The following is a 72,089-nucleotide window of genomic DNA, read 5'->3' on the forward strand; positions in this document are numbered from 1 at the left end:
CATGGTCATTGAATATAGTGCGGTGAAACCTAATGCATACCTCTATGCCACCCTGTTGGCATGCATATTAAGATCCTATGATTGTGCACTAAGACAACTATGAATATTGTCACCTGTTCCTTCAACTGTGTATGTGGAATCTGTACCAGAAGAAAAAGATTTGCATATGTATTGTTTCTAACGTTAATTCATTTTTCTTATTTATACCGAAAGACGTTAAGCTGGTGATTGTACCTGGTATGAGGAAGTGATGCTTGGAAATGCTCCCTTCACAGATTTTCGGTCTTGATACCCTTACGAATCCCGTGTGTAACATGAGTCTCCCCACTATCACGAAAAAATGGTCACTGCAAAAAATAAACAATAATGGAAACGGGCTGCATCAGCCCTTTATCAACTGAAATATATCCTAGAATGCCAATAAAACCCCCGTTTTTTATATCAACAGCTGTATAAGGTAAGTGGTGTTTCATTTACAGTGTTCTCTACGCTATGTAGCAAAATGTAGAAGTCGTCAGCTCCTCTTGTTTTCACAAACAAAATGTTTGTGCTGAATATTAGAGGGTTCCTCAATATATGATGGCGCGGTTAAGTTAGTGTTTCACATCACGTACCTGTATCATTCAAATATTCACAGTGTATGATTCTGAGAATGAATATGGCAAATGATAGAGAAGCTGTTCATATCTTTTGAAACATTGTTCAGTTTATGCTTTATAGTCTATCGTGGCACTGTTACCAACAATACACAGTCTATGTTACCATTGAGTTTCCTCTTGCAATGTTATTAGTGCTTCGTGTTGCAGCTTTCTCCATTGCTCGCACGTCCCTGATGGCAAAGTTAATGTGCATGTTAAGCAAAGGTCACGTGGAATTCTCGATCACATGACTGCGTGATTAGCCAAGCATCTGTGTTGCAATCGCATAAGCTCGAAAAGGAATACCTGACAAAAAATGACTGTATATTACCTAATACTCTATCCTTCCATGTTACTGGGGCTTATGTCACGTCTGGGAATTAAAAAGGTTGCTTTGCACACATGTAACTAGTTAATTCTAGAACACCTCATGTTTGTTGTAATGTTTATTGGGTGCTAATATCTTGGTTTTATATTTAGTATTACTCCTAATGTTCCTCCTCTCTAAACTAGTTTTGTAAAAAAATACTGGTATCATGTGCTTTGTGTGTACATCCAGTCCTATTTAAGTGCAAAAACTCATAAAACACTGAATCACATATAAAATGCTATGTGTTTTGGGAATATTGATGTATTCCTCTTCCATGGAACATTTTCCTGCATTGGGTGTCAGAATGTTCCTTCCCTATTCAGATGTTGTATTTAGGACACTCCTATCTACACATGGGAACCTCATATTCTGGGTGCACAACCAAACATTTATGTTTCAAGAGATTTTATAATTACAGAAAGTCATTGAGCTCATGTTCCCGATTAAGACCTAGCACTGTACAACGTAATTTTCAAATCATCCGTGACGCTAGCTGTCTCAGTAGTCTTTGACAATCTCCACCTCCAACATGTGGGCATACTTGCTGCAATCCAACAAACTGAATATCTTTTGCATTGTCCCAATTTGATTTGTTTGCCAATGTAATGAAAACGGAAGCCAGGGGTCTTGACTATTGAGATGTGCCAAATGCTCCCGTATTCTGATCTGGAGTTCCCTTATAGTACTGCCTACATATACTTTCTCTCAGACACATTGAGTAGCATAAACTACAAATTTAGATTTACAGTTTATAAAATCTCGTATCTGAACTGTTAAATGTGTAGGTCTGGGAAGACCTATCATCTCACTGGGGTGCAGCAGTCCACAGTAACCTGAAAATTGTTTCGTCCTTGAATTTATCCTCTGAGCGCTCTATCACCTGGTTACCCACCTTCAAGTTTTTATTTCTGTCTGGGAGCATCTCAAACTTTATGAACAAATGATGGACTCTTTTCACATCAAAAATAGCCAGAACTGCATAGATTATGCTAAATGGACGTTCTCTTCTGGAGTACTGCAGCTTCTTTTCGGGGCTGGAAGACCAGAAACATTCAAGGTGGTCCGCCTATAGGGTGGCCATTTTGAAGCACTTTTCCGCCCACAGAAAACCCCAGCGGCCTACAATCTGCAATGCGAAGAGGATCAGGTCCCAAGAGAATTTGTGCATGAGCTAAAACACGCCTTTGCACAAACCACCAGGCGGGTGCGCACAAATAGTAGAGAATTCATAACTACCTATTTTCATGTGCTCCCAAAATATATAATGACCCAGTTTGTGAGGGATTTTCATGACGACAGGCCCCTGGACTGGGTAGTAGAGCAGGCTATGAGGTCCAAAAACCTGCAGAAAACAAAATCCAGACAAAACCCCCACACCAACCATCACCTCTGATGCTGCTAAGGTGGCGGAGGTGAAGGTTGCCCCCATTTGAGACCTAAAAATTGGGGGGGCCTAAAAACAAACGTTCCCAAAACCAGCCAAATCAGAGGCAAGGAAGGTCATCTGATCAATCAGCAGCGAGTTGTAGTCAGTTAGGTAATCCTACCAATGTGACCCCTAACTCTGCTGATTACATCAGTCCCAGATATAAGGGCAACAGACCTATCTTTGGGTATGTATGGACTACCCCAGGCCAAGGGGGGGTTCCAACCAGGTGAGTACTGTCCCAGGAGCAACCTCCCTCCTAACTTGCCTCAGGAGGGCAGTAATCCCCCAAATCCTGGGTTAAGTTTCTTTCCCTAGTACCTTCCAAACCCCTACCTGCAAGACAACCTTCCTTTCTTTCCCCGGTTTTCAGGAGTCCAGACCACCCAATCAAGGAGAGAGGAGGCCAATGGTGGAGGGTCACCAAGGGAATAACCAATACGCAGGGTACTCCGGGAGAAGAGATAGTTACCCTTCCCGAGAACCACCTAGGTTTGAACAAAGACCCCTGTACCAGCTGGAACGGGCATCCCAACAGGAGCGCCAGGTCCAGAAGCTCACACAGGATCTGATTCGCAGGTTGAGGGCTCAATAAAACCCTCAGATGAACATGGCGGCTCAGAACCCCTCAAACCAAGGGTCTGGTACCCCAGGACAATGATGGGGAGAGAACCCCGACAACCCACCATTTCCAGAGGAGGAGGAATGGGAGGAAGGGGGATGTAAAGCCCTAGAAGAGGCTTCCTTCCTCACATGTAAAAAGCCCCTGGACACCACGGAACCGGAACTAAAATCTCTTGCCCCCGAAAACCTGCAACCCAGGGAACAGAGGATTGGTAGGAGAAACAAAGAAGTATAAAAGACCCATTTTGTGGAGGAAGTCAGTGTCCTCCAATTTGAAGGGGAAGAATCTTTGGAGGATTCTGGAAAGAAAATCTTCTCCTTCAGGGTTGGAGGAATTCCTCCCAAAGAAAAATGGGTCCCAAGAGACCTGAATGAAGACTGGGTGGGTGTTGGGACTGATTCAGAGTCACCCATCCCTGAACCCCAAAATTGCCATCCTGAGAACAAAATATTCATGGAGGGATCCTCCCCACAAACTGGTTCTAGTGACTGACACCAGGTAAAGGGGGACGGCACAGAGGTAAGGGAAAAAGGGGATTCCCAAATCCAACATATTTCAGGATGCCAAATTTTTGTTACAGATTTCCAGACTCCCACAGTGTCGGAGTCCGAAATAAAGAAATTGACTGCCCAGCTTGCCCAAAATGCCCTTTACCCCTTTGGAAGAGAAAAAAGGTACATTCTACGCCCCCGTCCGAGTGCATGGGCAATATGCATTTTCAGCACTGGTGGACACCGGATCCCAAGCCACTCTTCTGTCAAAAAGGGCCTTTGAGCAGCTAAATCCAGGAATGGGGGAGAGATACCAGATCCCTCTCAACCCTCTTCCTGGACAACTGCAGAACTTCAGTGGGAATGAAATTCTTGTTGTGGGGACTGCGGATCTGGAAATTAAATTGGGCGACATAAGGTGAAACACCCGGTCATAGTCGTGACTCCAGAGGGAACCCCCTGTCTATTAGGGAATATTAGGGAATGACATCCTTTTCAGGTTGTCTCCCCTAATAGAATGTGTGAACAAGGTACTCTGGATTCAGATTAACTGGCCAATTAAATTAAAACAAAGTGTCAACCCTGTTAGTTTAAATGGCACATGCCACATGGTTGAACAAAAATCTGATCATATTGAGTTTCATTTCCAAAATAATCAAATACCTGACATTACAGTTATTGCTGTAGGACAACAAACTGGTGATGGGAACGTCTCTCTGTTCCTAAAAATCAACCTTCCTTTCAGTTTCAAGTGGCATTCTACACTGGAAGGAAATACTTTGAAATTTAATACCAATTCACAATCTGAAAATTCAAACTCTATAGTCAACAGTGATGAAAAACCAGCTCAAAGTTTAGCTGACATTGAGAAAATTAAAGAACAGCTGTTCCTCCCTATTCAGTGAAATGAGAGGAAGGAGTCTGTTCTCGCCCGAGTGTGCCTGAAGAACAGAAAGAGCTTCCTAAGCAAAGCCATTTTCAGAAAACTCCCAAAAGATCCAACCATTCCCACATTTAAATTTATCTATAAGTGGGAAATGGGCATGGAAACTCCCAATTTCAAACATCTCCTGCCTAGCAGGCCTATGCTCAAAATGTCTATAGGTGACAAAAGCATAGAGCATAATTATTGGGTCATACGAGATGTCCCTGCTGCATTCTATTTAGGTAGTGGCATTCTCAATCGGTTTGCAATTAATTTGGACCTGATAAATTACAAGGCCTGGTCCGGACTAGGGGGCAATCCCATGGACTTTGATGATTCTGAAAAAGCATTTTGGTCAGCCCAAATTGGAGAGGAGGTCACCATCCCAGAACAGACCCAACAATTCCTACTGGACTTAAAAATTAAAAGAGGACAGAAACTGCAAAATCCTGACGCATATGTACACCTCAATGCCCATATTCAACAGCAGGGGTTGGGGTTAAACCCAACACAATTAATCAATGAATAACACAACACCATTGCAATATTGGTGGATAACAGCAACTTCAGGAGTATTACTCTGGGCGTAAGCACCATAATTAGAATGGCGGTTGATGACCAACATTTTTCCATGGATCTAGGAAATGAACTGATAGGACCAATCCCCAATGACTGCTATGACAATGGCAGTGACGATGACATACCACCAGAAAGGATCTTCACCCGGCAAGGGAGGAATCTCCTGGTGTACTCTTCCTGCCCTTATGGGGAGGAAGAGGTGACCTGTGACATCAGGAAGGATGAGGTGATATTCTAGGTCCACAATGACAGCCTCTCTTACCTGAAACCCTCTGTCCAGGTCAACACTTTAAACAGAGACTTCTCCATCAAGTTGGAGGAGGCCACTGAGATCGCGAAACCCAAAGTCTTTCCAGGCTTCAGGCAAATGGTTGAAGAGCGGGCAACCTCGCCAATGCCTGCGAGACTGAGGAGCAAAAGCAAAAGTTGAAACAGGTGTTCTTAGATTTCCACGATAATTTGCTGTGAACTCATACGACTGTGGTCGCATCGAGATACATACTACCACAATTCCCACGGACCCTGGAATGCCTCCTGTGTTTATGAAGCAATATCGCTTGCCTCTCACATCTATGGAGTTTCTGACAGAAATAATCAAAAACCTAGATTCCTGTGGGATAGTTCATCCAGTCCACAGCACCTTTAATACTCCTGTGCTGGGGATTTTAAAACCAAATGGCCAATGGAGACTTTACGCAGACCTTAGGGAGCTGAACAAACGGGTCCACATGTCCCGATGGACTCTCCCCTACATTGACATGGGGCTGGCCCAGATCCAGGGGTCAAAGCTATACACCGCTATTGACCTGACAAATGGGTACTGGACCATATTCAGTAGGGAGGACCAATACAAACTGGCCTTTACCTTCAGGAGGCAGCAGTACGCGTGGACCCGGACTCCTTTCGGATACATAAACTCCAGCAACAAATTAAACATCTTCCTACACAAGGCCATGCCCGACTTGGGTCAAAGGGGTAACCTGGCCAATGTGGATGATGTTCTGATCAAAAGTTCAAATGTGGAGGAACACTTAGCAAAAAACTGGTATGCTCTGACCCAGTTGAGGGTAGCCAGAGCAAAACTGTCCTTCCAGAGGGCAAATTGGTGCAGGACCTGTGTCAAATTCTTGGGAGACAAAATAACTCCTGAGTGTCTCTGTCCCCACCAGAAGAAAGTGGAAGCACTACTAAAACTGAAAGACCCCACTACTCTGCGTGAGCTAAGAAGCCTCCTTGGACTGACTAATTACAGTAGGAAGTTCATTGAGGATTACACAAAGGTCAAAAGACCCCTGGTCCATCTGTTGAAGGGGGGGTCAAGTGGGAGTGGGGTCCAGAACAAGCAGAGGCAGTAAAACAACTGAAAAGTAGTCTCTCACAAGCGCTTTGTCTGCTTGCCCTGTCACAAACAAGGAGTTCTTCTTGGAGACAGGGTTCTCGAATACATGCTTGACAGCAGTATTATACCAAAAGCATGACACCGTCAATAAGGTAATCTCGTATGCAAGTAAGACTTTATCCTCTGTGGAGGAAAAATTCCACGATTGTGAGAAGGTACTCCAGGCAACGGTATTGGCATTGAAAAATGACTGCCCTTTCATCCAGGGGGAGCACATCATAGTGGAGACTCCACACCAACCTTTGCAATTCCTCCAAAGTTTAGGATCCGGGCAGCAAATGTAAGTAATTCCAGAATTATCACCTGGATTCTGTCCATGCAAGGCTTTCCTGTGGAGGTCAGAGATGGCCAAAACAAGAAGATTCCCCTGACGCAAGGTCTGGCTGACTTGCATGATTGTGCCAGAGAAAACTGTATCAAGGACTAAAGTCTCAAAACCCAAGACAACATGGAGGCATACCTGAATTCCCCACACAAAGTCTATGAAGAAGACACGTGAGAGGGAATGCCCATAGTTTATGGGGATGGCTGCTCTTACCATGTTGACAACAACGGGGAAAAGGAACTGGTGGCCGGCGTTCGGAATGCCTGGGTGAATGATGCCCCAGAACCCTCTACTGGGTACAAGATCGGTCCCCGCAGTAGTCAGATGGCAGAGTTGATGGCAGTTCATCAGGCCATCCTCACTGCCATCCAACACCAACTCCACAAACTGCTCATAATCACTGATTCACATTATGTCCGGAACGGGTTTCGTGGAACATTTGGTCAATTGGAAAACCAGAGGCATGCTGTGTGCTAATAACAAACCACTAAAACATGGCAAGATAATACAAAATATTGATGATCTGGTCACCTCTTATGGGATGACCATCTATTGGAAAAAGATTAAGGGTCATTCCAGAATAGAGGGGCCAGACAAAACTGGAAATTACCTGGCTGATCAGTTGGCCAAAACTGGAGCCATCCAGGGTGATCTCCTTGAGATCGAGTCCCTGTTGGGGGAAATCCAGGTCACTGCTGTCGCTAGGTCCCAGACAAATGTTCACAGTGAACTCTCAACTGCCCCTTGGAGTAAGGAAACCCCAGATGTTGATTTAATCACGGCTCTAAAGAGGACCTCAGGGTGTTGATGAAGTGCTCCAAAATTTTCCAAATCCAAGACAGTTTGTTGGTAACGAGATCCATCTCTTGTTGTGACCAGTGGGTGGTACCTACCTCATTCTGAAGTCTGATGCCCAGTCACGCCCATGATGTGGCATCAGCTTGTCATCTGGGGTTTCATACTACTCTAGAAATCCTGCGGGAGGTTGCATGCTGGCCATACATGGGGCGGGACCTCGACCAATATTTGAAGGGGTGTCTTGTGTGTGCACAATTTCAGCCAAGTTCACTCACACCCCGACCTCCACTCCAGAAGAGGGGGATGACACTGCCTTGGTCAGATTTACAAGTAGATTTCATTGGGCCCGTAATTCGCTCCTCTAGGGGGAACAAGTACATGTTGACAGTAACATGCTTGTTTAGCAAATGAGTGGAATGTCTCCTGGTCCCCAAATTCACAGGCAAAAACAGCAGCTGCCCCAATGATCAACCACATCTTCTCATGTTTTGGCCTACCCCAAAGGATTCAGTCAGATCGAGGAAGTCACTTCACCAGCAAAGTGATGACAAAGATATGGGAGATACTTGAGGTAAAAAAGAAAGAAACTTCATATTGCATACCACTGTCCTCTAGTGGGGGAGTTGAGAGGTACAATAAAATAATTGTGAGCATTCCAAAAAAGTTTGTGGCAGATTCTAGGACATGTTCGGACATCCGATTACCGCTTGTCCTGATGGCCATAAAGGCTACACCATCTTCTGCGACCAAAATGTCTCCATTTGAGTTAATGACTGGGCAGAAAATGGTGCTACCTCAGCATCTGCTCTATAGAGCATAAGAGCAGACACTGATAAATGCCCCCACAACACATGAATATTTTGAGAATCTAAGAAAACACCTTCAGCATGCTTTTGCATACGCTCAGTGGAATCTGAGGGGATGAAAACTCAATATGATTTAAAAACAACCAAAAAGGAATACCAATTAGGAGAGAGGGTCTACTTGTACAATTTTCAAAGGAACCAGACTAGGGAGTGGACATTTCTCCCTTCGTTGCGTGGTCCTTTTGAAATTGTACATAAAATTTCACCTGTCGCCTACAGAATCTGCATCCCCAAAGGAGAGCTGTCAAAAGAGAAATGGGTCCACATTAATGAGTTGGCACCCCAGGCACACTTTGCATCCGATTGAGGAGCCCAAGGAAAGTCAAATACCCCTGGAGAATGAGAAGCAAGAAAAAGAAAAAGGAAAAGGGAATAGGTAGTTCCATAGGTACATCTATCTAACAGGGAGTACTTTTCTTCAGTGTTATTGAAAATAATATGTAATGAAAGAGTGGTGTAAAAATATATTTCCTATCTTTGCATTGTTAAGTCATTTGTCTGCTGCTAATTGTAAATGTCATGTATTGTTGTCCCACTGATGTCAAACCTTCCGGGAAAACTGTCAGTGCAAGATTCTAAAACCTGTTTTTTATATATCTCCTATTAGATTACTAATTTCATTCCCTCGTAGACCCATGAGGACCTCCCCGGGTACCTGGAAAGGGAACGAAGGAAAGGGAGTGTCGCTCCCCACTCTCCAACAACAGACGAAGGGATGATCGTGGCGTCCCGCTCCCTAATGGAAGAAGAACTCCGTCTGAGGAAACCCACTTTGCCCTACTTTCCCTCAACAAAAAGTCTCAGGGAAGCAGGGGGATCTGTGGGGTACATTTACCAGCCCGGCAGAACTCCCCTACATCCCCAAACTGCATTTTCAGCAGTTACCAACAGAATGGCTGCGCTGGATCTGTTGAACACCATGGCCTTGCACCAAAACTGTGTTTTGCAGTCACCAAAATAATGGCTGCACTGTCTTTACCAGGCACATATGGGGCGAGATGGAACATGGAACACCCCGAGAATGACTGCCAGTGTTTTCTTCATGTGCACCAAAAAAAAATAATTCAAAGGCAGCACTGCTATGCTGCCAGCTCAAAACTTCCCACTGAAAAAGAAAATGTCCTGCATTTAAAATGACTGCGCACTGATGTTCTTTTAATCTTTTCAACATTACCCAGTTTGGTTCCAGTAAGACACATTCATGTACACCCATTTTCAGAGTTACACCAGCAAATGGGGGCATTTCTCACAGAATGGCATGTTGTGTCAGACAAAATCTGTGAAAGAGCAGAGAACTTCACTCCAAGCCGTACGGAACACTACTATTTGTAACAAAAAACCCAGACAAATCCTTCATATGAAGCTCGCTCTCTCTTTGCTTATGTCAGTTTCAATGGACCCTTGCCTTGGACAGATTCCTGTGTAGTAGAAATTGACTAGGGCTATAAATAATGTTGGGAATCTAGATGCAAGAAAAACCACATTTCAAAGTGACATCTCAGCAGAATTAATCCACGTGTAAAATGGTGCTTTTGATAAACAAGAAAATGCCTTTTAAAAAGTGAAATGTTAAACTAAAGCCCCGTGCTTGCATAGAAATGTGATGGGGGCTTGCTTTAATCATATACATGATATTTATTTCTGAAACACTTGCTGTTTGGTTAAGGGAAAGAAAAATAAAGAAATGAATAAAATTAATGTGAAGCCAGCAGAACAGGTTTGACAGGCCCTGGCTTCAAAGGGCCTTGCCTTTCCTGGGGACAGGATCATCTTCCCCCATGTAGACCAGCCCTCTGGAAACTATGAATGGGCCAAGGGGAAGCATCTCATACCCTCATCAGACAAAGCAGCACTGCTCCAGCATGAAACAATGGATTGCCAGGACACATAGGTGCGAATTCCTTGTGACACCTCCCCACAACTCAAGCTGAAGGGTTTCAAAGGTGAATCCATGACAACACTGAGCTAAACTGACCAGAGCCTGACATTTGGCTGTGGCCTGGAAAGGAATGCCCATATTTGGAAAGCAAAGCCAGCCCAGTTGATTTCAGAGACTGTGCATCTTATGTCATTTATTTCAGTAACCAAAAGACATATTAATGTGAAATCATGATCATTTAAATGTCATGTGTGCGCCATCAAAAAAAGACGTTGCAGATCTTTCTAGGATGTTGGAGACGCAAACCACAGGAGAATGTGAATTCTGGGGAAAACATACATGGTACAACTTTGAAAATTAATGAGTGATAATATGTATACATATATAAAATTGTAGAATTTTAGGTGAATTATTTTCCATAGAAATGGTGAAAGATTTCCAGAATTACTAAACAGCATCGTACCGCTTGTGATTTGGATCAGCATGTATCTTGTAAGATGTGTAGTCTGCTCATATACGTTTCCTTGTGATGACATTTGTAAATATGAGAGTTTTGTTCCATAACTGATTTTGGCAAAAGTAATTTTTGTAGAACAAAGCGCATTGTAAAAACACCCACCATAAAACTGAGTCACCTCCTTCAGTCCAATCTGCCTCCAGGGAGGAGGCGACATACATAGGCTGACCTATCCGATGTTAAGAGGTGTGTCTAGATTGAGCCAGCCCCATAGTAAAATCATGTAATGTCATGCTTCTTATATAAAGGGGAGGCATGGGGAGCTCTGGACTCTCTTCTGCCTTTTCGAGCTCCCGCGCATCTAGAGATCAAGACATTTCAGATTCACCTTGCAATATTCCAGATTCCACTGCCAGGCCAGAGCTAGCTGACCCTATTGAGGTAGAACCACTGATCTAGAAAAACCCCACAAAAATCCCAAAAATTCAGGGAGAAAGGGGGAAAAGCTGTGGTACACTTTTGGGAGTATCCTGTGACCAGACCAGCTTTTGCCCCGCTACCTGCTTGCCCAGTGGATCCACCTCGCTGTCCAGTGACCAGACTAGGCCCAGCCATCCCCTTCTAGGAGAGCCCGCTGCTGTGTGCAGTGACCAGACCTTTCCTCGCTGTCCAGAAACGCGGTCCGCTATCCAAGCTACAGCATTCAAGTGCTTATTGTGAATATTTCCCTTCCCCAGCAACCACAAACTGCATCCCTTGCTTTTTTAATTTGCATTAGGTCCAATCCCATAGAGATACTATAACTGCCCTAGCAAAATTCCTTAGCACTCTCAGAATCCTCTGTGTACCTTGCTTTTAGGAAAATCTGTAATGATCTCCAAGTGTTAGCGCCATTCTTTTCAACTCATTTCAGTCCTTGTGTAAGTCCTTAGTACTATTTTGAATAAATTAATTAATTCCCCCATAAAGAGGCACACGGCGTGAGGGGGTTGAGACTGCTGATTAACCTTTTTACGGGCAGCGTTCCTCTTTTCTAGCCACTAAAATCTAGTCTCATTGAAACTCATCATTCCCTTTCAAACCGATTTCCCTGTGCAACTGATTCCTGTTTATAAAAATGAGTTTCCTTTCCCGTTAAGAATCTCATACTGTCATTGTTCCAGAGTTACCCTTTCACTTTGATATTATACCTGTGTTATGCATTTTGTCCCTTAGGCTCAACACCGCATTCTGATTTTGCCTGTTTAAACCATTTTTCGGGCTGTTTTGTCATCTTAAACATGTGAAAAAAAGCAAATGCAATTTCTCCACGTGTGATTTGGCTGCACTGTGTTTTTCCTTCCATAGTCGATTTTCTGAACTGTATGCCTGTTGTTAGTACATTGCCTTGTAGTTTGCTAATGTTCTTACATCTTTGATACTGCTATACCCATTTCGACCTCATTCATTTAACCGCACATGTAAAATAAGTATTTAGCAATTCTGAGTGCTGTTTTGCAAAATTTTCAAAGGTTTTCAATCCAATTTTGCCTCCCATTCAGAGGGGGGAGGTTGGATTTGCATTCTGTTTGTTGCCTAGTATCTTGGACTCCTTGCTACTCCTTTCTACCCACACATTATCCGGTTAACAGGGGTTTGAGGGTGCGTTGCAGGGGGAAATACTAACTGTGGTGCTATCAGAAAATACCTCCCAAAAATAGTGTTGCCTGTATTCACTTGTGCATTATATATCTGATGTTAGAAGGTCAAACTAAGTGTGTTCTATCATTTTACAGTGTAATTATCAGTGTAATTATCACCACAATGGTGAATGCTGCCCCATATTAAATTTGTGTGATTTTCATTTCATTAGTATTGTATTAGTACACACCAGCCTGGTTCATGGTCCATTGTGACCCGGGGTGTTTTTAAAGGTGGATGTGAGACGTGTTGGGTGCCTTCTCAAATTGAATTCATAATAAATAAAATAAAAGTATTTTGAATGTGTCCTGCATCCTGGCCCAGTAAGAAGAGTCCTGGTCTGGAGTGGACTGTGCCTTTGAAATCCTTAACACATTCTACCCTGTAAGATATTTCGGAACTCTACCCCCCTCCCTTTTTAAAACACAATCACTCTCACACAGATTGCCTACGATGAGGGAAAACAGACTAACACCTGAGCCGTATACTTGGCGTGTCCCAACACAATGGTCAGGCGAGGTCAGGTAATTACTGACCATATTACACACATGACTTCCCTTAAGCTTCCGCACATGGATAAAAGGTAGAGCACAAGAGCACACTATGAGCGAGGCAAAGCACATGAGGAAACAGCAATTCCACTATAGCATTTTAATGAGAGAAGAGAAATGGCAAAACAGAAGGGATCGCACTAAGGGAAGTTTCCTTGATCTTTTCCACTCATAACTGTCACTTTTTTGAAACCTCGAGTATGTTGGAGGTACTTGGGGCCCTCCCGCATCAATAGTCAAGGCAGGGATAAGCACCAGCCACCGTGGTAGTGTCCTTGGCTCCAAGAACTAAGCAGCGTCAGTGAAATCAACACGGCCGGTGAGTTGGGGAGACTGATACAAGACCGGTCTGTGTTGAAGCCAAAGTTGCAAGCAACAACATTGTATGGCGAGCACTGTAAAGAACATTGTTAAAACACATGTGATAAAGACGCAAGTTGAACTGCTAATGATTGATTGAACTTTCCAAGCAAGATACAGTACCCTTGACAGAGTGGTCGGGCAATGCGTGGGTGCTCAGTCGAAAGTCTCTGTAGGCTATCCAGCTGAGAACTGGCAAAGTGAATGTGCGAAAGAGAGCATATCAAAAAGAGAGCAAATAATTGTGAATCAAAGAGGTCCTTCCTGCGACGGGTCATGCAAAATCCCACACACCGTCGAAAGTCTTCGATTTCTGAAGTAAGGAAAAGTTGCTATGAGCCCAGCGGAGGGAGATTAATAGAAAGCTTGGCGTTAAGGTGGGTCTGAGCCCGGCAGAGGGGGACCCAGACTGAATCGGAAATTACCCAAGAGGCTATACATAAAGTGGGTAGTAGTTCGGCAGAGGGGGATCCGGGGTGAAGAGAGAATCACCTAAAATGTAGAACATTGTGTTAAAGTGGGTCTGAGCCCGGCAGAGGGGGACCCGGGGTGAACAGTAAAGCACCCGAGAAATTGTGCATGGGAAATCCTGAGAATAAAGAAACTTTTAATGTTTATTTGTCACATCAGGACCTCGGGAAAAAGAGCCTTTGAATGGCAAAGAGACTTTGGCACAGAAGGCCCTGATACTGAGGTTTTGAACTGCATCCTTGTGCTACAGAAGCCAGAGTTTGTGCTGAGCTTGAGTGTGCCGTCTTGTCCTGTGCTAAAAACTTGGGGAAGGGAATGCAACGGCTTGAATATCCTGACATATCAATATTTCTTGAACACTTTTATTTTGCATAACATTGTTTCCCACTCTATTTGTATTTAGAAGTAAGGATTGGCAATAGGTTTATAAGTATAGGCTCTTTTATTTTGACAGACTCGACTAGGACTGCGTTATTATTGTTTGTTGGTCGTAGCTTGCTGCCCTCTTTAGATTTAGGATTAGACAGGCATTTTTCAAACCCAATTGAAGTTCAATAAACACCCTTGAACTGTGATCCCTTGTGTCTGCCTTACTGTTTGATACCATGCCTTCCTTACAGTCCCCCAGAAGCATTTGCACCCTCCCTGGTGGTTCTTGCCTTCAACTAATGGATAGGAACTTCAGTCGAAGTTAATTATGACTATTGGATGGTTACAGAAAAAGGGCCCAATTAACAACATTGATTCCATGAAGGAACCCTCAATAAATTGAAGAATGATTAGCTTTATGGCTCAGTAACATTTGGAATTTGAATTGTTAAACACATGGCTAAACAAGAAACCAGAAGAATAGCAGCAGCCTCAGCAATATTTGATGAATCATTGTCATTAAAGAGAAGGAGCAAAGACCATTGACCAATGAATATGTAGAATTAGACAGTACAACAGAACGTTTTTATATAGCGAAAACTATGTAATACTAGGCCAGTAAATTATGAGAAGCCTCCTCATCACAAAACGATATTGCTGACAAATGCATCCCTAAAGGCCTTCTGGTCTTGACAGTGCCCTCAAATGAGAATCCAGAAATGCTCTCAGAATGATGTCCTCCAATGTTTGCTTTTTACGACTTTTAGATATATTGGTGAAATATGCAAAACTACAAAACTAGACAAAGAAATTGTTATAAAATAGATTAAGGAGCTGAAAGAAATGATTGCATCAGAAATAACAACAATCGAAGTTGAATAGTTACGAACAAAAATGTATGAGAAGATACCATAAATATAATGAAGAGATTAACGATAGGGAGCAGAGAACATTTGTGAGAGAGAAAGTTGACTATGACTCAGGAAAAATGTATACATTTACCAAATGGCCTGATAAACTAATTGCGGCATTACATGATAATAATACAACCCAGGAATGTAATGAGGATTCAGAAACTGATGCTTCATCCTCTCTGAACTCCTCGGCAAATGATGATGAGTGTAATGGATTCTGAAACGTTTGCATCAGGTGAGACTCTTACATCAGGATTGCAGAAAAATAGGTAATCATGAAAATGGAAGCATAATCACAAGAGAAAGACATGGAGGGGAGAACAAGGGAGGAGAAAACAAATATCAAGATCACAAAGCACAAGGTCACAAACATGCTCTGGGAAATGCGTGAGGATGGTGAAGTGCTTAAAAGAGGAAGCTGATTATGTGTGATTAATCTATCTGAAAGACAATTATCTGATGAGGAAGTGGTAGCATTAAGCAAGGGTTTAACATTTTGAAGATATAATATAATTTTGCACAAAGAAGTATAGATGTGCATTTGTTTATGAAAAAGCTTACACTAAAAAAGTACATTGCCACATGCCTCTCAGTTGAAAGAATGTAACAACATTTGAAACTTAATATTTCGTCTTTAAGCAGTAACAATCTGATCTATGTGATTATTGCAAAAATTAAATATCGAATCCAAAAATACAGATTTTGCTTTCTTCTTTTCCCCCTTTTCCCCCATATATACGCAAAAGGTGACCACTGGCAGCCCCCCCAAAACACCTCCTTTTTTATAAAATGAACCCCCCACATATATATAGTTTAAAATTGGGTTTTTGAAATTCAGTATTTTTGGACTGGAAATTATTTCATTCTCTGTTTTGGTATGATCCCTAATAATCTACCTGCCTTTTTGATTAGCGAAAGTTTGGAAGAGAGCCAAGATAACAAAAATGTACACCAATATCTTTTATCAGAAGTCAATTTACAGCATTTTGGGATAGATACAAATACTTTGGCTATAATTGGCTTGAATTGAAATGCAAGTCAAAATGTCTCCCAATGTTAACAGGATGTTCTATCTTTGAAGTTGTTGAGTATTTGGTAATACAGGATTTGAAATGATAAGACAAAAATAATACCACCTACTGAGGAAAGATACATTTAATTAAGATTCAGTGGAAAGAAATAGAAAATTAAAAAATGTATCCCACAATTGTCACTAAGCCTTCAGATAAAGGTTGGAATCTGGTGATTATGGATGTTCTGTTTTACATTAATAAGTCAAATAGACAGTGAAGCGGAATTAAAAACAGGACGTTGGCTCGAGCGAAAACCCCTATGGCCAAGAAACAGAGGAGTCCAGAAATGTGACAAATGGCTGCTTTTATTAATCCAAAGCAGGGAAAAGCACACAGATTTCTGCAGCATCCAAATGTACTATCACTCATTACAGGCTGGTAGTGAGGATTTAAGTTGATGTAAAATCACAAAAACAAAAAAAAAGTTACATTCCTGGGCTCCAGACAAAATGGGATTGGGTGAACAGTATAGTATACGCATAATTACAGCCTATAGGGGACAAATAATCAGATTGGTCTGCCCAGATCTGGTAGCTCCACCCTGCACGATCCCCAGGAGGCCAGTGTATGCCTTGTGAATTTAGGAAATTTACCAACATGTGAGCAAACATGATGGGTGGGGAGAATGACCTCAGAGCACCACCTGTTTTCCACTAATGTTACCACTTCTCTAACTCCTCTGGCCTTCAGCAAGGACATTGCAGTCTCCAACTCCACGGTGTGTTACATTTCTGCATCTTCTGTCTTCAGTTTTATGGGGACAACAGTTTCTGTCTGCCTCAAACGAACAGGCCTTGTTCCCCAGGTTCAGATCATGTGTTTGAAGACCATAAAATTGATTTTCTCTGCTTGCATTTATGAAGAATTTCAGTCTTCTGCCCTTGCAGGTGTTTCATCTTTTCTACTGACTTGAACACTCTCTCCCAGTGTCCCTGGCAAGGCTGGGCATGGTGACTGCACTACCAGCTCTGATTTGTATTTCTCAGGGAAATCAGTGTGCCAGGCCTTCCCCTGTGCCTTAAGCCTTCCCAATTCATTTCAAAGCAGCTGTGGTTTCCATTATATTTTCATGGCTGTTCATGGTAATTGCTTTCAGGTGTCAGCAAGCAGTTCATGTGTGTTATTTTGCAGCTGGCTAATGTCTCTACGGGTGTGATTAGCCCTGTCGCCTCTTCATGATTACTTTGGTAATGCCATCCGGTTATCGTCTCTGGGGATGCTTCAGTGCGGGGCATTTGTCATTGTGGGGGTATGCTGGAGGGGGGTGTTTGAGGCCCCCTCAACAACAATAATGTGGCATTACATGTTATTGTAACTGGTCAGAAAATACTAAAATGCTGGTAAAGGCAAAATATGATTTGTTATTATTGGGCTGGGAACAGAGAGGTCTTATTGATTATCCATTCCCATCCAATAATACCTACCAGTTATTTCCTCCCCAAGGTTTATAAAACTAAGGAGGGGCCACCTGGAAGAGTTATAGTAGCATAGAATGGATCTCTTTCCGAAAGGAGTTTGATTTTCTTTGACAGATTCCTGCTTCTATTATTAAGCACAGTGTCCTCATTTATAAAGGGCACCACATATTTACTTTTGAAAATCTAACATTTACAATGGGATGACAAAATCAGTGATCTTTGGAGATCATTCACAAATGCTATTGGACATTTTGAAATATTGCCTAAAGGATATTTCTTTTTATTTGACCACCAATAAAATTGGCAATTTCTTGGCAAAGCTATGGGTACCCTGATTGCACTTCCTATGCTAACCTGTTTGTGGGTTGATGGGAAAATAGGTTGTTAAATGATGATCAACAGGAATGTTGTTAAAGATAAAGTTATGGCATATATTTAAATTATCTATTCATTATGTGGGAGATCTTACAGATGCCTAAATAATTAATGAAAACTGGGCGACAGATTCGTTTTTTTTTTATTTCCCTTAAACCAGTCGAAATGTGAATATATTGTGCAGCATATGTATTGTTAAATATATTGCGTTGGGCTGGGAAAATGGGAGAGGAATTTGCACTAAGGTACATCCCTCTCTTGTTTCCCATGGGCTTTCCCTCCCTAGTTCAGGTGTCCCTAAATCCCAGTTTTCCCCATTGGTGTTCATTAATGCCTAGTATCTAATATTAACTAGATGAGGACCTAAATACAAATGCCTTATCTGTGTTTCCCCAATATGTTCAATATAGGTGATGGCTTTTATATGCCAATTTCAGGTACCCTGGTTTATTTTCTAACTCATTTGCTCCCTACATCCCCTTTCCCTGATCTTCCTACTCCTCTCTACTCCATCTACTATTTAACTAAAATATCCCCACATCTCCATCTCTCTTCTTATAACCTCCCGTCCCTCTCTCCTCTACCTCTAATGTTCTGCAATCTCACTCTATATCCTCCTAGCTCCTCTTCCCTCGCCCCTCCCCACTGTACTAATATCACCTCTCCTCATGCACCTACTCTCACTTTTCCTCACACTATTACTCAGCTCCCCCTCCCCCACTGCTACTCTTATATCTCCTCACTCTGCTACTCCCACTCCTTCCTAACGCAGCCCTTTCCTCACTCACCCCTCTTCCTACCTCTCACTACAGCCCCCTTTTCACCTCTCACAACACCCAACCTCTCACCTCTCAATACACCCCTTTGTTCACGTTTCAGTAGACAGCTCTCTCCCACTCTACCTACTACCTCCCTTCACTACTTATATCTCTCTAACAGCTTCACTCTCACAAACTGGTACCACATTCCCTCAAAAACACCTCACCAACACTCTGCTCTAGTGCTTTCAAAACCTCAGCACTCAACTCTGCAGTCTGTCCTCTATCAGGTCTTTCAGACTACAATCACACCATGGGACCTCTGCAACCCACACTCTGCCTTTCATCTGCTTCTCTTTTATATTGTGGCTCTCCTGCTTTTAACCCCCCTCGATTGGCCCCAGTGTCAACCTGCCACTAAAGACCAAACTGTGCCTGTCCTTTCCCCAGGGCCTGGATTACACACAGGAAAACGTACATACATACCCTTCTCCAGCACAGTTTTAAAAACGCAATGGTGGTTCTATTCTCTCCTTATCATGCTATTGCTTTTTCCTTTTCCACATCTTTGGGGTTGGTCTGTAGATGTCATTTGAGTTGTTGTTATGAATGTCTGCTTGTTTCTGCTTGTTTGTTTCAGTTTCAGTTGTCATGGCTGCTCCTGAATACACTCAGGAAGCCATGGTTCTAAAAAAAGGAAAAAGAACAGTGTCTGGAAAAAGTGCTGCAAGGTATTTAGCGACAGAGGGCAGCACCATCATCCACATGGATGGCACATGAGGGGACTGAGAGATCCGGGTTCCCCCATCTCTCCATTGCTCCACTGACAGGGTTTTGACTCGGATGCTGTGGCAGTGGTCAGTGAAACAGATTTGAATCATTATTGTAAAATTCATGCAAGTTAATGTGTACAATTGTTAATGTACAGAGCACCATAGTAATGAAGAAATATATATATATTTCTTAAGAGCAAAGTAGTTGAGTACAAACTGGAAAGTAATTTACACTTGAAGGAAACTAGCACACATCTGATCTAGCATGCAGATAATTCCCATCCTAAAAAACTGAAATGGGGCACCCCCCTTGATGAATTATTAGGGTGACAGTGAACTGTTTTAACACATAGACATACCAAAACAATAAATAAAAGTAGCCAAAGTATTAATTTAAAGAAATTATCGTAAATTTATAGTGGAGAACACATTTGGAAGAATACAGAAATGGAATAGGAAAGATCTGTAGGCCAAACATGTTAGAAAAATGGAGAAATCACAACAAAATGTTCAAATGAGTTGAAAAGCATTCAGAAAAGTTTCAACAAACATTGGAAGATTATTAAAGCAGATCTAAACCTATGTAGAGGAATAGGAGAACATGTTTCTATGACTTAGGAATTGTAAATCTTTAAAATCAGTGTTGGTTCTGTTTTTTCAACAGAAGAACAAATCCACGAAACCTTATGTGGTTATTGACAGGAGAAGCTGATTTTCACAACACAGAATTTGAATTGTCTGTTTATCGATAGGTGATTTGTTTTTCTACAGGAGTTATGCACCTGCATTTATATAACATATGCTGTAAGAAATAAATAACATGTGAATTGTATTATTAGAGTTCAGAATTTCCTTCAGATATAGTTTCAATCAATATCAGATATGGTCTATTTTTCAATACTATACATATGATTTGTATGTATAGTTTCTACAGCTGGTTTAGTACCGACATTAGGGGAATTCATATTCTCTGTATACACAGTATATATATATATTCTTTGTTTTTCTCAATTGAGACGCTATAACATATAACATTGTTAATTATAGAACAAATGGTCACTGATAAATACAGTAGTTACTATGTATGATCTCATCTGTTATATAAAGTGAAAATATCCTGGAGTGGAAGCAATTGCTGATTACCCAATAATTCCCTAATTGGAAATTATTTAAATGACATTTGAGAAAAGCATTTTCCCCAAGTTCATCCTTGTAGGAATATCATTTAGTGTCTGCCTCGTTAAATGATCAACAAGTTGCATGTAGCCAGATTTATAATTTGGTAAAGGGAAAGCTAAAAAAAGTGTAATCTTATTGCGTTTTTATTTTTTTCTTACATGGGCACAGCATATATTTTGAGTAATTTCAAGATGCATATCTTGGTTCAGACACAGATTATATTAGACATGCCTGCCTGCTGAGATGTTTGATTGATTCACAGTAATGGCAATGTGTGAGTACATCAAAGCCCTGATTCATGGATTATTTGCGCCCAAAAAAACTGGATTTGTGTGTCATTCTGCCCACAAATCCATGTTCAACAAATGCAGATTTGCGGGCAGAATGGTGAGCAAATCCCATTTTTTTAGCGCAAATAATCCATGAATCAGGGCCCATGTGTATACACGATGTCATCATCATCTGTAGTATGAAACAACAAAATGGCAGCCATGATGCATGCAGCACCATTCAAAAGTGAAATAACAGCAGGGATGCATATCATCTCACTTAAGGTTGCTGCACAACCCTAGTTCTACACCAAATAATACTAAAATAGTATAGGCATTGGATATTTATTTACAGGATTAACATTTCCAATCCAATTTCTTTAAATCATTTGAGATCTTCATTATATGAGGGTTGTCTGTATAACTTTTCTTCAGGTTAGTCAGTCTCCTGACTTGCTAAGTGCATGTGACTTTCTACATCGGCAATAAGACTAGGATGAGAAGTGGGTAAAACTATCTGTTTTCTTGCCATTTCAGACTTTTGCTAATAAAAACAATTATAATAACTCAGGTAAAATATTTAATCAGTACCATATACATACATTCACAAAATCGAAGCCAATGAAGCTGAGAACATTTGTTTAATAAATAAATTCCACCGCAATATAATGAATGATTGAAAGTGTTGAGTGACACAGAAAAGGGTAACCTTATTTCTACCACAATCACAATTGGTCATGAATAATCAGAATACACAGCACTAACCCTTTCTGTCCTCTTTTTTCTTTCTTTGTACACGTCCTATTGCTCATATTTATTTTTTTGTCTCTGATTCTCATTTTGTTTTTCTTGCAAATTCCTATTTATTAATAACTTATTTTGATCCTATCTTATATGTACCACCATATATATTTGATATCCTATGTTAATGTGTATGCATTTTTACATATATGTTCTATGGCATGATCATTGCTCAAACTATTGCTACTACATTTATTAGTGTCTTCTCCGTTATCAAAATTACTGCCTTGATTAAAACCAGATGGTCAAAACCCTTGTTGTATATTTGAAATGTGCTATGACAATAAATCATACAGATTACATATATACTAATGTCTTTGATGGTTTCAGAATTTCGGAATAATTGTAGTAGGTACAAATGACGTGGAGTTGAGGTGTACCAGCACAATAGTTGTTAAGGATTTCATAAATGCCCCAAATGTAAGGCTTGCAAAATATTCCCTCAATCTGAACCCATATGTGGATCCCAGGATAAAGAAAAAAATTGTGGGGTTGCAGTTTCAGTACATTAACTGTGAAATGCTGTGTTCAGCTTGCAGTTACCCTAAAATCAACGTTTCGAACAACAGCCCGTGTAGTAGATTGGACCTGCACATCTATGCTTTCTGTAAATATCCTTGGTGTGCATGCAAGATGAGCTATGCTGAATGACAAGGAGACACTTAGTGACAGAATGATTTGTAGCATCGTGCACAGCTCTATCACAGCTCTATCAACTCTTTCTCATGGAGATTTAAGATCCACAATAATGGTGATATGAGTCAATGGTGGAGGCTGGCAAGAAAAAAGCATTGTATCCAAATGTTCCTCTGTAGTACATTAACATAACATCAAATTCTGTCTATCAAAATTGCACATTGTCTACTCCCTAAACGTACACTACCAGTTCATCATCAAGAAAAACCTCTTAATGAGGTACTTGTAATGCCCTTCTTGAAACTGTTATTGTTTTTGTAGTTCTTAAAGGTTAATGTTAATTTTTTATCTCCAGATCATAGTCCTTTTCTCTGACAATTCACCTAGCTTCAACCGAGTAATTAACGGGGTTGGTTGCATTCTGAGGTTACCCAAACACCTCTTAAATCACACCGAGACAGCAGGAAACGAGTAAGGGGCCCTTTAATATCTTGAGAGATGGAGCATGAAGGTTTTCCATGTTCTCGAGAGGTTCCTGCATTAAATGGTCCAACCACACCCTCTGTTGTCCACTCGTTCAACTTCCATTAACGAAAAAAGCAGCTCCAGTCTTTTTTTCCAAAGGCAGACCTACTCTTTGTGGGTTTACCCCAAAATATCGAGAAAGAAAAGCTGATTGCGAGTTCACTGCGCATTTGGCATTAAACAATCAGATACCATAATGCCAAACAGGGGGAGAAGGGGCTGTGGGGGTGTCCCCCGGTCCCTCTGTTTGGCATTATGGGTTTCAAGGGTTGTGGGAGTGTCGCCCCCTTCCATGACATTGGAAGCATAGGACAATAAAAGAGAAAAAAAAAGAAAAAGAGAAAAACACACCCTGCATCGCTAGCGCCGACCCTCGTTAGTGGGTGGGAACTGGCGCTGCAGGGGTACATAAGAGTCTGCATCACACTTCTGTGTATGCTGCCGAAAATGGTAAGTCGGGGTTTGGGAGATGTGGGATCGCGGATAGTGATCTATGTGATCACTGCGCAATGAGATTTTGTGATTCCATCTTTTCGGATTCGCAATTTCCTGATGCGTAGTTATCACGTAGATCCCTCTTTGAAACATTGAAAAAGTGTTGTGTTATTTTACCAAGCATCTGGGACCATTATAATGAGGGCGAAGGTCTAAGAGACCCCCAGGTTCCCACTTTCTCATACGTTTTTAGATTGTAAAATGCTGAATTAAGTTGGCTCATGGGACTTTAAGGTCCTATATAGCCGAACCTATACATGTCATGCATTATTTGGTTAATTGGGAAGTCATGAAATTTACCAGTGTTTCCGATAAAATGATTTTTGTGGTTAAGGCTAAAATAATAGAAATAGGGCAAGCATGGTTATATGATATGATATAAGTGATTTATAACACGCCTGTACAAAGGTGTTTGTAGGCGCGACAAGACAAGGTAGGGAAGACAGAGGGAGGACAAGACAAAGGCCTTGTGTCATTCAGATCGTGCAAGTGCGAGAATGAGAAGTGCAGGGGAAAACGAAAGAGGGGGGGACAGGGCAGCAGTGCTCTGAGTAAGCCGGTCAAGTGGCACAGCGAGTAGAGCGCTCGCTTTGACATTCATGCAGAACCTGCTAATGCAGGTTCGTATCCCGGCGGGGCCAAACTCAGCCTTTCATCCTTCTGAGGTCGATAAATGAGCACCACACACCGTGGGTAATAATAAGCAGCGCTCAGATACCTGAGGGTTCGTAGCGCTATATAAATGTGAAATTATTATTATTAAGTGCAGCCAGGGCAGTGTGGGTCTGGGTAGTGCATAGTGACAGGCACTGTAGGGTTACAGTTACAGCCCCTAAGTACGTTGTAGACCTGGAGGGAGTGCAAGGGTGACTGATCAAGAAAAGCCTGGACCCAGTGAGCCTCTGAGGGTAGCCAAACAACCAGTCAGATCAGCAGACAGAGAGGTAGGTCAGGTAGGTCAGCAGGGGAGGGAGAGAGAGAAAACTGAGAAGTGGAACGTTTTGAGCTGCTTCCAGAACTTCAGGTGGTCTGGCTCGAGTTTGAGAAGGGCATGGTTACAGAGGGAGGCACCTGCAGAGGAGCGAGATATTCCCGCGCCCACTCCCTATCTGGATAAGCTTCCCGACCCTTTGAGAGATGGAGGTAGCTGAGCGAAGGGCCCAAGAAGGAAGGTATTTTGGTAGACAGCCATGTGGGCAATGCAAAGGGTCTTGAACTTGATCCTTGCAGCCACTGGGAGGCAGTGGAGAGATTTCAGGGCTGGAGAGATACAGCCCCTGGGCTTTAGGCTCAGGATAAGTCTTGCAGTCCTGTTCTGGATTAATTGCATAGGTCGTAGAGTAGAGGAAGGCAGATTGAGAAAGAGGCTGTTGCAGTAGTCTGGCCTAGAGAGAACCAGGGCTCTGGAGATAGTGAGATTCTGAGGGAAAGTAAGAAAGGGAGGCGTCCCTTTGAGGAGGTGCAGCTGGTCGTGGGACTTCTTGGCAACATCTGAGATGTGAGGAGAGAGTGGAGTCAAAGATGACACCAAGGTTTATTTCCTCACTGGAAGGCAAAGGAAGAAGGCCCAAAGTGGGCGGCCAGAGTGAGAGAGGGAAAGCAGGAGCAGGGGTCCCAATGAGAAGAATCTCTGTATTACTGGCATTAAGGCAGAGATTGTTGGAGGTGCACCAATACTGAATCGCTGATAGACAGTCAGGAATGATCAAGAGAGGAGAGGAGGCTGAAAGGAGCCTGAAGGAAGTCTGAGAGGATAGCGCCCTGGGGAACGCCACAGGTAGAGAGAGAGGTGGCAGATAAAAAGGGACCAAGTTGTTCCTGGGAGGGGCGGTCCAAGTGAAAGGAGGTCAACCACTCCAGGGCCTGATCGGTGCTTGGTTGGATTTCAATATCAGTCTTGTTAGGCAAAGGATGAGGCAGAAGGTTGCTAGAGCAGTAGAGAGAATGAGCCTTAGATGATGAAGAGAAAAAAAAGGAATAAGATCGAGCTGATATTGAGGTAGAACATTACACTGGGCTTCAGTTGAGGTAGAGGATGAGATTAAATTCAGTGTGTGTTACTGAATGTGCTGCCTTTTATTGGTTTGAATTAATTATCAATATATTCAGAGTAAAGGTTTTATATTTCTTGACTGGCAGGCAGATATCATATTCACTGCCTGTAACTGTGTTTGTTGTCTTCTAGTGGCCATATCAAATGCTAGTTGCAGTGAACAAGTTGTATAATTCTTGGAAGGCTGAAGGGGGATTATTTCCAGTGTTGATACTGCATGCATTGTCATTGAGTGGCCAGACCAGAGACTAGTTGCCAATAGTTGAGGAGAAAAAGAAATATAATTTATGGTTGACAGGAGGAGAATATGTTCAGTGTCTGTGTAACAGAATGTGTTCTTTTTTAGTGTCCTTTAGTGTCCAGTTAAAATACTTGATGTTGGTAGTTGTATGAAAAAGACTCATTCTTGGAAGGCAAGAGATTATTTTCATGGTCGGTAATAACTAAATGCATTGGCCCTCATTACGACCCTGGCGGAAATTGACTGACCGGACCGCAACAGCGTAAATAGCGTTTCCGCCATTGCACGAAGGAGCAAAGTGCGGCCAATCACGACCCATCGGGCACGAGCATTACGCCATGGCGGAATCCGAAAGGCTGCGATGGCGGAAATGACCCCAAAACGGCCCTTACCGCCGCCGTACGCTGCACCAGGTGCAATACCGCCACCCATCTTAGCGGTCACCGTAATGAGCGGTCACCGTAACGAGCGTGCACCGCAAATTACGGCCACCGTAAATATACGGAAACGGAAGTAAAAGCATGTGGCCGGAACGGGAAACAGCACGCCGCACAACTATAAAATCCGAATCCCAACACAACCATAAAAAATCCGACCCTGACACACATCCCAACCCGTTAGCAACCCCAGTTAAAAAAATAAATATGGGAAAGGTAGCCAAGAAAGCGTGTGACCGCAAGCGGCAGGTACACTTCTCCCGAGAGGAACTGACCGTGCTCACCGAGACCCTACAGGAAAATTCCGCCGTCGTCTTCTCCAGTCAAATGACCAGGACGGCCCTTGCCAACAAGAAGGCCATATGGGTCCTGGTGGCACAGCGCGTAAGTGCGGTGGGGACAACACCCCGCACGCCACAGCAATGTCGCAAGCGGTGGGACGACCTGCGGATCCGCGTACGCAGCATACTTTCTGCGAACAGGAACATCGCCACAGCTACCGGGGGGGGTTCAGAGTCGCCCATCAAGTTGACCCCCTGGGAGGAAATCTGCGCCTCCACCATAGGAATGGAGAGCATAGAGGGAGTCGGAGGGATGGAGAAAGGAGTGCCGACATCCGGAGAATCAGGTAGGTTGGCCAAGAGAAACAATGCGAAATCCACAAACCACGAACATGTGCAGTACCATGTGACCCCATAGTGCAATACATACTTTGCCCTGACAGCGCCCTCTAAAAGTCAGAATGAACAAACAAATCAATCAAGAAGCCATAAACAACCCCTACATGTGCAGCATGCACCCCCTAACTGCAGGCAGCCAAATGAATGCATCCTCAATCCACACGAAAATGAGACCACCTCCAAGGCCCAGTCCCAAATCAGCCTCATGTACCACCCCAATGCATTTGATACGTTGCCATTCCGAATCCGACAGACCCATAACTAACGCTCGCCCCTCTTTACTCCACCACAGGGTCCGATACCAACGACGAGCTGCAGGACACCCCTACCAGCACGCCTGCAAAGAGGGCCAGGACCAACGTCCCAAGAGCCTCCACCTCAGGTGCAAGGATCAAGACACGGCAGCAGCAGGAATCAAGTGGCAGCACACTGGAGGGGACTGCAACAGGCACCCCAGCAGCCAGCAAGTCCACAACCCCAGCACCACAGGTCCCCCCAAAGAACGTATCTGATGGCACCGCCTCTGGTGGTAGCAGCACCATAGGTGACACAGCTGTCATGCCAGCATGCTCCGACACGGAAAACAGTGCTGGCGACGTAGGTACCATCCATGACCTTTCCCAATCCCCCTGCATGTCCCATCCCCTACACCATGACGAAACCACGCAGGGGCACCCTGAAGACGACGACTGGCCAACCCCCACAAGTCCTGTGCCAAGGCAACATGTGTTGAGCAGCCCCCCTGTCACACCACCGCAAATGTCCATGGCCCAGCAGAGGCAACAGTCCCTCGACCTGCTGATCGAGCAACAGCAGGAAGCGTCCACGCTACTCAAGGACCATGCAAATGAATGCGGGGGTTCCAGGGCAGCCATGGAAACATCCACCGAGACACTCAGGGCACAAATAGAGAAAAGTAGTGAGAGCCTCAGGGGAGAAATGGAGAGAAGCACCGAGAGCCTGAGAGCACAAATGGAGAAAAGCACCGAGAGCCTGAGGGGGGAACTGCATGCGACGTCCAAAGACGTCTGTGCTGAACTTGCTGCTGTGCGCCGTGTGCTCTCGGAGCTCTCACAAACCCTCAGAGACATGCATGGACGCGAGCAGGCAGAGACCTCATCCGTGGCAAGTTCCGTCCAGGGCAGCCCCCAACGCAGATCTGGCAGGAACCTGCGCTCCACGGGCAGGGGTGCCCCTGATACCCGTAGAGGGGGCTTGCAATAGCGTCTACCCACGGACAGCATGCATATTTGGACACTGGTGTTGGGGGGGGAGGTAGTAGGGTGGAGGGGGTGTGTTGGGCTTCACTGGGTGGCGGGTCCATAGGGTGTATAAATCAAATCACATTAACAATACAGCACCTCATTATCATCCAATGACATGTGTGGACATTGATATTTGCGTACGAGGCCTTCATAGGCGTACAGTCCACAATGTGCCTGTACTACACACACACAGTGCCACAGGTCCCCTTTCCGTGTAATAGGCACCATGCGTGGTTGCTAGAAGCATGCATCTATGATGCTCTGTCGGATTGCACGTGCATCCTGTGCCTCATGGACTCCTTGAGGTGCCTCCACATCCCCACCCTCATCATCATCATCATCTTCAGGTGCATGCAGTACAGCGTCAGGGGGCATGGGCACATTCCTACGTATGCACATGTTGTGCAGCATGACACATGCCATGACCATCTTAGAAACCTTCTCATGGCTGTATATGAGTGCCCCGCCAGACCTGCTGAGGCTGCGGAAACGAGCCTTCAGTAGGCCGAATGCCTGTTCAATGACCACACGGGTACGTGAGTGGGCATGGTTGTAGTCCTCCTCATGCTCGTTCTGTGGGTTCCGGATTGGTGTAAGGAGCCATCTCTTCAGTGGATACCCGGCATCACCTGTATGAGACGAATAAAGGGTGTCAGTGGAATGATAGTGCTAAGTAGCCCCCCCCCCCCCCTGCAAGGTCATTGACGCATCAAATGGGCCACGATGTCATGCATGAAATGAGACTCACCGAGTAGCCAGGATCTGTGCCCTGCGTGTCGCTCCATGTAGCGTGGTATTCTTGTGTTCCTCAGGACCATAGAATCATGGGTAGATCCTGGAAACCTGGCACAACAATGCGTAAATATCTTGTTGGAGTCACACACCATTTGCACATTGATTGAATGAAATTGTTTCCGGTTGCGGTACTGGACCTCCATGGCATGTGGGACAACCAATTCAACATGGGTGCAGTCGATGGCACCAATGCAACCCGGGATGCCGCCAAGTGCATGGAATCCCACTTTAGCGTTGGTAATCTCCTGGTACGTGCGTGGTAGTGTGATGTGGTCGTCGGCGTGCTTCAGGAGGGCATCGTGCACTTGGAAGAGTGTCCGTGAGAACAGTGGCTGTGAAATGCCATGCAACTGTCCCACTGTGTGCTGGTAGGTGCCTGTGGCCAGGAAGTGGAGTGCAGACACCACCTTCAGTAGGGGTGGGATGGCGGTTGGGCTATCTATCATGCTCACGAGGTCAGCATGTGTCATGTCCACAATGGCGATTATGGTGTCCCGGTCCAAACGGTAGAGGGTGTGGATCTGCTCAGCAGTGAGGTTGAACGGATCGGCTCGGAGGCGTGGGATTGCGGGCCGCCTGCGTGGTGGTGGTGGCAGTGCTTGTGGGCCTTGCTGACCCTGCCTTGCCCTCCTCCTCCTCCTCCGTCTCCCCTGTGCGCCCGGTTGTTGTACCTGTTGTTGTTCGTCGTCTTCTTGTAGTTGTAGCACTTGCAGTGCTATCTGGTACCCCAGGCCCAACATCGCTAGTCCTGCCGGTAGCATTTTGGAGTGGGAGTGGTTGTGGGAGGGGTTTGGGTCTGCAATATATGTGCTGTCGGCCTGTATGGCCTCCACCTGTGCTGATTGAATGAATCTGTGGCAGATGCAATCCCTTCTGGTCGAGCACGGCCCGCACGTAAGGCTGCATTTGGCCGCATGGCATCTTGGGATTGGAATCATGTATCAAATCCCGATGGCAGTTTGATGTACTTTGACTGATTTTCATGCTATGCTCCCATTGTTACACATGCTATGATTGCAGCCGCTTACATACCTGTGAAGAGTCAGTGGTATGTAGGGCTCGATCGATGGCCGACCCTCATGCAGCACAGTAACGTACTTCACCGACGGGCGTGGCGTCCCATTTGTGATTGCAGCCAGTTAGCATCATGACACACAGCCGCACTACATTGATGTAATTGTGAATGCAAGCGTTCACAGAAGCCTTTTCGACGTAATGTTGCAAGTGAGGAATTCGAAGGCCAGCATTTTTGGTTTTGAAGTAGCGGCGAGGATACGCCCACAGGTCTGGCTGGAAATGTAACGTTCTATTGTAGAATGTCCTTGGGACATGGCCCATAACGAGCAGGCAATGAATGATATGAATTGATTGGGATGCGCAATAGCGTAGTGGACGATGAGGCAGGACGTTCCCAAATCCATCTTGCTTCACAACACTACAGATCCGGCCAGGGGCACAGTGGTTTTTGCGGACTGCATTACGCACAGACGCGATGGAAGTTTCACATATTATGTGAGTGAATATTCATGCGTTTTCATTGCGGGATGAGGGAATGATGTGTGGATGCATGGACTGATGAATCCGTTTAGGGTCTGCCATGTACATGGGTTTCTTGGTTCACTCCCCTTCCCCTGCGTTATGTGATGCAAGGCTGCCATAGTGGGACATACGTCTCTCTGCCCTTGTCGGATCCTCCCTGTCTCGACGCGCCTTCATACACTTGTGTCTAGGCACGTTACTAATCCCATGTCATGGGTTCTATCTTGACGGACGCATGCACAGTAACCGACGTTGCCAATGGTGTATTTAGCTCGATTGGTTTCGTTGTGATTCGATACTGGATTAGGGGTGTGTATATTCCTTTGGAGTGGGCTAGCATGCATATGGGTGTGGATTTGGTGTGTTGAATGAAGATTGTAATGCATCATGAGTCCCGTAATGCAATCGGTTGATTTGTGTTTCTTTTGGGTGACAGGTATCTCCTGCCCTATTGCAGATGCCATCTCTACGCCACTCCTCCAGATGGTTTTTACTCTCGACTCCTGCAGCTTCGGGTGAATCAGTGGAGCACCATTTCGATCATATGGGACGATCGCCAATGGGCCACATGCCCTTACGCTGTACTGGTGGCTAGGTGCAACATTTCGGCCTTTCAGCTCGACTAGTGCCTGCCTCATGGGACGGACCTGCGGTTCTTGCCGCTTCCATGTTGCCTTTTGGAACGTTGATGTAAGCCCTGTGTGCCATGATGGTACAGGGCGTCACACAAGTGGAAGCCGGTCAATTATTGCAGATGCAGCCCTCGGTGATGATGGTTGTTTTGGTGGGATTTTGCAAATTGATGTGGGGCCTTTGTCATTTGGATGTGCATTTAAATTGTATTCCGATATTTGTCGTGTTGCGTTGTTCTTTGCAGGTGATGTGGCGATTTTCGCTTTGTGGCGGTATGTATTGCGTGATGATCTGCATTGTGTTCCGCCTTCTGAGTTGAGTTGTGTGGTACAGTACTGGCCGCGTTTGCCTACGTAGCACAGTATGGTCACGGATAGAGGCTGCCATTGTGTCTGTTTACATGATGTGCTGTTCAGGGGCGGGGGATTGGCTTTTGGCCGACTGGTGCCTGTCAGCCAGGTCGATTGGTGGAATGATGGGTTGTTCAGAATGTGGCTGGTCACAGGTGACTGTGTTTGCGTGCGTTTGTTGGAGGGGGACTGGGGTCATGTCCATTGGAATAGCTTCTGTATTGATGCCATCTGTGCCCTGCAGCTCCCATCGGCCCCTCTTGGGATGAGCCTGGCTGCTCAGTCACTCTGCCGACTTGTGTGGTACATGCTTCTGCTGATGGTTGGTTTGTTTACTGGCATGAGTACAGGGCTGGTGCAATCCCCCTCAGGATGCTGTTGTGGATGTTGCCTTGCGCTGGTGGCAAGCGATGGGGGACTACTGTTGTTTTGTGTCATGTGTTCTTGATTTTCATTTTGATGTGTTGTACCTTCACATGCCTGTGCTGCGTCAGTACGGCTATGGTGACATGCCGTACATGGATGCCCACTCACGGGGCGCTTTGAGCCCCTGCATGCTTTTCTACGTTGGCATGCATGGGTGAATAGTGGATTTCACTGGTTGCATAGTGTGAGTACATTGCGCCTGCCAGGAGTTGTGCAATGAGGCCAGGGAGTGGAGTACAGGCACTCAGTGGGCCATTTACGGTTGGTTCGCGTTGCCGTATTTCTCGCCATGGCGGAATGGTACTTTACGACGTACTTGATGGCGTTCAGTACATGTCCGCTAGGGTCAGGATTCGCGTACCGTTGCGCCATGGCGGTGATTCCGGTTTTGCAAGGCGCGCGTGCGCGTACTTGGTGCAGTTAGCGTTGCCGTTCACTGCGGTGTCGCTAATGGCATCGTACTTTACGGTGACGGGTCATGATCGCAACGAGCGGTGTTCGATGGCGGTATTGCATTTCCGCCATCATTTTTCCATTTCCGCAAGGGTCGTAATGAGGCCCATTGACTTTTAGTGGCTAAACCAAATATGAGGTATACGTATTTGCACAGTGAGATGTTATAATACTTGTTAGGCTGGGGATTATCATATACAGTAGCTGTAACTCAGTGGGCTGCAATTTCATGGCATATCAACATCTAGTTGCAGAGAAAAGGGCAAATAATGTTATGGTAGCCAGGAGCTGATTGTATTCAGTGGCTGTAAGTGACAGTACCATCGGTTAGTGGATAGAACAAATACTATTTATTTGTAGTTACTGAGAAAAAAGGATTATCATTCTTGGAAGGCAGGACGATATTATGTCCAGTGTCTGCAACTGGATGCATTGTTTTTTTGGCAAGGACAAATACTTGTTCTTAGTAGTTACAGTAAAATGTTCTGTAATTCTTGGTAGACAAGAACAGATAATATTTAGTGGCCTTACGCAAGAATGTTGTATTTAAATTGCCATACCAAATACTAGTATACCCGTTGGTATGTCATAGGGAAATATATTTAGTGTCTGTGAGTGACTGAGCCATATTCTAGGGGTTAGACTGTATATTAGCTATTCGTTTTTGTAAAGAAAAAGTCATCATTCTTGGAAGGCAAGGGAATATTTTCTCTTGTTGAATGTGTTGTCTTTCGTGGCCAGTAGACATGTTTGTGGCAGAGAAAAAGTTGTATCTTTCTTGATAGAGAAGAGGAAACTATTTTCCATGCCTTTCAGTGACTGTGCCATCTTTTAGTGGCTATACCAAATTCACAAGCTGCAAATTTGCAAACAACAAACATCCACATTCTTTTGAGGCAACGTCGTGCATTCATGTTTTCTTGAGATTGTCAACTTGTTGTGGCCAAATCAAATATCAGTTATAAAGAAAAAAAGCTTATATGTATTGGTAGGCAGTAGGATATTACATTCAGTGGATTTACTGTTTGCATTGTATTTATTCACCATATAAAATGCTATTTAGCAGCTACAGGTTTTTTTTTTATTTGTAGGCATGATTATATTAACTACTGTGGCTATAAGTACACTTGCCCTCTTTTAATGGCATAGATACTAGCATTTGATGGCCTCACTAAGCTTAATGGTAACTCTTTGGTAATACTGAATTCTAAGAAACTGGACCACTATACTATAATACTATTTGTGGCTAAGGAAACGATACCAAAGGCACATAGAAATGAAAACAAATGACAAATCCACAGACAATGCGCTATTTTCCTTTGCGCTAATTTTAGAAATGTGCAGGTAACCTTATCCACAAAGGGGGCATGCACATTCCAGGTGGATATGCAGTAGTGCAAATGAGGTGCTGGTCAGCCCCTTCTATGCATTAGTGTCGGCAGGTCGCTCCCGATACTATTGTAAGACAGGCTCCTAGCAGCCCTGTCGGTGCTAGAAACAGTGGCAGGCCCTTAATGGCCTCATCATTGTGAATCGTTAAACACAAAACAAAACCTTTATATCCCTGCTGGAGTGATATACATGCAAGGGGAGCTGCAGTGGTTCATACTGCTGCTGTTCCATTTAAAAGAAGATACAGGACAGCGTTGGCAGTGAATGCTCCTGCCATGCATTTCACATCCCCATGCACCTATTCCAAATAGTTGCACAGGAATGTGACTATTTTCTGTGCGTTGAGTATTCCATTTGAGGATTCAGGATGCATTTTGGAATGCTCAGAACCTCCCATGTATTGGTGCAAACGTGCAAAGGGTATGAATATGAAAACAGACATCGGAATGTGTGCATATGTGATGTGCACATTTAGACCCCCTTTTTGAGGATAGTGTTTAGGCTGCTCTCTATTGTTCATAACTGTATGTTTGGCAAGTCTCCCATCTATCAGAAACAGAGAGTGAATATGTATCAGAATAGGTGGGTTCTCAGAATAAACAATTGTAACTTGCTGCCATGTGTAAACCTGGAGCTAACAGGAACACATTCCTTTAATTACCTTGCCCTTAAATTGTGGAATGCCCTCCCTCTTTCTCTAATGCTTGGTGGTTTCAAGAAAACATTGAAAACCTTTTTTTCACATAGTATCAGTGATCCGTGTTACTTCTGCTGCCATTACCTGTACCTCTGTGGTTTAATTGCTTTTAATTTTGTCTGTATTTTATGTGATTTTTATTTCTGTGCCCTTTCTCCCTTGTTTTATCTAGTTTTACTCGTCTATTGGTTTTAACTGGCGTTAGTTTCCCTGTGTACATCTTCCCCTTTTGTCTGTATTTGTTACTAGCACCCTTTTACCTTATGGCTTAATGCACTTCACAAATAAATAAATAACAAATAAATAAATAAATAAGGTGCAAGTTATTTTTTGCTGCATGTGATGAGGTGCAACAGCATCATTGGGTGAACCAATTCGAGCCAATGCAGACATTTACTGACTTGGCTCAATTTACTCGTGAGCCATCTCCATGGTGGCTCAATTCGCTCCATCCGATTCAAACCTTATCTTCAAAGGTTCGATTTGAGTTGAGCTCTTTAAGGCTTGCCTATCCCTAATGCCAACATCCGGATGATTGTGGATAACCTTATTTACAAAACAATGTTAATACCTTGAAATGAGCTCCCAGAAAACAGATAGAGGGCAATGACCATGCCTGCACCATACCTGCCCGCTGGAGGTCCTGAAAATAAATTGTTCCTTCAGCTAATACATTCTTTTGGAAGATGAAAGCCTTTCAAAAGTTTTCTTAGAAATAGCTTTCGTATTACTTAAGTTTGAAAAGACAGCCCTCACCTGGGCTTCCTTATTCGTAGACAACAACGATCCCATTTTGGCTAATTATTCAGAATTCATGCAAGCATTTCGTGTCATGTTTGATCACCAATATGCTTCTCAATCCATTTGAAATGAATTCATCGACATCCATCAAGGAATTCGAGACCTATTGTCCTATATTGCCAGTATTTGTAACATGGTGGACCAAAATATGTTAGGCTCAGGACTTACAAAGGCCTCTTTTTTATAGGAGGCTGCGAGAAGTCTTGAAAAGTTCAGTGAGTCAAGTGGTAGCACTTCTTGAATCCATTACAGAATACTTATCTTTAGTCATAAGAATTGATAAGAGGATCGGTATAAGGCATGCAGAATGGAGAAATCCTGATTCACATCACCCTTTCTTTAGGCCTGACTCTGAACGACGTCCCTTGCATTCAGACTCGAACCTGTGCAGATAGGAGGTACACGGGGTCCCTTAAGCAATGAAGAGAAAGAAAGATGCAGAACGATGAATCTATGCTTTTACTGTGGGGATTCAGGGCATTCAGTATGTTTCTGTTCAAAGAGAGGTCCCTTGCTGAAGGGAAAAAAACAAGAACGTTGAGTAGAGGGAAGTCCTTAATGAGCTTGCTAAAAACAATTCCATGTAATAGTTCTAAATCTGTATCTAACCAGGTACCTGATTTGTATTTATTTGTCCTGTTACAAACCAAGACCCAAAGGTGGGGTGCACAACATGAAAGTGGAGCCATTGTTAATTATATTGATTTTGCCTTTGCCCAACAAAATAACATTCCCATTCGTGAAAAACCTGTTTCTGAATCAGTAACTTCTTACGACGGATCCCTTCTTATTTCGGAAACCATAACACAAGAATGTATTCCCCATACCATGCCTTGTGAAGCTGTACACCACAAGCATCTTTCCTTTGATGTCATTACTGCTCCTCACTTCCAATTGATACTCGGTATGCCCTGGTTGCAATATACCAACCCAGTCATTAACTGGGAAAAACACTCCAGTTTTGCTCCCCTTTCTCACCAAGTAAATTGTCTGCTCCTGTGGCTTTGATGCAAACAAGGGGGTCTAAATGCAGTCCAACTCTGATGAAAGAGTCCATTATGATAACATCGCAAACCAAGATACCTGATGAGTATAAGGAATACGCTATGTTCTTTGATATGATAGAAGCTAATAAACTTCCCCAGCATAGATCCTATGATTGTCCGATCGAGCTGATCCCAAGAGGCTCCTATTCCATGTGGAAGTACCTATACTCTGTCCGAAAAAGAAAACTTAGTACTCAAGAAATATATCGATGACAACCTCAGAAGAGTTTTATTAGGCAATCTACGTCACCAACAGGAGCACCAATATTCTTTATTCCGATAAAAGATGATAACGAATTACGATCTTGTGAGGACTAATGCCAATTGAACTCCATCACTATAAAGAACCACTATCCCGTACCTCTTATCCACACACTGTCCAACAAAATAGGTCACAGTCATCTACATACCAAATTGGAGCTATGAGGCGCATGTAATCTTGTGAGGGTTTTCCCTGGAGACGAGTGGAAATTTGCATTCCGTGCCTGCTTCGGACACTACACGTATCTCGTGATGCCCTTTGGGCTATGTAATGTTGTAGCCACCTTCCATCATCTCCTAAACAACATCTTCAAAGATATTGTGAATGTATATGTCATAATTTACCTTGATGATATCTTGGTCTATTCAGCTACCTATAATAAACATGTAGAACAGGTCAAAGAAGTACCCAGTCCTCTTTTAAAGTACCAGTAGTATGCCAAGCTATCGTAATGCAGCTTTCATCAAAATCGTATTGCATATTTGGGATACAACCTTACCCCTCATGGAATCGAGAGGGTTCCACATAAAATCAATGCCCTCCAGACGGCGAAAAAAAGGTGGTGTGGAAGGTTGCCCAGAGCAACGCCAGTGGTTCAGATTAATTCAAAACCTTCCACCCATCACTTTTTTGGTTTCAGTTTGTCTCCCTATGTGAGAGAGGGTATGCCTAGACGTGGGTCCCTTGCTTGCTGCGCCATAGGGAACCAAGCTGCACCTCACTGAGGAGGCCCAACAAGGCCGAAACATGTCTGGAGTTGCTTGGGTTTCCGTGCAGAGGGGACCTGTCCTAGCAGTTCGGGCAGGGCTGCTCCCATTGGTGGCAGTACCTGACCGATTTGCATATGGCTGGACCCCTTTTTCAATGGCGCAGACCAGCTAAAAAATGGTGGTGTGGAAGGTTGCCCAGAGCAATGCCAGTGGTTCAGATTAATTCAAAAACTTCCACCCATCCCACCCATTCCACCCCAGGTACTTTTTTGGTTTCGGTTTGTCTCCCTATGTGAGAGAGGGTATGCCAAGACATGGGTCCCTTGCTAGCTGCGCCATAGGGAACGAAGCTGCACCTCACTGAGGAGGCCCAACAAGGCTGAAACATGTCTGGGGTTACTTGTGTTTCCGTGCAGAGGGGACCTGGCCCCGCAGTTTGGGCAGGGCTGCTCCCATTGGTGGCAGTACCTGACTGATTTGCATATGGCTGGACCCCTTTTGCAATGGCGCAGACGGGCTAAAAAATGGTGGTGTGGAAGGTTGCCCAGAGCAACGCCAGTGGTTCAGATTAATTCAAAACCTTCCACCCATCACTTTTTTGGTTTCAGTTTGTCTCCCTATGTGAGAGAGGGTATGCCCAGACGTGGGTCCCTTGCTCGCTGCGCCATAGGGAACCAAGCTGCCCCTCACTGAGGAGGCCCAACAAGGCCGAAACATGTCTGGGGTTTCTTGTGTTTCCGTGCAGAGGGGACCTGGCCTAGCAGTTCAGGCAGGGCTGCTCACATTGGTGGCAGTACCTGACTGATTTGCATATGGTTGGCCCCCTTTTGCAATGGCGCAGACGGGCTAAAAAACGGTGGTGTGGAAGGTTGCCCAGAGCAATGCCAGTGGTTCAGATTAATTCAAAAACTTCCACCCATCACTTTTTTGGTTTCAGTTTGTCTCCCTATGTGACAGAGGGTATGCCAAGACGTGGGTCCCTTGCTAGCTGCGCCATAGGGAACGAAGCTGCACCTCACTGAGGAGGCCCAACAAGGCCGAAACATGTCTGGGGTTACTTGTGTTTCCGTGCAGAGGGGACCTGGCCCAGCAGTTCGGGCAGGGCTGCTCCCATTGGTGGCAGTACCTGACCGATTTGCATATGGCTGGACCCCTTTTTCAATGGCGCAGACCAGCTAAAAAATGGTGGTGTGGAAGGTTGCCCAGAGCAATGCCAGTGGTTCAGATTAATTCAAAAACTTCCACCCATCCCACCCATTCCACCCCAGGTACTTTTTTGGTTTCAGTTTGTCTCCCTATGTGAGAGAGGGTATGCCAAGACGTGGGTCCCTTGCTAGCTGCGCCATAGGGAACGAAGCTGCACCTCACTGAGGAGGCCCAACAAGGCTGAAACATGTCTGGGGTTACTTGTGTTTCCGTGCAGAGGGGACCTGGCCCAGCAGTTTGGGCAGGGCTGCTCCCATTGGTGGCAGTACCTGACTGATTTGCATATGGCTGGACCCCTTTTGCAATGGCGCAGACGGGCTAAAAAATGGTGGTGTGGAAGGTTGCCCAGAGCAACGCCAGTTGTTCAGATTAATTCAAAACCTTCCACCCATCACTTTTTTGGTTTCTGGAACTCCTCAAGAACGTTAATGATCTACAACGGTTCTTGTGTTTTGCTAATTTTTAAAGAGGGTTTATTCCTCAATATTCTTCCCTACTACTGCCATTGACTCACCTCTTGAAGAAAGACACTATTTTTTAATGGACCTTGGATACTCAGTAGGCATTCCAACAGCTTCAAGAACTATTCACATCAGCTCCAATATTGAATTTACCTGACTCGACCCAACCCTATACAGTAGAATCTGTTGCATCCGATCGTACCTTAGGTGTTTTGCTTTTGCAAAAAGACTCAGATACAGCACTTATACATCTCCTTACTTATCTTTCATGGGCCCTTTCTTCAGCTGAAACAAACTATAGTATTTTCTAGAAATAACTATTGGTAACCAAAGAAGCCCTTTAGACATGGCAGCATTTGTTGTAAGGAGCCCAACACCATATTAATGTAGTCACAGATCATAGGAATCTAGATTTCCTCAAAAATGCCAAATCCACGGATCAGTGACAAAATCGTAGCATTCATTTCTTTTCTCATTTCAACTTTCCCATCACCTATAAATCAGGCCATATGATCACCAAGGCAGACTCATTATCAAGAATATTCAACAAACCAGTAGAAGAAGCAGAAGGGCTCCCCTTTATATCACCTGACAAAATTATGTCTGCCTTCCAGCCATCTTTCTCTTCGTGGGACAACATGCTTAGATTACTCTATACTGCAGAAAACAAGACAAAATTTCTGGAAACCACACCGAACAGCACAGAAATTAACAGACTATTGTATAAGACTGGATATATCTGGTTACCTACAAAAGAAAGCTTATTACATGCCCTTAGATGGTGTCATGATGGGCCCGGTGTGGGTCATTTTGAAGAAAAGAAAACACAAAAGATGCTAGAAAAATCCTAAAACAAGACCTGTTAGATTACATCCACACAACCTGTGCTACCGCAAAATCACCCAAAGGAAAGCCTATTGGTTTACTACATCCCTGAGGGACAGTGGCATACATGTTCGCTTTACTTCATTACGGATTTGCTCTTGGCTGAGGGTAACACCGTAATCATGAATATTATAGACTGATTTCCCAAGATGAGACAATTCATAAGACTACCCAACGTACCCACTACATATTTTCTGCCTCTGACCTTTGTGAAACACATATTTAGACTACATGGTACACCCAAGGTTATTATCTCGGACCGGGGGTCGCAATTCATTTCTCTATTGGAGAACATAGAGTCGTCTCTTAGGCATTGATTTACAATTCTCTTCTGCTTACCATCCCCAAAATGATGGACAGGCGGAGAGAGCTAATCAGACCTTAGGGAAATACCTTTGTCTCTGATTACTCTGGAGATTCGGAGTCACTGTTACCGTTGGCAGAATATGCTTATAATGACCCTGTACCGACCTCACTGCAAGATACCCCTTCCATATCACATACGGATATCACCCAAACTCCATGCCTATACAGATACAACCAGGTACTGCAGTGCCCATGACTACAGCCTTAATGAGAAATCTACATGAGGGAAATGTGCATGCCAAAAGATATTTAAAACTGGTGCAAGAAACCTCCAAAGGATTTGCTGATCAGAGAAGAAAACCAGGTCATACGTTTCATATAGGGGACATGGTCTGGTTGTCCACATGTAAGATACATATTCCCTCTGGTGTCCAAAAGCTTAAACCACGTTATATAAGCCTATTTTCTGTGAACAAAGTAATTAACCTTGTTTCCCTTTGGCTCACCTTGCCAAAAAACTATAAGATCGATGCCATATTTCACATCTCCCTTGTCAAATCAGTAGACTATTCCGATAAATTCCTGGATCGTACACCACCTATGCCACCAGCAGTCATTTCCGATGGGGTTTTTGAAATAAGTCAAGTTCTGGGTGCTAGACTTGTGTGAGGGTCAGTGGCTTATCTGGTACATTGGAAAGGGTATGGACCCGAAGAGAGGTCATGGGTAAAGGCGTGTGGCATAAATGCACCCCGCTTACTGCATATGTTCCATAAAAGCCAGCCTGGAAGCAAGGATGGGGGACCAGAGCATTGCCCGGGGTAGAGCCTAGAGGATGACGTATTGTCATACAGCCTCTTTGAAATGAAATGAAATGATATTTTATTTATATTGTGCTCATACACAAGTGTTTCAGAGCGCGACCAGGCAAAAAGGGAGGGGAACAAGGGAGAGAAAAAAACCCCAGAAAAAACAGCGATCTTACTAGGCCCAGTGACATTTTAGAAAGCGTAAGTGCATGGGAAAGGAAAATGGTGGAAAAGTGCAAGGAAGGGGGGGAATGGAAAGTGCGAAGCAGAGGAGAGAAAACTTAAATGAATATTAAATAGAATAAATAATAAATAAGGGCTTTAAACCATAGTGGTGCAGCCAGCAAGTGGCAGGTGAAAGTTAGTCAGAAAGGTATATCTGATAAGTGCAGAAGAAACGTGGGAGGGGGGCTGTATGGGTACAGATACAGAACCCTAGTGCAGATGGTGGCCTGGAGGTAATGCAGGAGGGTGGCAGGGTGAGCAGGTATCCGGGCCCAAAAGAACAGATGGTGGCCAGGTGCACAATGCCATGAGAAGAAACAGATCAACAGGGGGAAGGGGGGCAGAGGCAGAGGCAAAGAGGAAGGTCTTGAGAAGTTTCCAGAACCAAAGATGTTTTTCCTCACGTTTCAAGGTGGTCGAGAGGCTGTTCCAAACGGAGGCACTAGCCAAAGGCAGGGATCTACCCCCAGCTCGTTTTTGCAAAACGACTATCCCTGAGGGAGTTAGAAGTAGAGGAGTGAAGGGCTCGAGAGGGGAGGTATTTACGGAGGGATAGTTGAAGGTATTTTGGACCCAGGCCCCAGAAAGCCTTGTGGACAATGCAGAGGGTTTTAAATTTAATCCTTGCATCCACTGGGAGCCAAAAAAGGGATTTCAAGGCTGGAGAGATACAATCCCAGGGCTTGAAGCCAAGGGCAAGTCTAGCAGTCCTGTTCTGGATTAGTTGTAGAGGGCAGAGAGTGGAGGCAGGTAGATTTAGGAAGAGGCTGTTACAGTAATCCAGTCTGGAAAGAACCAGAGCTTGGGAGACAGTGAGCTTTTGAGGGAAGGAGAGGAAAAGTAGAGTACCTCTAAAGAGGTGAAGTAAAAAGTTAGATTTTTTGCAGACATCAGAGATGTGTGCGGAGAAGGAAAGTGTAGAGTCAAAGATAACCCCAAGGTTTTTAGCCGCGCACTTGGGGGTGGGAGGAGGGCCAAGGGAGGCCAGCCAGAGTGTGAGAGGAAAAGATGGAGATGGTGTACCAATAAGGAGGATCTCAGTCTTGTTGGCATTTAGACATAGATCATTGGCAGCACACCAATTTTGAATGGCGATTAGACAATCGGACATGCGGGAAGGAGAGGAGGAGGCTGATGGAATCCTGAAAATGAGTTGGGTGTCATCAGCATAGCACTGGAAAGTTGATCATAACATTGAGATGCAGTAAGTGAGAGTTGCCAGGTATTGGTTGAAAAGCCAGGGCGAGAGGATAGACCCCCCGGGGGACACCACATGTGGAGAGAGAGATAGAAGATATGAAGGACCCAAGTTGTACCTGGGAGGGTCGATCAGAGAGAAAAGAGGTCAGCCAGGCCAGAGCCTGATCAGTGATACTGAGGTTGTCACGAAGACGATTGAGCAGGGTGGTATGGTTGACCGTGTCGAACGCAGAGGAGAGGTCAAGTTGGATGAGGACAGTGGGAATGTTAGAACTGAGGTTGGAGAGCAGGTTTTCATAGATGTTCAGGAGAGCAGTTTCCGTACTTCTGGCAGCTCTGAAGCCAGATTGGTGGTCATGGAGAGAGCCAACAGAGTCAGAATGGAGATTAAGCTGAGAGATGGCCAGCTTTTCCAGGAGCTTGCCCAAAAAGGGAGTAATGGAAATTGGCCTGTAGTTTGCCAGACTGACGGATCAGCAGTGGATTTCTTCAGGAGAGGATGCACAAGGGAGTGTTTAAGAGGGGTGGGGAAAGAGCCAGAGGCAAAGGAGAGGTTGCAGAAATCAGAAAGGGCCGGCGTAAGGTTGTCAATGTGGTCCTTAATGGTTTTAGAGGAACAGGGATGAACCTGTCATAGATCGGACTTGTCTAGATAGCTCATCTTTGTTCCGAGATCGGCTTTGCCAACCATGGGGACACGTTGTTACCTAGTGCAGTAAAGTACTTGGAGAGAAATGTACTCATCATGGTGAGGCAAGCTTCATCACTTTGATTATATATCTGCTTTTTCTCACTTCCTAAAGATGGCCACCATCAATGTCTCATAGTTACATCTGGGAATGCTTACTAGTGTTCCCGCAATATGGCTGCCAGGAAATGTTTACACACTCCGTTCTGCATTTCCTTCTTTTAGAATAAAACCGTAGGAGTAACGTAGCAGTGTTGTCTCACAAACTGCTTTGACACCAGATCACGCCCGCTACACCTGCTATCCCGCTCCTAGCTTTCCTAGGTATTTAATCAGGTAAGAGAAAGATTGTGCATGTTAAATTTGCTCTTCCATATGTGTATATATTTTATACACCGACATTAGCTATCACATGTGTTGTACTTGAGTCCTTTTTGAGTGCATTGTTGTGTGTGCAAAATACAAGGTGTTTTCTATTACCTGAACCTTCCGCTAACTGCACACTAAGGGTATTACTGATCTAGGCTTTCTTGCAGTGAGACAAGACCTGAAGACGCATTCGAATTATTACTGTCTGTGACAGCTAACAGACCTTGGAACTCTGGATGGTTCATGTTTGACAAATCAGAAGACCAGTTACCTCGTATTACTCACTAAACTGACCTATGTGTTGCACAATGTATAAGAGATATTAATCCTACGTCTTTCTCATCACTACTGCAGCTCCTGTCTTGGGGATTCAGAGTGTCATTAAAAAGGGGGCAGAACCACTAAGACGCACCTGCGTTGTGTCAATCATCCTTTTTTCTGTGAAAGACATTCAGAGACAGGAGGGTTTTCACAGTGACGGGGTTGCCTAATTCCATGGTTCCTAATGACACTTCAAGCAACTTAGAACCGGACCAACTGGACAAGACCCTTGTGGTCATGAAAGCTAACAGTCAAATATACGTAAGTATGGAGTATGTCATATAAACAAGATCATCATGTGTTTTGATTTTGAATTTTGAATTTAAAAATACAAGAACATAAGCGTATTTATAAATGTAGGAATTGGGAACAAGTGTCCTTTGATGCAGTTGGTTGGTTCTGCCTAAATATAAGTATTAAGCATCACATACAAATCTATGTAAAGATGTTTGGAACAGACTCAAGGAGACTAATGCCAAGGTTACATGCAAACCAACATGTTGGTTTTTCAATAGTGATTAGAAACAGTGCTTCATTTTTAAAGAAAATATGTGCTGAGGCTCAACATGTGCCAGGGCTCAACATTTTTCTTTGGCAGTCAGCAGTACTTTAAGACATTGCCTCAATGGGAAAACAGCCCTCTGGGCTGCAGTGGTGTAAGGTAACCTTCCCTTAACACACACTGTGTAAGAAGGAGGCACAGAAGTGTAAGCATTCATCATATAGCATCTATTGAGTGTGCAGTGTAAGCTTCCATCTAATAGAATGATTGCAGCTTGTGCCTCAGCAGTGCACACTTCCTCACATACACTGTATGTAACAGTGGCCCAAGCAGTTAAACCTGCACTCATAAAGAACATATGAATGGCCTCAGTCGTGCAAGATAATCTCATGTAAAAAAGACACAAAATGGTTTTCCAAGTGCAAATTGCGGTTGCGGGTCAATTGGTCGAAAACATTTGGTCGACGGGACAACTGGTCGACACCATTTGGTCGAATGCCAAATGGTCGAATTTTTTTTTTTTACCCCTTTTTTGGGTTTTTTTGGGGGGGTCCCCCCCCCCCAACCCCCTTTTTTTCTTTTTTTTTTTTTCCCCACACGAAAACCCACAAAAAACATATATAAATAAAAAAAAAAAATTCGACCATTTGGCTTTCGACCAAATGGTGTCGACCAAATTGCAGTCGACCAGTTTGTTGTCGACCAATTGACCGGACACCGCAAATTGCCCCAGTGGGCTAAAGTGGTGCAAGGTAACCTTCCCTCAACACAGACTCTGTAAGCATTAATCATGGAAATGCAAGCATTCATCATATAGAATAGAATGAATCACCAATATAAGCTTCTGGCAAATAGAATTTTTGCAGCATGGCCCTCAGCAGTGTTAAAAATGAACTTCCGGTAAGAGGTGAAGAAGAGGTTGAATACTTTTTAAGTTGGAATCTTGCGAGTTTGGTGGGGTAGAAGAGTTGTTGTCTTTATCATACGTAGAACATGGACACTGGCCCTCATTAGGACCCTGGCGGTAAGGGGTTTGCGCCAGCGTTAGCTGCGCCGACCCCTTACCGCCAACTACGAGTTCCCATAGCGCCATGGTCATTTTTCCGCCCGCTTTTTGCGGGCGTAAAAATCCATGGCGCTATGGGACCTTGGTGTTAATTACGCCACCGTAATTTACGGTGGCGTAATTAACTCCTTCCCCACTCCCATTGAGCCCTATTGGGCCGAAATGGGAATGGGGAAGGGTAAATGGGTCAATGGGGACTTACCGCCCCGCCGACCTCGGAATGGGGCGGTAAGTCCGCCATCCGCCATGGCGTAAAGGGACTTTGCGCCATGGCGGAAAAGTCCGCCGACGGCGGAAAAAAACCGCCAGGGTCCTAATGAGGGCCACTGTGTGTAGCAGTACTAAAACGTTCATTAACACAAATAATGTAGCACAGTTATTATTATTATTAATATTATTAATCTTATTATTATTATTATTGTATTTATTGAGTGCAGACCTAGCTAGGAGAAGCAACAAAGTGATTTACAGAGGTATACAACAATACACATACATAACAGAGCGCTTTATAGAGGTATACAACAGTACAGATGCATAACAGAGTGCTTTTCAGAGGTAAAAACTGAACAGATATACAGCAGGGGTGGGATACAGAGGGGCACAGAGGAGGTGTACAGCTGTACTCAATGGTGGGGAAGGGGGCAGCGGGTGAATTTCTTTTCTGAATTGTAGAACCATGGGGGCAAGTTTTATGCTGATGGGGAGGAGGTTCCATAGTGTTGGGGCATATGCAGAGGAGGCTTGTTTTCTGGTCCTTTCCTTTTAGCAGCAGCAGATTACAAGTCTGCATGTATCCTGTCTTTTGGTGGTGCGCTGTCTGCTGGAGATGCTGCGTTTCTCTTCGAGGTAGTTGGGTGACTTGAGTGTGACTGCCTTATACGTGATGCAGAAAGACTTGGAGGTTATTCGTGTGTGCCATGGGAGCCAGTGAAGGTCAATGAGGGCCGGGATGATGTGGTCGTATCTGCGTAGACCCTTGATGAGGCATGATGCTGCATGTAGGATACTTCTCAGGGGCAGAATGGAGGACATCGGGAGGCCTTCGAGGAGTGCATTGCCCCCATCTTGGTGGGATAGAACCAGAGCTTGAATGTTGGATCTAAGGCTTTCCTGAGGGAGAGCCTGATGTTTCGCAGGAGGGAGAGCAGATACCAAGCCGCCTTTGTTTGCTTTCTTAGCTATGTGTGTCTTGGAGAAGTGCTGTTTGTCGAGGTGAAAGCGGAGGGACTTGGCGCAGAAGGTGATCTCAGGTGTGAAGCCCTTAGAGTTCATGGTTGATAGCCAGGTCTGTATGTCCGGGTGTTTGGGGTGAGGAGTCGGAATTCGGTCTTAGAGGGTGTGAGCTTCAAGTATGCACTGGACATTCAAGACTGGATCAGTGAGATGCAGGTTTCAAGCCTATAAATGTCCTTGATGGAGGTGGTTTTGAGGTATAGCGGTATGTCATCGGCATATTGGTGGATGTGGATGTTGCATGTGGCCGTGAGGGCTCCCAGCAGCTCCATGTATAGATTGAAGATCAATGGGGAGAGGATGGAACCCTGCGGGACTCCACTCCTAGCAGTTAAGCGTGCGCTCATAAATAACATAGGTATGGCTTCAGTAGTGTAAGCTTCCCTTATGTAAAAGAGGCACAGAATGTTTTTTAAGCACACATTGCCCCAAGAAAAAACAGGCACAGTATGGGCTTCAGCAGTGCAATCGTATCCCAGACATAACACTTGCAATATGGGTTTGGTTGTGTCTACTCTCCTCATGTAGAATAGTTACAATGCTCTATGATATTTCCTCAAATAGAAATGAGCCTTGTGGGGTACACTGTTGTAAGGTAACCTTCCCTCAACACAGACTTTGTAAGCATGAGCCATGGAAATGCAAGAATTCATCATACAAAATAGATTAATTCACCTCTGTAAGCTTCCATCAAATAAAATGTTTCCAGCATGGCCCTCAGCAGTGTTAAAAGTGCCCTGCATGTAAGAGGTGAAGAAGGGGGTGAATATAGTTTAGGTTAACATCCTGTGAGTTCGGTGGGGTAGGAAAGCAAGATTCTTGATCAGATACAGAATAGAATAGGTACATTGTAGGTTGCAGTACTACAACATTCAGTAACACAACAACCAGACAAAGCATGTAGCACATTAATATTAACCTTGCATATGAACAACTATCCTTCTCAGGTTTTCACACACACAGACACATAAGAGGTTAAGATGAGGTTCCGTAATAGCGCAGGTCACAATAGGCCTCAGTAGAAAAATATTTTCCAAAAAAGATCAGGTACAGAATTGGACACAGTAGTGCATGTTTGTACAAATTGTGCACATCAAAATGGGCAGTAGAAGTGAATGTTTCCCTTGCAAACAAGTCAATATGGACTGCAGTATTGAAATGTTCCATTGCAAAGAAGAAGTCACTGTTGTCCTCAGCATTAAGACATTCCCTGAAGTAGAAAAGAGCTGTGTGGGCTGCAGTGGTGTAAGGTAACATTCCCTCAACACAGACTCTGTAAGCATGAGCCACTGAAGTGCAATCATCCATCATATAGAATACATTGAATCAGCAGTCTAAGCTTTCATAACATAGAATGGTTGCAATATGGACCTTAGCAATGTACACTTCATATATAATGTATATACCATTGGCCCTAGCTGTGAAATCTCCACTCATAAAGAACAACGGAATGGCCTCAGCAGTGGAAACTTCCCTTATGTAAAAGTGACAAAGAATGGTTTTTCAAGTGCAAGTTGCCCCAATAAAAAAAGGCCTCAGCAGTGAAATCTCAGCTCACATATAACAATTGAAGTATGGGCTTGGTTGTGCCTGCTTCCCGCATGCAGAATACACACATTATGGGCATCAGAAGTGCAATTGCACTCCACATCTAACAGTCACAATATGGGCCTTGACGGTGCCTGTTCCAGTCGCATAGTTTAGACATAGCAGGGGTCTTTGCAGTGCGTGTTTCACTCACATAGAACATACATTAATTAATGCACAATTCTCACAATAGCAACTGTATGTAAACCAGGGCAAATTCATTTCAGTTAACATTTCAATGTGCAGCGCGGTGCAAAAAATCTAAATTACTCTTGACGTGTATTTATGGATATAAATATGGCACATCCTTGTTAAAATGTACATGGGGTGACTGATGGTATCATTACACATTCCTTGACTTTGCAATCATTGCTTATGGAGAGAATACAGGAAGGCCCATGATGAGCACCTCACACGTTTAAAATTGGGAATTAAACTCAGAGGCTGAATGGATAGCTTCTGATAATAAGACCAAAACAGAAGTGCAGACCCTTCTTTGTCAGTGTGCACAGGAAGGCCTCGTACATACTTTCCCAGATACTAAAATAGGAAAGGGGCAAATGAGGAGTTTGGGTTTATAACAGCAGGATACAGGCCCAAACTTGTTTTAATGGCAGATACAAAGTATGTACTCCAGACCTGACACAAAGCATAATTCCGATGTATTAGCAGTACTGGTGCTCAGCCCTGCCTATAAATTACATTCCTGGGGATGGACACCGGCACAAATTAAGCACTGGCTAAACTACTTGATTGGTAATATGCTGTTAATGTGGCTTTGGCAATTTATTTGTTTCCCCTTACTTCAACATACATGTAGTAGTAATGTTTATTTATTTATATGCTATTCAATTGATACTGTGACTTCATTTTGACACTTGGTTGCTTATAAACATGTAGGTTTTTAAAATCTGGACATATGTTGAAGTGGAAAAGAATTCATGCCAAATATAGGCTTTCTAAATGTTTTTTTTTTCTCTTTGTATTCTTGTGCATGCATTCTTCCACCAATGTATGTACCTGCATGCACCCACCATATCTTCACCATCTGTACATCCTTCCACTCATCCTATTTGTTTTTGTCTGTATCTCCACCTAATAAACTTATTCCTATTGTTTTTATTTTCACACACCAATCTTATTTTCATGTACCCCGCGTGTACCAGTCTGCCACTGTCTTTTGTATCCCCACCCACCCAATCTATTCCCTCACTCTATATTCCCACCCACCCATCCTACACCTGTTTTTTGTTCCCTCTGTCCTTCACCTAATATTCACTGTTGCCTACTTTAACAATGTATACTTTACACAAATACAATGTTAAACTGTATATATATTCCTGAAGCTGAGAAGCATTGCCCAAGCCAAGAGTCTCCCCATAATAACAACAACCCAGCCTTTCTCGAAGTTGAAAAGCAATCTGTGTTGTGAAGTTACTAACAGGTGTGCAAGCATTACCTGAAGCTAAGAGAGTGGCACCAAGGCTTCTGGGCAACTACTTAGGCTGATAGCTGGCAGAAAGGTATATGTAAAGCTGAGGAAGGTAAACTGGCTGAGTGTAAATACTATCTTGAAGTAGACACAACCTGTAGTGCCAAAGACTGTGGAAGGCAGAGAGAAGTTAGTCTTACAGGTAAACTCAGGTTGTTATTGTAGCAGACAGACAAGAGAGGCAAAGAGGCTGTCCCTTTTAAAGAGAGATATTCAGATGAAGACTGCCTTGCTTACAAGATGGGCTTGAAGTACATTAAAAGTATATCTTGTTGAAGCCTGTCTAAATGTCCACATCACTGAAGCTGTGGCAGTAGTCCAAAGTACTTAATCTGTGGTGGTATATCTAGATGTCAGTAGATGCAAATTTGCAGTAGTCTAAACAAGGTGGAGTACTGTGAGACAAGAGGTAACTGTTATCTCGGTAAAAGAAGTAGACATGTGGTTGTTGAAGTGGAAGCAGCAGCCCTAAGAATTCATCCTGACAAATATACCATTGTGAATACTAACACTTGTAACACAAGAAATCCTAACTGTGGATAGAGAGCTGTATATTATTAACAGTGGGGATATTGCATTTTATTTTAACTGTGGCAAATCTTCTTAAAGAGGTGACAAAGCATTGTGACCAGGAGTACCCGTGGTGATATTTTGTGTAGTAAAAAGTGAATATCTCACCCGGGAGAAGTGATTTGTAGTGGAAATTTGGTTAATGAACTTTTGCTTTGACTTCGAGACATTAAGAACAGATTCAAGACATTTCAAGACATTTCTTCCTTTGGTTGAACATTTGCAGAAGTGACCTTGAATCCTGGGCAAGTGAGATTACCCGTGACATTTGAGAGTCATTCAGGAGCTGTGAATGTTATTCATGTCATGTTGTATTGCCATATATTTTCTTTCTGTGTTTGTTACTTAGTGGGAGGGTCAGTTTCCCTGTTTTATAGTGTGTTCTCTTAGCTTTGGTTAGACAGGGAATTCATCAGCAGATTAGGGACAGTGAGGCATTTTCTTTTTTTCAGAACTTCTTTTTATTGGTTTTGTACAAACAAGCTAACAGAATAGCATTATGTAGCAAGAGCATTACTCACAGCGTGTTTGTATGTTAACAGAAAAGTTAAATAACAAACAATTAACCTTTATAGTCTTAATGAGGATGCAGGGAGGGGGAAGCCGTGCCATAGGATAGGGGGGAGGAGAATGAGGATGGTGTTTTCAGTTTGTCTGCGGATCGGGGGAATGTTTTGTCTCCGAGACCGTGGTCCTTCATTCGCCTGTTTTGGCTCTTTCAGGTGAAAGAGTCAGGCGGCCGATTGTCCAGAGCCTTCTTCTTGTGTGGTTTTTCTTAAAGCTTGACTGGTTCTAGCTTGTGCCAAGCATTTTGGAATATTATTTTAAGAATAAAATGGTGTACTTTTATAAATCTTCAAACAGTTGTCTGCCTCCCATTAATGACCCCTCACACCACCCACCCACTCTACCTCCACTGTTGTTATCCTCAGCCATGCACCCTTACTTCCAGCACCCTTGTCTCACCCTTTTAAATTATACCCACGCTATCATCACCTTTCTAAGTCTTCACATACACCCTATCACCACCTTCTTTACCTTCAGCCACCCACCCTACCCCATTCTTTGTATTCCTACCAACTGAACCCCCAAATTCTTTACAGCCATGCACACACTGTACTTCTGTCATGTTTATTTCAATGCACCAATGCTATCTTCATTCTGTCCACTGTTACCTATCAATTTTGAGTGGATCTTCCTTTACTGGAATTTGCCTATTTTAGAAGACTACAGGTGTCTTGTATGGATCGTTTGAACTGTTGATGCTCATGTTTCACATTTTGTACAAACTAATGTTATTAACAATATACCCATGACTGTTAGTGATAATGTTTTTTTGTTTTTGAAAATTTCCAAATTCACATAGGAGATATGTTAACTAATCAAATGAATGGAAGTAAGCATATTTCAAGTCAGAGGGATACAATGAAAAATGTAGCAATACCATTAGTAGTTAGTAAGAAACAAAAGGTTTTTTTTTAAAGAAAACAAACAAAAACTCCTTTAGGTTCTAGACAGAGGAATGCAAGAATATATAGAAATATGTTCTACTCTTGAGTCTTTACAAATCTGTTAGAGAAGTGTGAAATCAAAATCTAGGTATGTGGTGAAGCATTTTTTGGAAAAGAAACAAATTGTTCATTTTTGTGTTGAACAAAATTAAGAAATAAATAAAGGTCACAATGCCATTGTACACATAGATATAAACAGTTGATGCACTTACACGTAATAACATTTGTGAAGTTTTTGGTGGAGAGTTGAAGCATACTTCTCATAGAGAAAGATTTTTTTAATGAAGAGAGTTACATTCAATAATGTAATGCAACCCTTTCTATTGATGAGAGTGGACATAACTATGAAGTACAAAATGGTGTGATTTCTGAAAAAGAAGAAATACAAAATACAGTTACTAGTAAAGTAGAACGTTTAAGACCATCTCCGATAAAACCAAGAAAAGAAATTCTGGTATGGGCATGTCATTCTTATTACAATATTGACAAGTTTTCCTGTAAACTCTTAAAGAGATGTTCAAAGACAAATCAAGATGTTGCTGAAAATAGATGACTGTGAAGTCCATAAGCAAACAGGAGTTATGAGTCACTCTATAACTTGTCTAGATAAAAGCAGATGTAAGAGTCTGTTTCATCATATAAAGATGTTGGCGACACATAATAGCAAAATGTGCTATTTTCTTGTTAAATTGTATGAGTGTAAAACTCCATGTATGTTCCCTGCGCTTTTAAATAAACTACTAATTAATGGAACTGTTGAAAATGTACTTCTGTACTTCAAATGATTAACATGAAACATTTAAAAGATTATGTATGTGTGGATGAAACACTTACAGGAAGTGAAAATGACGATCTTATGCTTTCAAAGGATCTAAATATTCAAAAGTTCAAAAGAGGTATCGCAATGTTTAAGTAGTCTTCAAGTGAAAGACCTGACATTGTTTGTGTGTCTTTTTCGACACATTTTTTATAAAGCACAAGTACAACTAGTGTACATTGAGGAGAATGTTACAGATACTGTATGAGATGTTTGGAAAGACCCCTATCTGCTTTTGCTTGTGTTTAGAGTGCTTTGACAAAAGTGAGGCAATATATGTTTGTGTACATTACATTGGGTTTTACAAAAGAAAATTAATTCCTTCTACAGGTGCTTTGAATGACATGCTAGTGCCTGATATCCCTGTTGTGCTTCAGAAATTGAACATGTTTGAAGTTAATGCAGTGCATTGTTCATCATTTCCAATGTCTTGTTAGACTGCAAACAAAGATGACAAAAGTGCCTGAGAAATCATTAATGCAAGGTGTGAGAAGTAAAGTTGTGTATTTGCCTCTCAATTTTCACGAAAATGTTGAGCCTCGGGGAGTAAAACACGACATTGCAGATTTGATGCCCCAAAAGATAAGCAAGTATGGCAACAGCTTATAGACATCAGAAAGGGGAAAAAAGCTTTAGAGCTATTTTAGGCAGTGCGACTGTACCATATTTGTATATGCTTGATGTTGAATCCACAAGCAAGAGCAGTAAAGGTCAGTTCCAAAGTCAAATATAATTGAAAGCAACAAAAGGTGCACCAATCAGTGCCTGTGAAAAAACTTTAGACACTTTTTGTTTCCCTATGCTTTTTCCTACTGGACAAGGAGGCAGATTGGAAGGTTCCAATTTCATTATTAGAATACCATTGGACATAAATGTATTCTGAAGATAGCTGATTCCGCACCAATGTTGTATACATTATTCACTTACTGTATGTGTCAAACTCACAAAGGGAGGATAGGGAACTCAACCCCCTCTCCCGAACCACAGAAGCCGAATAGATCGACCCTCCCACCGTGGTTGGCACGGGCGCCTGATAATGAATAACACAGGAAGCATGTGGCAGCCAATGGGGGGAAAAGGAGTTAGGGAAAGGGGGTGGAATGATAAAGGAAAGAAGGGGAAAACATAACAAGCAAGTACATGACAATCACTACTATGTAGGTCAAAACCTCTATACTGATACTCTAATCCTGAACCCTTAACCTGTCCTCCTAAAACCTGAAATAAACCTCCTGCATACAAAGATAGTAAACTGTAGAGTACCTAGCATAGCATATCCTTAGTACTGGTCATATAAGCATATCAGACACCACTTTCCAGACAAAGCACATGAGGTTAAATACTCAGACATGACACAATACTGAAGCGAACGGTGGAATATTCCACTTGGCACATGGAAGTTGGCAAACAAGCGTAATGGTACAAACAAAAGGGGTTATCCCTTGCATGAAGATACAAGACTCATGGCCCACAGGGCACAGTGAAGCGACATACAATGAGTCACACAAATACACCAAACACGTGCCCTCTTGCTGTGGGACACTATGTAATGTTCCTTAAATCAAATGAACTAGAGATGCTTCTCTCCTTGCAAATACATACTGGGTCAGGAGTAATGTTAATCAGTTCTTAGCTTAGTGGCGTGATTCCTCCAACCCTCTCAGCAATGTAAAACAAATCAGCAGCCTAAAGAACACAGGCTTCATAAACCATGTCAATGAAGTAATACATTTAACTGGTGGTCCAGATGCCTCACGAGGACATCCGGACCCTGAAGTCAGTTGCCCAACACAAAGGGGTAAAGCTGTTTCACCGCCGAGACCCAGCTCCTGCTTCTTCCTGCATATAATCACCGCCGCGGCCCGGGGAGAAGCTTCACAGTCCTTCGGCATCCCCGCGTGGTCTCATCTGCTTGCGTCCTCAGCTGCCGCCGCCCGTGCTGATAAACTATAATTACCTGCACTGAGGCACGGGCGGCGGCGGACTTTAAGCAGTTCCTAATTAAGCCCAGCTGGAGTGCTGCGTGAAAACCTCCAAACTACACACTCCCAAAGCATGCTGGGAAATGTAGTTTTTACCTTATGTAACATCTTTTTGGGTACAGGAAGCACCGTCCCTTACCCCAAACCTTATCCCTGACAGTATGATTTATCAGCAGATAAAAGTCTTAGTCAGAAATGTCTCAGCTTTGGTCTTAAGATGCTCTCTGATTGAGAGTGTGGAAGCTATGATGCTGCAGAACAGCTAACTAGTTTGCCTTTGTATGGACATAGCATTAATGCACTTTAGTTAAGTCTTAGCCCAGCTGTTACACAAAATCGGGTATTGACCCTTTTAGTGAAATTCATCAGTTAGCTGATAGAGTATCTGATAGTACAGATGTTCTAAAATCCAACTTGATTGATACCTATTATCCAAATAGGTCTGCAGAGTTGGAGGATCTTTGTTTGAATGTAGTAGCAGAACGCTACTCATATCGAAAGTTTGAAGCAAACAATGACAGAGGATAGTTTAAAGTACATGGATGAACTGGTTGTCTAGTGAGAGATGAAAAACCAAGTCGTGTCAACCACTTGACACTGTCTTACCAAACTGCAGAAAAAAATAATTATTTTATTTTTGCCTTTTGTAGTTGTTTTTCCTATGGTGTGCAGAGAATAATTTGCTGGAAGTTTTGAAACTTTTGATCAATAATCTTTTGCAAAAAAAGACTCAATTAGATATTCAAAATTCAAACAGTAGAGTTACTAGAAAAAGAGCTAGGTCATGAGGAACCTTTGACAACTGAATTGGCAAAAGAGTCTCCTGAGGGCAGTCAAGATTCTGGAGTAGGAAGTCAAAATGTCTTAGGCAAGCCAATAATTCAAAATGATCTTGACCCGACCATGAAAAAAGTAGAAAGTGCAATGCAACAAACACAATTTTCAGATGAGAATCATGATACATTAGTAAGTAAACCTAATGTAGCGCAGAAGTAAGTATACTGTAAAATCAAAGACAATTTCTTACATGGTTTACAACATGAGAAGCATGAATGTTCTTGCATCCAATACAAACGTCTATCAGTGTATGTTAGTGCACAAGCGTGAACACAGAAATCTTGTTTAATATGTGCACTGAGAGCAATGATACAAAATGTAACCAATTTCTCTCTGTCATGTATGGTAACTGGTCCAACACGTTTAGCACCATTCAACATAAGAGGTGTTACGTTACATTGATTGTTGATGCTGCCAGTGGAGCATGACAATAAACTTGAGTATCAGAAACTTGTATCAAGTGCAGCACAAGAAGTAGGAAAAGTTCCAAGACATTTAGGGGGTAATTCATAGAATTAAGCGCACAAGTGGCGCACGCGGCTGGCGCACAGTGTGCGCGTGCGAATCCCTGCGCCAGCCGCGTGTGCTAAAATCCATTTCCGCGCACAGCGTATTCATGGATTCCAGCCACCAAAACCAGCCGTGGCGCGCAATGGCGAAGTGACCCTGCAGCAGCGCCAGTTACACCCCCAAGAACGCCTCTCGCGCAGGGAAAAGCCATCAATATACCCAATTCAGCGCAAAGGGCTGTGCTAACCCTGTACCAGCACGGCAAGCGGGCTACGTGTATCACTGGGGTACGCGGGAAGTACCTCACGCGATTGGCCCCGTGCGAGCAGGGTATGCGTATTTCAGGGGTGCGCGGGAAGTTCCACACGCGATTTCCGCAGGGTACGCGTATTTCAGGGGTGCGCGGGAAGTTCCGGACGTGATTTCCGCAGGGTACGCGTATCTCAGGGGTGCGCGGGAAGTGCCACACGCGATTTCAGCAGGGTACGTGTATTTCAGGGGTGCGCGGGAAATTCCACACGCGATTGGGCCCGTGCGAGCAGGGTACGCGTATCTCAGTGGTGCGCGGGAAGTGCCACATGCGATTGCAGCAGGGTACGCGTATTTTGGGGTGCGGGGGAAGTTTCACACGCGACATCAGCAGGGCACGTGTATTTCAGGGGTGCGCGGGAAGTTCCACACGCGATTTCCGCAGGGTACGCGTATCTCAGGGGTGCGCGGGAAGTGCCACACGCGATTTCAGCAGGGTACGTGTATTTCAGGAGTGCGCGGGAAATTCCACACGCGATTGGGCCCGTGCGAGCAGGGTACGCGTATCTCAGGGGTGCGCGGGAAGTGCCACACGCAATTGCAGCAGGGTACGTGTATTTTGGGGTGCGGGGGAAGTTTCACACGTGACATCAGCAGGGCACGTGTATTTCAGGGGTGCGTGGGAAGTTCCACACGCGATCTCATCAGGGTACGTGTATTTCGTGGTGCGGGGGAAGTTACACACGCGACATCAGCAGGGTACGTGTATTCCAGGGGTGCGCGGGAAGTTCCACACGCGATTCCATCAGGGTACCTGTATTCCAGGGGTGCGCGGGAAGTTCCACACGCGATTGGGCCCGTGCGAGCAGGGTACGTGCATTTCAGCGGTGCGCGGGAAGTTCCACACGCGATTCCATCAGGGTACGTGTATTACAGGGGTGCGCAGGGAGCACCACACGTGAATTGCACGTGTGGGTCCTCCCAGGTGTTCCTTCTACACCCTCCAAGGCCCCTGCAGGTGGCTCACACAACAGGGGACTACCCTGCACATGTCCTGCAGGCACACCATCCACCATGGCCATGACCCCCAGCCAACCCACATGTCACCTTGCACTACTGCCCACCCATGCATGTCCCCCTGCACCCCCAGCCACCAGGAGCACCCTCCACCAGGCCCCGACCCATGTCTCCCACCACCCCCACCCCCCAGCAGTGCAGGGGCACGCTCCACCAGGCCCCCACCCATGTCTCCCAGCACCCCCACCCCCCAGCCACCAGGGGCAGCCTCCACCAGGCCCCCACCCATGTCTCCCAGCACCCCCACCCACCAGCCACCAGGGACAGCCTCCACCAGGCCCCCACCCATGTCTCCCACCACCCCACCCCCCAGCAGTGCAGGGGCAGCCTCCACCAGGCCCCCACCCATGTCTCACACCACCCCCACCCCCCATCCACCAGGGGCACCCACCACCAGGCCCCCACCCATGTCTCCCAGCACCCCCACCCCCCAGCCACCAGGGGCAGCCTCCACCAGGCCCCCACCCATGTCTCCCACTACCCCCATCCCACAGCCACCAGGGGCAGCCTCCACCAGGCCCCCACTCATGTCTCCCAGCACCCCCACCCCCCAGCCACCAGGGGCAGCCTCCACCAGGCCCCCACCCATGTCTCCCACCACCCCCATCCCCCAGCCACCAGGAGCACCCTCCACCAGGCCCCGACCCATGTCTCCCACCACCCCCACCCCCCAGCAGTGCAGGGGCACCCTCCACCAGGCCCCCAACCATGTCTCCCACCACCCCCACCCCCCAGCCACCAGGGGCAGCCTCCACCAGGCCCCCACCCATGTCTCCCAGCACCCCCACCCCCCAGCCACCAGGGGCAGCCTCCACCAGGCCCCCACCCATGTCTCACACCACCCCCACCACCCAGCCACCAGGAGCACCCACCACCAGGCCCCCACCCATGTCTCCCAGCACTCCCACCCCCCAGCCACCAGGGGCAGCCTCCACCAGGCCCCCACCCATGTCTCCCAGCACCCCCACACCCCAGCCACCAGGGGCAGCCTCCACCAGGCCCTGACCCATGTCTCCCACCACCCCCACCCCCCAGCAGTGCAGGGGCAGCCTCCCCCAGGCCTCCACCCATGTCTCCTAGCACCCCCACCCCCCAGCCACCAGGGGCAGCCTCCACCAGGCCCCCATCCATGTCTCACACCACCCCCAGCCACCAGGGGCAGCCTCCACCAGGCCCCCACCCATGTTTCACACCACCCCCACCCCCCAGCCATCAGGGGCACCCACCACCAGGCCCCCACCCATGTCTCCCAGCACCCCCACCCCCAGCCACCAGGGGCAGCCTCCACCAGGCCCCGACCCATGTCTCCCACCACCCCCACCCCCCAGCAGTGCAGGGGCAGCCTCCACCAGGCCCCCACCCATGTCTCACACCACCCCCACCCCCAGCAGTGCAGGGGCAGCCTCCACCAGGCCCCCACCCATGTCTCACACCACCCCCACCCCCCAGCACTGTGGGGCACCTACCACCAGGCCCCCACCCATGTCTCCCAGCACCCCCACCCCCCCAGCAGTGCAGGGCAGCCTCCACCAGGCCCCCACCCATGTCTCCCAGCACCCCCACCCCCCAGCCACCAGGGGCAGCCTCCACCAGGCCCCGACCCATGTCTCCCACCACCCCCACCCCCCAGCAGTGCAGGGGCAGCCCCCACTAGGCCCCCACCCATGTCTCCAAGCACCCCCATCCCCCAGCCACCAGGGGCAGCCTCCACCAGGCCCCCACCCATGTGTCCCAGCACCCCCACCCCCCAGCCACCAGGGGCAGCCTCCACCAGGCCCCCACCCATGTCTCACACCACCCCCAGCCACCAGGGGCAGCCTCCACCAGGCCCCCACCCATGTCTCACACCACCCCCACCCCCCAGCCACCAGGGGCACCCACCACCAGGCCCCCACCCATGTCTCCCAGCACCCCCAGCCCCCAGCCACCAGGGGCAGCCTCCACCAGGCCCCCACCCATGTCTCCCACCACCCCCACCCCCCAGCAGTGCAGGGGCAGCCTCCACCAGGCCCCCACCCATGTCTCCCAGCACCCCCACCCCCCAGCCACCAGGGGCAGCCTCCACCAGGCCCCGACCCATGTCTCCCACCACCCCCACCCCCCAGCAGTGCAGGGGCAGCCTCCACCAGGCCCCCACCCATGTCTCACACCACCCCCACCCCCAGCAGTGCAGGGGCAGCCTCCACCAGGCCCCCACCCATGTCTCACACCACCCCCACCCCCCAGCACTGTGGGGCACCTACCACCAGGCCCCCACCCATGTCTCCCAGCACCCCCACCCCCCCAGCAGTGCAGGGCAGCCTCCACCAGGCCCCCACCCATGTCTCCCAGCACCCCCACCCCCCAGCCACCAGGGGCAGCCTCCACCAGGCCCCGACCCATGTCTCCCACCACCCCCACCCCCCAGCAGTGCAGGGGCAGCCCCCACTAGGCCCCCACCCATGTCTCCAAGCACCCCCATCCCCCAGCCACCAGGGGCAGCCTCCACCAGGCCCCCACCCATGTGTCCCAGCACCCCCACCTCCCAGCCACCAGGGGCAGCCTCCACCAGGCCCCCACCCATGTCTCACACCACCCCCAGCCACCAGGGGCAGCCTCCACCAGGCCCCCACCCATGTCTCACACCACCCCCACCCCCCAGCCACCAGGGGCACCCACCACCAGGCCCCCACCCATGTCTCCCAGCACCCCCAGCCCCCAGCCACCAGGGGCAGCCTCCACCAGGCCCCCACCCATGTCTCCCACCACCCCCACCCCCCAGCAGTGCAGGGGCAGCCTCCACCAGGCCCCCACCCATGTCTCCCAGCACCCCCACCCCCCAGCCACCAGGGGCAGCCTCCATCAGGCCCCCACCCATGTCTCACACCACCTCCAGCCACCAGGGGCAGCCTCCACCAGGCCCCCACCCATGTCTCACACCACCCCCACCCCCCAGCCACCAGGGGCACCCACCACCAGGCCCCCACCCATGTCTCCCGGCACCCCCACCCACCAGCCACCAGGGGCAGCCTCCACCAGGCCCCGACCCATGTCTCCCACCACCCCCACCCCCCAGCAGTGCAGGGGCAGCCTCCACCAGGCCCCCACCCATGTCTCCCACCACCCCCCACCCCCCAGCCACCAGGGGCACCCACCACCAGGCCCCCACCCATGTCTCCCAGCACCCCCACCCCCAGCCACCAGGGGCAGCCTCCACCAGGCCCCCACCCATGTCTCACACCACCCCCACCCCCCAGCCACTAGGGGCAGCCTCCACCAGGCCCCCACCCATGTCTCCCAGCACCCCCACCCCCCAGCAGTGCAGGGGCAGCCTCCACCAGGCCCCCATCCATGTCTCCCAGCACCCCCACACCCCCAGCAGTGCAGGGGCAGCCTCCACAAGGCCCCCACCCATGTCTCCCAGCACCCCCACCCCCAGCCACCAGGGGCAGCCTCCACCAGGCCCGACCCATGTTTCACACCACCCCCACTCCCCCAGCACTGTGGGGCACCCACCACCAGGCCCCCACCCATGTCTCCCAGCACCCCCACACCCCAGCAGTGCAGGGGCAGCCTCCACCAGGCCCCCACCCATGTCTCACACCACCCCCACCCCCCAGCACTGTGGGGCACCTGCCAGCAGGCCCCCACCCATGTCCAACTCATGTTCCCCACCACCCCCACCCCCCAGCACTGTGGGGCACCTGCCAGCAGGCCCCCACCCATGTCCAACTCATGTTCCCCACCACCCCCATACCCCAGCACTGTGGGGCACCTGCCAGCAGGCCCCCACCCATGTCCAACTCATGTGCCCCACCACCCCCACCCCCCAGCACTGTGGGGCACCTGCCAGCAGGCCCCCACCCATGTCCAACTCATGTTCCCCACCACCCCCACCCCCCAGCACTGTGGGGCACCTGCCAGCAGGCCCCCACCCATGTCCAACTCATGTTCCCCGGCCAACATGTCATCACAATCTAGATCCCTGATCCCTATGGTCAGCCTCCAAATGCAAAACACCCACCCGAGTATCGCATCCACCCACTCATAATTTGCAATTACATCACAGGACACCAATTGCAAGTTCCGAAACAAACACATTTCCCTCACAGACACCCAATGGGTGTCAGTGAATCTCAAAACACATATCATGAAATGCATGAAACCAATGAGATACCACATATTGAAGTTAACCCAAAAAAATATGTATTAAAGGAAACATAAATAGAATCAACAATGAAGAAAAAGAAATGTGAATGTACAAAAATTAAAAGAAGCATGTTCAGGAAAAAAAGCAAAACCAAAAATAAAATTCCAAAGTAATGTCGTCCAAAGTCAATGTCCACAAAACAAAATCCAATGGGAAATAAAAAAGAAAGCCATTGCTCCATGGTTAAAATGTTAAAAAAAAATACAATCCAACAGTGAACTATGTACATGGGAACAAGCCAGGGTCCATTATACCAACAAAAGAAAGGAAACCTATCTAACTACACTAACTAATAAAATAAACTATATACAAAAATGTGGCCAATGTCCGAAAGGTCCAAATAAAAACAAAACTAAAATGAAACCTAACACTACCTACATAACTATGTACAAGGGCAGCGGGCTAGTTTCACGGCTCACTTGTGGATGTCCCGGGCCAGGGCATCATCGAACTCCTCCTCAATGTCCCGGAGGTGGTCCTCCTCCATGGCCCCGAGGGTCCGCAGGGCCGTCGACGTGTCCACCTCCAAACCCCTGCGGATTGCCTCAAGGCACACGGCCCGCCTCAGGGCCCTCCGCATGGAGTTCTCCGCCCTGACCATTGTGAGCCGTGCCTCTTCCGCCCGCTGCCGCTCTGCATCTATGGCATGGCCCAACCGCTGCCACACGGAAGACACTCTCTGTCGTGGGTCCTCCTGCCCTCCGGCCGATGCCTGCCCCTCCGATGTTGAAGGCCCCGAGCCTTCATGGCTCCCACCACGTTGCTGCTGCTGCTGTGCCTCTGCCCGTGCACTGCCTCCTGCTGCCTGCACATCCTCCGCCGGCTGGGGTGCAGTCGTAGATGTGGCCACCCCTGCTGGACGTCCGACTCCCGACTGTGGCAGGGATGCCTCCTCCACCAGCCTGGCCGCACCGTCAGAGGCAGCTCCACAGGGCACCCAGGTGACTGATGGGTGGGAAGATGGCACGGAGTACGACTGGCGCGTAGGGGGTCCAGTTGAGGAGGGGGTCGTAGCAAGCCCCATCAGACGGAGGAATCCGGCCTGGGTGACCTGTCCCAGCAGGCTGACATGGTCAACGAGCCATTCGAGATGGCGTGCAGTCTCCTCATGAAAAGACTGCAGGTCACCTCGCATGGCCCGTTGACGCAACGCCACACCAGCCAGGACAGGCTCAACCCGGACCCGGATAGCCACGTCCGCAGGCAGAGGAAGGCCAGTTGACGTGAGCTCATCCCCTGTCTGAAAACGGGTCTGGACGTAGGCATCCCTGCTGGTGCAAGATGATGCAGGGACAGGGTCAGGGACAGGATTGCACAGAGGCACCTCCGCGGCGGCCTTTGCTGCCTCCTGTCCCTGGTCCTGCACTGCACCACTAGCACCAGTGGGATCCCCACCTCCAGACCCCGTCTCTGGTGCTTGCACGGCCTCCACCTCCACCAAACCCACCACCAACCTGGATGACTCCGTGCCATCTTCCCCTGTTGGGCCCTGTGGGGTCCCAGCTGCCCCTTCTGCTGCCGAGGAGTCCAACTCCAACCTCCTCCTCTTGGACCTCCCCCCGGCAGCTGCGGCCTGGGACGCGGCACCGGACTCCTCACTCCCCGACTAGAGCACAACATGGGAGGGGAGCCGGGCCTTGCGTCTCCAGCTGGCGGTGGGATCCCCGCCGCTGTGCTCCACAGCACCTTCTCGGCCCTCTTCATCAGTTGACGCTGCAGACAGGGAGAAACAAAACACAGGCATCAGGGCACTGTACAATGGACACATACACACATGACAGTTGTACATGAGTGGCATTGGCAAACCTCAGACATGTCATCACAATCCCCAACACACATGTCATTTCAACTCCCACACATGAGCCATACCACAGCCATATCGCAACTGCCTGCACCATCCATACACATACAACAGCATGAGCAGCCAAAGGTGAGCCAGACATCACATGCAACACAGGAAGTGCACCACACATGTATACACACCACCACACTTGCATGCATGTGTACACCTCTGCCAAGTGTCGCAGTGTTCAGACGGGCATCCATGTCACATCTGCCAATCAGGCTTCCACATACCGCTGTCACATGCATCCATGTTGCATCACTGTTGCACCCTTGTCAAATACACACACATGCACATGTACACAGTGCTGATACATGCAGCCGAAAACAACATACATGCGTGACATCACGGACATGTCTACTTACATACACATTCATCCAATCATGTGTGCCCACACAACTGCATTTGCCATGCAAGCCTACACACACAAGCACCATCCATGTCTCACACATTCCAGCCCTCGCATGTGTTAGCCCCACGGCCGTGTACACCCCCACCCATACTCCACCCCATACAAACAGATGTGCAACCTGCACACTACTGAATAATCACCACACGCACTGCTCACAATCAGGATGCATGTACACTCACCGCTCGACTCCAGACGGGTCTGCCTCTCAAGGACCTGGACGTGGAGCGCTGGGGATATGCGTTCCAGGACCCTCAAATGTTCTTCCGACAAGTGGCCCCGGCGCCCCTTGGCATCCGCTGCCTTCAAGAGGCGCCGGGCCTTGTTCAGGGTCCTGGACCTGAAGTCCTCCCAGCGCTTCTTGACATGTTGTAAGTCACGGACTGCCACCCCCTCCGCGTTGATGGCAGTCACGATGTCAGTCCAGATCCGAGTCCGTCCTTGCTTGTCGGCGCGGGAACTTCCGAAGAGGGCATCATACTGCCCAAGGACTTGCTCCACCAGGACACCAACTTCGGTGGCACTGAAGCTGGTGCCCCTCTGCCTCTCTGGCCGGGGGTTGTCAGTGGTCTCAGATGGTGTTTGCCCCGACATGACAACCCCAGAGGCAGGAGTGGGTGGGCAACTGGGTCCTGGGGCTGGGCTGTGGAGCGATGGAATCCCAGTCGGGAGTCTTCGGTTCCAGCAGGGGTGGTCACAGCAACAGCACCCCTGGCTGATGTGCAGGCAGCAAATGGCAGGGCACGTGGGCAGCAGGCAGTCAGGCAGCAGCAGATGGCAGGTGGGAGCGTGCTCGGGGCTCTGGGGGGCAGTAGTTCGGCCTTCTGGGCAGGAGCGTGGTCTTCCGTGTGCTTACGTGTGGCCAGCTTGATACGGAGTGATTTGGCACGTGAAAAATCTGCACGTCAGCGTGTAATTCGAGGAAAGGCCCTTAGCGCGTAAGCGTGTCTGCACGCATACGCATTTTCATTGGACAGAAGGCCCCTCAAGCGCAAGCGCCCCTGTGACGTGACGCGTACAGACGTGCATGGGCATTTCAGCGCGCGTGAAAAAATGCATGTCCGCGTGTAATACGAGGAAAGGGCCCATGCGCGTAAGCGCGCGTGGAAAACTGCACGTCCGCGTGTAATACGAGCAAAGGGCCCATGCGCGTAAGTGACATGACGCGCGCGTGCGTTTCCCTCAGCACGGGTTAAAGGTGAGCGGGCCCAGCAGTTCGCTGTACGTGCCTTTCGTGGAGACCGACGTGTGTTGCTGCTTCCTGTTGTTTCGCGCGCCATCACAACTTCACAGCTATCAAGGACTTATCTCTTCTTTTGGCGGGGGTATTGGCTACGTGTGTTTTTCTGCATCGCGCTAGTCAGACGGTGAGTCGCACACGCTCTTTTTCCCACTGCGGGTGCCCCTGTGTATCGCACCCATTTTCGATGTCATAGTAGCCTGCGTGTCCCACGCGTACGCGTTATTCGTGTTACTGGGTGCCACCGCGTACTGCGGGAGGTTGAATCCACGCACGTAGGCTGCAGGGTTGCGTGCACGGTTTTACTGCAGTTTTGGGGTGCCTGAGCGTTGCGTGACCCGTCACCACATCACCGGGGTCACATACAGCCTTGCAGGTGCAGGGGGGCTGTTAACATCTTGCTTCCCACCCCCTTCACCCCAATTGCCCAGGTCAATTGTGCTGTACACCTCCCATTGGCACCACTCCATCTATGCCAGCACTACTACATCTGTGCCATGGTTGGGAGGCCACCAAAGGTGAGGGGCGCCTCAGCTGGGCATACTCCTCGTGGCGGGCATGGTCAGGGACGTGGCCATGGTGACCAGGGAGTAGGGGGACTCCAGGGTGTCCAGGGCAGCCACATAGGGGGAAGAGGCAGGGGTACGCCACTTGAGCACAATGTTGTGCCATGTGTCGGTGCAGCCATGCCACCACCCCCTGTGGTTCCGGGGGATGCAGCTTCTGCATCTGACACTGGCGCCCGTGTGACCCGGCAGTCCGTTCCATCGACTGCCACGGGCCCAAGGGTAGTGGTAGCTGCAGGTGCAGCTGTGGACACCGCCACCCAGGCTCAGGGTCTGCCAGCGCAGGCTGCGTTGGCACTTGAAGAGCCCTTGGTAGATCTCCAACAGGCCAGGGGGGAAACCATAGGGGCATGCCGGGCTGCTCAGACCAAGACACGTGTCCCTGGGTCAGTCATGTCATCTGCTGCCCCGAACAGCCGGGTGTTGGCAAGTGCAGGGGCAGATGCACCCAACAGCACCCCGGTTGTGAGTCTGCCAACCATGACCGTTGCGGTCAATGACCCTGCCACAGCTGATGTTGCTGCGCAGGGTCCATTAGTGGCCACCCAGCTGCCACTGACACAAGTCAGGCCTTTGGTCATCCCTCCACCTGCCACTCCCTCGGCTCAATCCACCAAACCCACTGGCCATACTGGTCAGGGCGGCATTAGCCAGCCAGGGTCTGCGCCACAGTCCAAGAGGAGGAAGGTTGCACCTGCAGCACAGGCTGGGACCCCACACACAGCCACGACCTTCTGCACGTCGAGGAAGAAGCCTTTCTGTAAGCAGGAACTGGACTTCCTCGTGGACTACGTGCGGGGCCACAGCCGTGACATGCTAGTGGGTGCCAATAGTCAGACTACGGCTGCCCAACGTGACACCCACTGGAAGCATGTTGCGGAACATGTAAGTTCATTCGGCCATGAGGTGCGCACGGCGCAGGAGTGCAAAAAGCACTGGAATGACATCAAGCGCAGCACTAAGGCTAAGCGTGCCTCAAATTACAACTTGACTCTGGTGACTGGCGGTGGGCCTGCACCAGAGGAGGAAGAACTCACTCCGCATGAGGCTCTCGTTGCGGAGTTCATACCACCTGAATTGGTCGAAGGAGTGGGAGAGATGCTGGACTTTGATGCCCAGTCCAGTGAGTGTTGATGCGTGTTTGTTGAGGACGTGTGTGTTTCACTTGTGGGATGTGTTGTGCATGATTGCTGCTACATGTGACGTGTACATGGTTCTGATGTGTAAGTAATGCAATGCTACCGTCATGCATGTCTCCTCTGCCTGCATGCGGGACTCCATGTGGGCATGCTCCCTTGCCCCTCCTCCGCCACTCTGCACCCCAGTTCCACCTTTGCACTGGTCTGCTTCAATCTTGCCAATGTGTAGTTTCTTGTTCATGTGTCCTGTGTAGATGCTAACTTCCAGCGTAGAAACTGCCAGACATATGCCGTGTGGTACAGCCTTAGTACTCGATGCAGGGTATCCCACTTGTACTGTGCATGGGTCAGATGTCCCGCAGGGACATGAGTGCCCATTCATGCTCCATGTTCATTGCACGGATGCCCCTATGTGTCCTTGACTGGATGATCACTGTAATATGAGTCCTTGGTTACATACATTGCCTGCCATCTCATCTGCCTCCCCATGTCAACTGTGGCTCAGTCCTGCGTTGCACACATGTTTAGGCTCTGACAATCTGTGTGGCTCACAGGCCTCAGCCTGTTCAATGGCCAATGACTCTGTCCAACTCTTGTTGTGTCTTCTTCACACGTGGGCGGCCACCGGATTTTCCATCATGTGTCCTGCCCACTGTCCCAGCATCATTTGCAGTGTTGTAATTTGAATCACATCAAGCTGTTGATGCCAGTCAACACTGCCTGTCAATACACAGGTGTATGGTCAGCCTTTTGATACCATGACAGGCATCCCTGCTTTGGTACTGGGGTGGAGGGGTGCTTGGCTTCTAGACATGGTACACATTGAATGCACAATGCACGTGATGTCTGAATTTGACATTGCACTGCCTTCACATTTCCTGGCACACACCATGGAGTGCTTGTACATGTAGGTAGTGAGTGGCGTACACATTTTCTGCACTGCATAGACCCACTTCCATGGAAACTGCCACCTTTCAACAGGTCTGATCACAGAAGCTATTCAAAGTAGACCCAGCATGCATGCCAGGTCATATGTTGTGTGTCACATGTCTGCCGGATGCCTTTGCTGTCAGGGTGTGTGTGTGTCGTGTGCTTCTGACATGTGTAGTGACCTTTTTCTCTCTATTTTTCAGGTGATGACGCAATGGAGGCGGAGGATGGTGTTGTCATGCCAGACACAGGGTTGGTAAGACCACATCAACCCGGCACTAGTGGGGGTCGTGGGGTGGTAGGCCACGAAAACCCCCACGTGCTGCAGTCCATCTTGTCTCTGGCTGCCTATGAGTCCAGCCTTGATGACGACTCTGACGTCCATGTTGAGTTGGATGAGCATCAAGTCCATGTGTCAGGGGTGAGTGATTCTGATGTGGACACTCCTCTGTCTGCGACACCTGCACTGAGGGATCAGACAGTCTTGGTTCCTCCGCCCGTTGGTGGATCAGGACGCAGGGTCACCCTCCACACCAGTCACTGATGTGCCTGGGACATCACGTCGACGGGGGCATGTCGTCGTGCAGCCGCAGGCGGTGCCAACACAGCGAGGACCCCCGGTCCTTGGGTCCCGCAGGGGTCAAGCCCGGCAACGCGGTCGCCGCGCGCAACCGCTGTATACTGAGTGGGAGCAAGACATGACTGCCAATTCCAAACGGCAGGGGGCAGCAATGGAGAACATCGCTGAGAGCATGGAGCGTGTGGCCCGATCTGTGCTCCCCCCTGCTAGGCAGGTGCTTCTCCAGCAGCAGGCGGCACGGTCCACGGCCTGCTCGCTCAGGCTGGGCATGGCGGCCTCAGACAGGGCACGCCAGGCTGAAATGTCGTCTCTGCGTCAAGCAATTGCTGCTCACGCAGAGGCGCACATGGATGCCCTGAGGGAGGTGTATGCTTCCCTCAGATCCACTCTGGGTGTCCTTATGATGTCCCAGAGGCAGCAGGCAGAGGAGAGGTTTGCACAGCTTGAGCGTACCATCTCGGCTGAGCTACAGGCTTGCCGGGAGGTGCAGCGGTTGTCCAGCCAGGCCTTGCAGGAGGAACTCCGTGTTACACGTGCTACCTTGCAAGAGGAAGCACGTGTATCACGTGAGGTTCTGCATGCAGACCTATGTCACATCGCCACACAGAACCAGGCTCACCCGTCCGGCAGACTTGCTGCCGACGAGGGGCAAGCTGCGGCTAGGCGTGGCCAGGCTACTGTGCCACGTCCTCCTTTCCAGGATGAGCCAGACTCGGACGACCATCTATCTCCCACATAGGTCGTGCTGTGCAGGCGTTGAGCCCATGGAGGTTTTTTTTTTTGGCTCAGCATCATCGCATGTGGATGTTGAGCAGCACCCTGTACCTCCCCCCTCCTGGGTGCCTCCCCTCCCCCCCGGGTCGTATGTGGCCATTTTTGATTTTTCTTTTAGTTTAGTTAGTTAAGTTTCTGTTTGATAGTTAGTTTAAATAGGTAATGTAGGTTTTCCATAGTTAGTGTAATTAGTTAATAGTTGAGTTAGTTTAAAATTGCTAGTCTATTGTGCTTTCATGTGACGGTGCGGTGCTTTGTGGCTTTTGAAGGCATCCACTGTCTGTTCCAGCTGGGCCCTTCATGGTTGTCTTGTGTATGTGTTTGCTGCTTGGGGTCCTTGACTCACATATGCCACTCCTGCCTCCCTTATCCATGGGCTCGCAAGGATGGTTCGGTGTTACAGAATATTACACAAGGGCTTTGGACTGTCATATCTGTGGCATGTCTGGTGCTGTGTGATTTGTGTTGACACCCCTAGTGGGGATGATTTAGGTGTCATTGTCCACTGTTCAGCTTTTGCTAGATGGGGTGTGTCATGATCAATGTGTACATTGATTGCTATGCATTGTGTAGTATGTTTCATATCTTTCCTGTACACGTGCTTGTTGCAATTCATGCTGTAGATAGTGTTCCACACTTTGGAGGTGAAAGACGGACTGATGGTGTGATTTGTGATATGACTCTCTGACATGGTCAAGTAATCAGATGCCTGATGAGACACACACAGATGACTTTGAAGCATTAATCATGTGTTTCAGGCCCTTTCTGCAGGGGGATGAGCTTCCAGAGCACATTTGCCAGCAGACATGGCCCATTGGACGACGGAATTCTGGACCTGTTTGTTGGTGCCCACATGCACATGTGTGCACAAGCAGAGGCACAGTGATTGCAGACCCACATCCTAGAACTGCTGACATGTCCCAAGGAACTCCAGGCAAGGTGAGCATCACAGGGGGGCCACGACACAGCAAAGCTTGCACCAGGCGAGTTGCACATGCAGGCTTAGTCACAGCACTGAGGGTGAGCTAAGATGAATATTGGTGTTGAAGCACACAATGCAGCTCAGATGTGTTTGTGGACTGATGGCTGTTGATAGTAGGGTTGTCTGGGATACATGCAGGGCCAATGGCACATACCCTCCGGTACACCAAGGTCCATTGAGGCACTTGTATCAACCATGTAGCCTTCCGAGACATGGAAAGGGGCAGCTCACAGGGACATACAGCAAGGGACATACTCGGGTGCAGTGCATGTCTTTTCCACGTACTTCATGATAAATGCACTGCCAACTTTGTTTCGGTCATGGTGGTTCGCAAATTGCTCTGTAGTCATGGCTTGCTATATGGGTTTGTCTGCTTACCCAGGGAACATTGCATGTTGTGTGCATTGTGACACATTGGTGTTCCATTTGCCATGCACCCACCAGCGGCTGACTTACTGCATTGACTGTGTATGACCCGTCACAGGGGTGATGGTATATATGGGTACGAAGCATCGAGCACAGATTGTCTGTTTGTAGAGTAGTTTGTTGCTATGGGACATGTTTGGTGTTGTGTTTTTGTGTAATTGGCACGTACAGGTTGTTGACTGTGGCTCTCTTTGCAGCATTGCAGTGCTCCTGTAACCGGACCTGAGAGTGCGCAGGCTGGAGGCCAGCACTCAAAACCGGAGCTAAGTGTCTTGTTGTTTTTCTCTCGAACTGCTCTGCATAGGCTTGCTGGGGAGTGTACTGATGCATGGATGTATGTGTGGTTCAATTTGGTATGTTTTTCCTCCCTAATCACCCGTGATCCTATGCAATTTTGAAACCTGTACCCTCTACCCGGTGTTCCTGCTTCCCGTACCTATCCAAGGAACGTTCCCTGACCCTCTTTCCCCACTGGGGTTGCGGATGCCTGTGTAAGCCCCGAACTTGCAGGCGCCAAAACCCTAGAGGGGGTGGTTGGTTCGTACCACTCCTGAGCCTGGACTACAGAAGGCCATGACAATGATGTCCAAGTTTGTTTGGATTGTGTATGTGTTCATGCAGGTTGTACATTTTCGTGCATTCCCTAGTTTCATGTGTCATTCCTCCTCCCCTCTCCTGCCACTCATTCCAGTCATCCAGTGTGTCAACACCTGTCCCGACTGCATATCCCTGAACCTCATTCCCCACCAGGGTCTCAGGGGCCTGTGTGGGAGTTTGACCTTGCAGGCACCCGGGACATGGTGGGGGTGGTTGTTTCGTGACACTCCCGCGCCTGTACAGGGGACCTGTGACAGTACACATCCATTCATGGTGCATCATCCTATGTCATGTACCACACATGTCTCACATCCTGTCGTGACATTGTTTTGCTGTGCTACCTTGGTTGTTGCATCATTGTGGTAGTACTTGGCCTTTGTGAGGTACTGCTACGTCAAGTCATCTACTGGAGGGTGTTCGGGTTAGTTTTCATGCCTTGGATTTTGTGATTTTGGAAATGAGTGTGGATTCTGAGGTTTCAGGCATCTTTTTACACACAAGGTGGGAGATGGTGACGAAGGGTAAAGGTGATCCTGTGGCCAGGTGGAATTGAGGTTTGGTGGCTCAATGACCCAGGTGCAGTTGTTCAGTGGGTCATGGTCATTTGTGAGGGAGGGGGGGGTTGTTGTTGATAGTTGCCTTGCCCTGCAGTGTGATGGGAACTCTGACATAGTAATGGTGGTATCCTATGTACATGTTGTGTTCTGCTGATCAATGCCTGTTCATGTGTTGTGTTTTCCTTTCAGGTGCGAGGGGATAGTTGTGGTTTGACATGCTGGGTTGTACACATGGTGGATGTTCAGATGTGATGTGTAGGGAACACTGATGGTCACTTGGGTGCACATGCATATGTGGAGTGCATGTCCTTGCAGAACCACACACTTGCACTCCGATGCACTACATGTACTCCCACCCTTGAATATCCACGTGTACACTGTTTGCCTTCTGGTGCCCACTGTGTCCCGGCAGCACATGTTCTGTGACCGATTATGGATCCAGTACATGCCTAATTTGATGTTTGATGTGGTCTGTCACTTAGATGTGATGCTCAGGGTGTGCATCACACACAATGGCTGTTCACTGTGCTGTGCACTGAGCAGTGTGATGCAGGAGTAGGACACTGCACACATGAGCTGCAGTGTTGATTTTGCAATGCATAATGTGCATGTAGACAGGCATTCATTGTTATGTTACGTCTACGACTGTTGTAATGCATTTGGAAATGACTTATTTTGGGTGGGAGATTTTGTTGGTCTGTCATTTCATCAGATTCCGGGTCAGGCATCATTGTCCGATGCCACTGTAC

Source organism: Ambystoma mexicanum, chromosome 4p (assembly GCF_040938575.1).
Source record: "Ambystoma mexicanum isolate Mex_15411 chromosome 4p, UKY_AmexF1_1, whole genome shotgun sequence".
Classification (NCBI taxonomy): Eukaryota; Metazoa; Chordata; class Amphibia; order Caudata; family Ambystomatidae; genus Ambystoma; species Ambystoma mexicanum.